Raw genomic sequence first — 70,073 nt, 5'->3', positions numbered from 1 at the left:
TCTCCGGTCAGAGGTTGAACCCTTTTGCCAACTTGTGACAGCATGACCTCCAATCACATTAACCCAAAACCCTGCAAAAAAACGAAACTTCCACTCGAATAAAGCCCGTCTCAAATATGATTGTGCACACAGATTTACGCATCTGATCATCTCAGCCTAATTTAGACTTGGAAACTCTGTGCTTATACTTGAAGCCCTCTAGGAATAAAAATGAGCCTTTACCATAACGTGATGGGATTCTAGAAGGCAATCCTAGATGCTCTATGAGGTAGAGAATTGGGTAAGGCAAGTCCTTTGGCGACGTAAAGACGTTCTTTCCTCCGCCAGGAACGTCGTGCTCGTCTTTTGCTGTCATTTCACAATCAGATATAAATGGCGAGACCGCTACTCTTATGGTCGTCTCTTACGTTAGCGTTTTGAAATGTCGTAGGGTTAATTGGTCCCCTAATGCCGACCCTTCCCATGTCCCTACAAAGTATATGCCTTCACTGTCCGACCGAGGAATATCTACGTTTTCAATTGAGTCCATTACCTATCACTGACTCAGTCCCGGCGAAGACGCGTGTTATCTTTCCACAAGACCGCGTGCGTTGGCCCGTATAAACTTTCCACATGATCTCCTACGTCCCCACTTAAGAGATTCCTCTTTGTCTGAATAGTCTTAGCACTTCCTCATCCACATTGGCCTGAGTTGATACAATATTCAAAGCCGCGATCGATGGACAACCGGTGACATCAATTCTTATTAACTTTAACTCTTTGACATCAAAGTTTGAATATATCACCGCCTTATCTCTCTAGATATTTCTTGATTAGTCTTGATCTTTTGTATTTCAATGACTCGTTAATGTGATTGTTCGTATTTAGTCTTGACCTTTCGTGTTTCAATGTCTAGTTAATATCAAATAAATGTATAGTTATTTATGAGCTATATCAAGAGTCATGTATTGTGCCTATAAAAAGGCAAGTCTGGTCGAAGTATTTGTAAGGTGAATCAAGTCATAATAAAATAGCTTATTCCTCTCCTCTCCTTGAGTGTTTTTCCTTAAGAGTTACCAATTAAAGTCGTTCACCTTCGAAAGTTGCCGACAATTGTTACCGGCAATCGAGGCTTTCACTTTCATATGTTACGCCTCTAAAGCTCAACAAGTGGTATTAGAGCTCAAGAGCTGGGGACCATCGTACGTGAGCAAACAATTAGGGACCGGAGAACGCCGAAATTCTGTCATTATAAAAACAGGGACTATGATTCATTGGTCTGGGACCAAACTAAATTGGTGTAGTGCCAGGCATTATATCCAAGTTCGATGGCAGATATTTCAAGTTTGATGAATTAATGCGGTCATAAGCAACAGTTCACATTGTTTGCACACTACACAATGGCTCACATGTGGGATTTTTATAATCTCGAACAATTTCCATATGTTGGTGCCACTTCTTCTCAATAGATTCTGACTTGAATGCGACTGCTGAAGACTTTTTAGATCATTTGGACAAGCAGAAGTCTAATAGGCAGGCTCGGGATGTGAAGTCACCTAGTGTGCGATCAAATGGTCATAACTTTTGATTCGGGAAGAGTTACAATACACATAATATCAATTCGCAAATTGCTTGATAGATTGCTCTTGGGAGATTGCAAAGCCAGAATCGTTCACTTGCAATGCCTTTCTAGTTGGACCACGCAAAGAGAGGGAAAAGTGCCAAAAAAGTCCTAAACCTTTTGCATTAGTGCCAATTTAGTCCTAAACCTTTTTTTGGTGCCAATTCAGTCCTAAACCTTTTGCATTGGTGCCAATTTAGTCCTAAACCTTTTTTTAGTGCCAATTAAGTCCTAAACCTTTTAAATTGGTGCCAATTCAGTCCTAAACCTTTTGTTTTTGTGCCAATTTAGTCATTAGGTCAATTTTGACCGAATTTGTCGTGGGCGCTTTGGCCGGCGGCGTCACCGGCGCTGACGTGGCGCCGACGTGGACAAATTAAATAATATTTTAATATTTTTTTGAATTTTTATTTTTTCCTTTTTTTCTTTTTTTCCACTTTTTTTTTTGGTTTCTTCTTCATCGGCCGGTCGCCGGTCCGGCGACTCGCTAGGCCGTGGCCGGCGAGCTCGACCTCGCCGGCCACCGGGAGGCGGCCTCGCCTTGCGAGGCCGAGCCTCGCCATGGTCGGGCGAGGCCCGACCTCGCCGGATCCGGCGAGGTCGGGCCTCGCCGGCGGCGTGGCGAGGCCCGACCTCGCCAGATCCGGCGAGGTCGGGCCTTGCCCGACCATGGCGAGGCTCGAGCCCTCGCCGGAGGCCGCGGCGAGGGCGAGCCTCGCCATGGTCGGGCGAGGCCCGACCTCGCCGGATCTGGCGAGGTCGGGCCTCGCCGGCTGAGCTGGGCGAGGCCCGACCTCGCATCCGGGCGAGGTCGGGCCTCGCCCGACCATGGCGAGGCTCGAGCCTCGCCGGAGGCCGCGGCGAGGGCGAGCCTCGCCATGGTCGGGGAGGCCCGACCTCGCCGGATCCGGGCGAGGTCGGGCCTCGCCGCGGCCGGGCGAGGCCCGACCTCGCCAGATCCGGCGAGGTCGGGCCTCGCCCGACCATGGCGAGGCTCGCCCTCGCCGCGGCCTCCGGCGAGGGCTCGAGCCTCGCCCGACACAGGCAAGGCTCGGCCTCGCCGGGCGAGGCCGCCCTCCCCAGTGGCCGGCGAGGTCGAGCTCGCCGGCCAGATGAAGAAGAAACCAAAAAAAAAAAGTGGAAAAAAAAGAAAAAAAAGGAAAAAATAAAAATTCAAAAAAATATTAAAATATTAATTAATTTGTCCACGTCAGCGCCACGTCGGCGCGGTGACGGCCGCCGACAAAGGCCCATCGCCAAAATTCCGGTTAAAGTTGACCGGAAGGACTAAATTGGTACAAAAACAAAAGGTTTAGGACTGAATTGGCACCAATTTAAAAGGTTTAGAACTTAATTGGCACCAAAAAAAGGTTTAGGACTAAATTGGCACCAATGCAAAAGGTTTAGGACCGAATTGGCACCAAAAAAAGGTTTAGGACTAAATTGGCACTAATGCAAAAAGTTTAGGACTTTTTTGGCACTTTTCCCCGCAAAGAGAAGAGAGTACAAGAATCATTGATTATGGTGTAGATATGATGAATCTGGACTTGAAGCCGATGGCGCATCCTCATAAATTCAGTCAAAAAAGTGAAACGATTTTTCCATATTTGGATTCGAATTGCAAAATAAATTTAAAGGTCCATCAACAAAGGAAAGCAGAAAAATGTAAAATCATAAAAGATACATGAGTGGATTGCTTGGAAATTTATAGTAAAAGAATTACAATCATATACTCAAAAGATAAGTTGGAAAATAAAGAAGATAAATTTATCTTTGATTGGATTAAAAAGACTAAAGAGGAGAAAAGAAATAAGGAAAAAAGTAGAAAATATTACTTTGCTTGAGGAAAAAAGAGAAGAAACAATTTTACAAAGAAATAAAGAAAGAAAGAGAGAACAAAATAAAAAGAAAAGAGGGCAATTGGCGCCACCAGCTAATTCTATCTAAAAAAAATTACAGATTAACCTGAGGCATAGGATTCAAACTTGCTACCCCAGAGTAGAAACTTCATTACTTCTTTGCGAGCTATTTATACATAATTAAACTTGGAGGTTTTGCCTCTTTCGTTGGAATATATTCGTCATCTCAAGTAAAATTTTGGGCACTGTGATTGGGACTCAACTTCACCAAGCAACATGGTTTTCATAAGTCCATCATTGAGGATGGACTCGACTTGTTAATCAAAAGTCTATGGAGGATAACACTGACCCTATTCTACTTCGAGATATAAGATTGTTGAGTTCTTACTTTGAGTTTAAATTGTAAGATAATTTTCAGGAAGGAAATTGTCCTGCCGATTGGCTTGCCCATCTTGGAATAGAGAAGCGCTTGGATACTACGTTCTACTCGCAATCTCCCATGGAATTATTTCATAATTTGTTGAGTGATAAAATATAAAGGTGTTTGATTTTAGTAATAATTTGTATTTCATTTCCTTTTGTATACCCCAAAAATAATTCATAAGACCGAGCGGGCCAACCACTAAACGACACGTGGTGCATCGTGGTGAATGGTGCATCGTGATGAATACCACAATAGCGTTTCTAAAGATTTTAAGATTTGAGCCTGGCCTAAAAGAAGATACGGCCCCATTTGGCTTTTCGGGCTCGTTTGAACAATCTGCAACTGCAACCACAGAAGGAATTTAATCCAGAAAGCTGCCCATAGCCTCTTCACGGTCGCATGTCTGGTGGGTATCCTCCATCCAATCTTATCAACGTAATCTTTACAAGCATTGTGAGATCAATGATAATTGCATAACCAAAATACTCTCTCCTACACTAGGCATGATCATAGTTCAAATACAAGCGGACTTGTAATGCATCAACCGTCTGCTTAGAAATTTTTCACTCAAGCATCGTAGTCGTGTGACATACATGGAGTCTATATTTGTATCTTGTAGCTGGATTTCAAGACAATTGGTTTCACGAGCAAATTACCGTGTTTTTAATTTTCACAAGAGGAGTAGTGGGCTTGAAAGGAAGTCACCATGAATTTTAAATGGTTGTGACTCAAACCAATGTAATCACTCAAAAGTTGAGTTATGATTTCTAGAAATTGACGAACAAGGAAAGGAGGGGAGGGGAGAATGAAAAAGGTTGTAGAAAGTTGGGTCAGTTTTGAAATTTTTCATGAGAGGAAATGAAAGGAGATTTTCGAAATTTTTGCCAATTTTCTTCACCCCTTTTCAAGTTCCTTCTTCTCTCACAACAAAGGATGACTCTTGATTTTGAAGAGTAATCCCAACCACTAATTGAGGATTGTATTGGGCCAAAGGTTATATGATGGGTTACACGATAGTTTATGACTTTTGAAAAAGAGATGGTGAAGAATTGCCTGACTTGAGAATTTCTGTATTCGCCTAATAAAAAATTAAGTATTGATCATTTTATGTGTTGAAATTGAATTAAATTGTTGTCAATAGTCAAATAGTGAGGATTTAATAGTATTGATTTCTTGCAAAACATAATGGTGAATATAATTAGTAGGTTTTAGGCTTTTAGCAGTGTAATTGGCAAGGGTTTATTTCCTATTTGGATGCCGTTTCTATTGTATGAATTTACTAAAGGGTTAGTACCACGAAAAATCCCAAACTAGTATACCTGTAACAAATTAACCCCAAACTAATTTTTTGAAAGCCAAAAACCCCATACCGATACACCTGTGACAATTTTACCCTCAGTTTGTTTACGTTAATTTTACAGTCAAATTTTTGAGTTAGATGACACGTGGCAATTGATAGGTGTATCAGTTTGGGGTTTTACCCTCATTTTGTCACAGGTGTACTCATTTGTGATTTTTCGTTATATTAATCCAATTTAACGGAGGGTAAATTTGTCACAGGTGTACCGATTTGGGGTTTTTTGTGGTATTAACTCATAACTAAACCCATCCTTACTTAGCAAATGAAGTGCTTTTTTGACTTTATTAATTTCTTTAACTCAAAACTTGTTATGATTGTGAAACATGCTTAATTTTATTAAGTGCTGGATATATTAGTTTTCAAGTCTTATTGAAATTATCAAACAGGTGCTTAGGCTTTCATATCTCGCACACGATTTGCAGGTACGCCCTACCTGCCATGCTTAGCCATTAGCAACAACAATGATGAGATCAACGTGGAAAAAACCTTTCACCAACGATAAATATATACTAATTTATTGATAATTCAATTCTTAATTTCAAAGATTCACTCGTATATTCTATTTAAGCATACAATATATACAAAATTTTTCTTGGAATTCTAGAAATTAGGGAAGCAGAAGGAAGAAAATTCTTTTATGTCTTGTTTTGGCATTGTAATTTTAGATACATTGGATTCTACAAACACTCCAAATCAGGTTTAATTATAATAATCAAACTGTCTTATTCTCACTTTCATTGTGCACTTGCTTTGCTCTATGTTGCTACAAGGAGGGACACCAGCTTTCCTTGCATGTAATTTTATATCTCTAAACAGAGGACTAGAGACCTCTTGATGTGTGTATATATAGACATGCATGCCCTCAAACTTCACTTCACAACAATGCAATTTTAGCTCATCATTCTCAAGATGGAACCAGAACACAGGAAGAAGTTGAGGGAGAGATACAACTTGGAAAATCTTGAAGAATTCATTGGATATGAATTAGAAGGGAGATGAATTTGGCTCTGTGGATGAGGCATGCCTCAATATTGGAAGCTTTTGAGGGAGCAAGGTCATGAATTTGGACAAACATAGTTCAAAAGATTGACATTGCATGTGTGCTTTTTTAGTAAGCTTATGTTTGGATGCAAGCTAATTGTTGTTTTTCCTTTTGTGGGTTTGGTTGCATGAGCAAATGTAATAGGAAGGATCCGTTGTGGGCTTAATGTTTTATAGACGCGATAGACAAAGTTAATTTTGTTATTGACACGGTCTCTTGCATCTCGAACGAATCGGGTCACCACGTCAGTCCTTGATTTTTTCAAATCTTTGAAATTAGATCAGCGATCCATGCATGCCGAACGGCTGTTCTTGCGAAAGTTTAAACTTCACGTAAACAGATCTGTGATGAATGTCAAGTGCATGTCTAGATGCACACCTCACGTGTTAGAGGTGCTTCAAAAACGAAACAAATGTGTGGATGTAACTACATCAAATGTACATATCAAGAGGAACATAATGATAACAAAACAACTTAGATAGCATAACAAGAAGAGAAAGATTGGGATTCAACCTGTTGATTTATGCTCTAATACTGCACGCTAGAAAATCATTTTCCGGCCATAAGTTTAACTATAACGAAATAAGCTTATTATACATGGTCAAGCACATATCTTACCTGGAAGTGCCTAGGTATCATCAATATATTATTTCTCTAGCAAGATATAGTCCAAGAAGCTTATTTTAAATCAAGGAAATTAGATCAAATTAGAACAAGGATTGAGGAAATATTTGCTGATTCTACTTCTCAGTGTCACCATTTTCATGCACCGGCATTTAAGTTACCAATTGGTTGAAAGTTGCACAAGGTATTCAAGTAAGGTCCCAACATAACCATTTCGATGCTGTAGACTACCTTGACTTGGGAAAATAGGTCTGGTTTTACAATGGTTCCATCATTTACAAAGAATTCGGATACCGGTCAGACCTTGAATAGAATTTTACTTTGGGGGATTTGTTTTGAAGTGCGACAGTTGATCAATCAAGTCCCAATTCTACCCTGTCAGGGTCGGTCCTAGCTCCTAGGTTATTGGGTCCTAGGTTATTCCATTACTTTAATTCGGAGTTGCTAGTCACTTCGTCCCGATGAATCTTAGTGATGGAATAATTAAGTCATGATCCATTGGATGATTGAATCATTAACCATTTTTTTCTTTGAGGAACTTAATGTGAACTCACTGATTTCTGCCACTTCCGTTATTATTGTTGGGTTAATTGTCAGGCTAGCTTCTATCGGACTTGGAGTTGGTAAAGTTACTAGGCTGCAGACAGCTCAAGGCGGAGGGAAAAATATGAGGTACTTTATTGCTTAGTCTGGCTTTTCTGGAAGCGTTAACAATTTAAGGATTGGTTGTAGCCTTAGCACTTTTATTTGTGAATCCCTTTGTGTAATCCAATAAATATAAAAAGATACACATTTTTTTCTTAAATTTTTTTATGGCCAAGGCTTGCTCCTTGCTACTTCCAATTATATCAATATTCCACCCCTATAATTACTTATTCGTTGGGACAACAAACACTTGGGGAAGGACGGATTTGAGGATGAGAAGCTAGCATACCGATTTGCTTCTTCTTTCGGGTTCTTAGCAAAGGAGACTCTTTTTTTTCTTTTTTTTAAAAGTGTTTAGACAAACAAAGTATTCCCCAATTGAGGTAAAATTTAGTCCACTTCTTAATTGACTATATTTTTTTATTGTATTTAGCTTGGAACCTACCCACTCTAAAACCAATCACCCTTTATTGTTCCCAGGTTATTCACCGCCTGTGCCGGTTGGAGGGTAGTAACTCCTGCACACTGTGTCGTCCTCAGTTTGGTACTTCGGATGAATGGCCTTTATTGGATAATTTTTGCTTCCCATGAGTTGTGTAACTACTTAGCTACCATACTTTTAGGTTGACTTTGTTAGATATGATACGGTTCTGGTTGAGTTGTTTGCTTCTCTAAATAGTAATGGAAACTCACATATCAAGAACCTGGTTGAGTTTGTCTCTATGATGAATGTAAATGCCAAAATTCACATTGCCAATCTTCATGTTCCTAGAGAAATGTACATTGTGATTTTAGTGGACATCGTGCACTGCGTTTCTCCGTCAGGGTTAGTTCATGTTCTCTTTTCTGTCTGCAGAATACTTAGCAAACTTAGTACCAATCACTCTACCATTGACACAAGTTAAAGTCATTTCTGTGAATCTGTGAAATGGGGTACGCCAGAATATAATGGCACGGAAGGGCTGTCGAGATCGACTCTATCCTGGCTTCATATGCCTCCTAAAAAAGAGTAGAGTTTTCGGTTTGCTGTCAGCCTGTAATGTATTGACATCTATTGACTCAGCTCTCATCTTACCCTTTTTCTACTTGAAACTGTTTCAAAATTCTTTATCGCTTCCTGCATCATGCAAACAGTTGCACTTTCACAATGATGTAATGGATCAAAGCCTTGACAACTATGCTTCAGTGCGGATCACTTTGAGCCAGGTATCTTAAGACAAGCTTGAGGCTGTCTTTAAACTCCAGAGTCCTCGTGTTGTTCTGAACCCAAGGATCTGGAAAGGTATCTCCAATACAATCTTGTATCTGCTGTTTCTCTAATATTTGGTACTTCATTTAAGTGAAAACCGGGTTTTCTCCTGATTGATTTTTTGCAAATGCTTATACCGAACATTGAGAATGCTCTCTGTTTTGTCGAAAAGCAAAGTTTAACTGTTGTTATCACTTCTCTGTTGCTTATTGCAGTGAATATACTGCTCTGAAATAGGTTTGCTTGAAGCTTATTCGAATACCTTCTGCACCTTCCATCAGGTGTTGTCAAACATGCCTGTATAAAATTGTGACTTTACAAGTGGAGTCGCCCAATATTTCCTTTCAGTTAAGAAAATTGAGAAGGCAGAGTTCGATTATAATAGGTTCTAGCAAAAGACTTCCTAAAGTTACAGTATTCGCGGTTTTAGGTGTCATTTTACGTAATAGCCGATTTTTATGCCAAACCCAATGAATTGAGATATTATTGGCTGTCGCGACCCTCCCAATACAGGATGTTAGAGGAATGACGAGTTTAGAAGTAATGCCGAGTTAGGGACCAACGGTCCCTCTCGGTATAGGTTCACCCAAATGCTTACCTCGCGCTACATTGGAATTTGCAATTTTACATCAATTAGCACTATTAAAATTCTAAATGAGGAGTCGCCACCAGCCTATTGAGATTGGTTAGAAACCAATACCTCGCTTCTTACGCAACCAAAGATTCAGGCGTGGAACTTGATTACACTAATCATCTAACTAATGCCCTCTTAGTACCATAGCCTGATTGGTTTGTTATCTAAGGGCACGAATGTCCCTCCCAGCGAGCGACGAGGGGGGTGCTTTGGCCTGCGATAGGTAGTAGGGAGGGGGCAGCCGGTGAGCAGCCGCGAATAGCCGGTGAAAAGCAGCGGTGGCAGGTGGCGTCAAACAGCCGACGGCCGGCAGCGAGTGGACGGCGATAGGCAGCAAGGGTGAGCAATAATTTCTATTTATGTTCCAAAAACAAAAAAGTAAAATATTTTAACTTCTCATTTCTGTTCCAAATCTAATTCTGAGCCAAAATTTGTCCTAGAAATAAAAAAATGAAATTATTTTACCAAACGGATTTCTGTTCCAAATCTATTCCCGGGAACAAAAAAAAAAAAGAAAAACAGGGAAACAAAATGGTTATCATTCGCGACCTAAGCGATTCAAACGGTCCCTATCCATTTTATTATCCTATGCCACTAAATGATGTCCATACATGAGTACGCAGTTAAGTGAAAGTAGTCAATCATAATCAATGCGATAAAATTAAAATGCAAGAAACTAAACTCAATAAAACAAGTATAGAATATGCATGGCCTAGTTATTAAGCCACAGGACAGCAACCCTCATGAGCTAAGTTCGAATTGAGTCAAATTTCTTGCCCAAAAGATGAACCCATTGAGGCTAAACTATATCAAGGGTACTCACTAAAATCTCTAAACTAGATGTATAGTATCTAAATAAAACTAAGCTACATTTATCACTAAAATAAAACAACCTAATCAAGACCTGATTCTAAGCTAATTTCTAATTTTTAAATTTTTTCATTTTTTTCATTTTTTGAATGTTTAGTAAATTTTTTAATTATTGGACTCGAGCTAACAAACCTATTAAAATTCAAACTCAGCCCAAACCGAATTAAGCCCGAACTCATTTAACCTAAACCAAGCCCAGCTCACCAAAATTTCAACTTAAGCCCAACAACACTCACAAATTCATCGTTCCCGGGCTACTCAATACTCATTCCCATACTCATCAACATTCCCAGAACAAACCAAACTACGTTACTCAACTAAACACAGGCAAGATCAACACCACCACCTGCACCAGCTTCACCGAATGCCACCACCAACTACCACCATAAATTACCGATACAACACGGGAGATGGGAATACTAAGTGAAACTGCAACGAGGGAACAAACTCGAACATCCTCGGAGAATCCACAAACACGGCATCGACTCTGGTCCGTTTTCTCGAAGATAATCACCAAAGAGCCACCATCACAGAAAGCACACAGCAGCAACTGAGAAACATATATGGAAGACGAATGTGCAGATTCGATTTCAGTAACCAAGGATTCTAACGAAAATCGTATATCAATGGAAGGTTCTTTTCAAGAAAAGAACATGCTAATAAGTGTTCGAAGTAGTCTAGGATCGGAATGGACTATATGCTAACTTGGTTTGGGCATTTTAACAAACATGTGGTAAGTGATTTCTTTGATGGGGTTCACATACTCAAAGCAACTTGGTGACCGATTCCCAGATTAAAGCCAACGTGCAAACATGCAAAGCATTATCGACCTCAGGCATAGGCGATAGAAAGTAAGAAAAATAGGCTTGGGCTTTCATGCAAGAAAACAATGGGCTCAAACTGACGAATTGAACGAATTGAACAAGGCCTCCCTCGCGAGGTGTACACATTAGATTAAAAACCAACTTAAAACCCCCTTTTTTTATTCATTTCATTTTTATCTTATATCTTTTATCTTCTTCTTTTCTTTACTTTTCTTTTAATAATGATTTATCGACTAAAATTCAAGTGTGAACATTGGCTCGCAACTGTTTACATTTACATTCTTCTATTTTGTCTGTTAAATGAATAGGGTATGCTCAAAATTTAGCCAGGAGTGAAATTTAGTGAAAATTACATTTGCCCAGGTAGAACACATTCATTTGAGGCATTCTTCAACATGTCAGCTAGGTCTTTAGAACAGTCAATTCCATTCTATAACTAGTTGAGCAATCCACGGTTTGTGTTCATCTTCTGATCAAGGACAGACCGTTGTCCTTAAAGAAACGTGCATTTTAAGTCCGCTCTTTCTACCAGTCAGTATTGTTAATACGCCGGCTTATTTCCATTAACATTGGGTTTTAGAATCATGTGATCAAAGACAGACCGTAACTCCCAGAGTCAGGGAAGGTCTATACTCTATACCTTCCTCCATTGTTCGACTATGAATATTCCACTGAAAGACATTGAGCATGATCAGATTTAACATTTCATTGGTCGAGCTTAATCATTTTCAACAGCAACGAGGATAGCTTATATTAAAAACACCCTGCACATTCTGCGTGGCGTGCAGTAGTGTTGAGTTGGAGATTTGCACTTCCAGTTTTCCGGATTCGGTTACCAAACTTTTGCAGAAACGAGCAATAAAGCAGCCATAACATGGAGTGAGCTCCAAGACAATCGCTCATATAAGCGGGTTAAAAAGTGATTGCACAAAAGTACCTAACAATTCATTTCCTAAGACATCTTACAAAGTCCAGCAAAGTTCGAAACCAAGTCCAAATATCACAACCAGAGGTAGCCACAACAGTTAGAGACAACACCTGAAAAGTCATCGACACAGTCAAAATGATTGCTGCACCATGGACAGTATTAATCCAAAGACGAGATTCGTGAAGACGCGGTGCTCTGAAGCAGCTTCAGCTGGTCTTCACAAAATGACGGGACAGCAGCTTACCAATCTCCAGGAACCCAACTTTCTCTCTCCCCTCGAATAGGGTCTTCAGCCTCTCATCACAATTAATCTCTCGCTTGTTAATGCTATCCTGCACAAAAGCCATCCATGTCTCTTAGAAGAACATGTAAGAAAAGAAAAACACCATAGTGTTTAAAATATCTAAAGCGGTGTGTTCAATGCTTTGTCCAAGTCCCACTTCAATAAGAAGATAAAGCAATTGATACGGCAACAGCTGCAGGGGAAGCCTCATAGAATCAACCTTTTCTTAAAAAAAAAAAAATAGCACGAGGGACACAAAGGAAGAGTGTGGCGCTACATCAGTCAAAATAAGCAATGACCACGACAAAGCCAAATTCTCCAACATCCGTCCTCAACAAGACCTTTACATCTCATGCTTGTTTCACCCAAAAGAAATGCAAGAAGAAATTGCAACTCTCCTAAATACGACCCTCAATTGTCCTATATAATCCTATCCAACAAATTGAGTTGCGAGACGAAGATGGATAGAGAATTAGGACTGAAGCTCTAGAAGCAATCTATTGTCAGAGAGATATGAAATACTGAAGCCACAAGCTTTCGGGCTTTGGCCAGCGCAGAATCAAATGCTGGCTGACAGAACATAAATAGATATGTGAACAGCACTGTATATGTCTAATTTTTCTTAATAGCACCCTCTAAAAGCATAGAGCTCATCTCTGTAAGTACTTTGCGTGACAGGATAGAAGCCATAACGTTCGCAAAGTAACAGATCAGACTATATTGACTGTGTATCAATCTGTATCTTTGGCTATCGGTTACCCCACTATCTTCTTAAGATGATCCCATAACCACCATATCATAGTGCTCACCAATTAGTTCGACGGTGTCCTCAATCTAGATTTTGTTTCTTCCTGAGGTAAAGAAGTGATCATGTAATCTATGATCTATCAAGTCAATTCCCCAATTAGAAAAAAATTCATGGCACGTGGAAGCCCTATAAATTTGCTTTTCAACCATAAAACAACAAAGAAATCGTATAATCACTATCGGGAGCTAAGAACAAAACTAAACTTTACAGCTGAACATCAGAGAAAAACAAAGAACATGCTTTCTGTAAGCCACATTTCTCACGCGCAATATATTTTGCATGTAACATTAAGTACTAACATACAAATTTGCATGGACAGATTCTTGCACAATCCACTCATAGCAGATCTGCAATGGGCTGCCATTACAGGACTTAACCCAAGACATTGGCGTCTATTGAGCCAAGTGAACCCCTCAGTTTACGCACAACGACACACCACAGGCAACAAACAAAGTAATTACAGCACTACAAGTACTTAAAACCAGCTCTGAAACTCAAACCTCTGCTAACAACTACAAAGGACTTGGATCACACTATTACGCAGAGCCAAAAGCTTCAGCATTCACTACACGAAACGCACTCCGAGAAAACTCAACATAGTCTCGGCCGAATGCTTCAACAACTTACTTTGGGTTCTCTTATTCCCATATTCAAATCACACCAAAGCATGCATCCTTACAAGTCAAAGTATATTTTCCAAATCCCAATGCTCAGTAAACGAACATCTTTGCTTTCTTGCTTCAGAGTATCTCCACCCCATTTTCACTATGCCACATTGTTTTCGCCCTACTTCTCAAAACAGAGTACCAAAAACCACATTCAACCCCACATTCCCCATCCACACACCACTGAAGAACCCTAACAAAACCGAAACGAAAAGACAGCGAACCCCATTTCTCCGGGGGGGGGTGGTGTGTGTCGCGTCGTTTGAGCCCATACCTGGAGGCCTTCCTTCTTGATGTAGGCCCAAATCTGCTTGACGGCCTGGACGCGGGAGGCCTCGCCGGCGTTGAGGAACCGGGCGAGCGCCGGCGAGACGGGGGTCACCTTCTGTATCCCCGACGGCCGGCTCGGCGCCTTCGGCGAGGCCTCCCCGCCGCCGCCGCTCGCCGCCTTCTTCGGCTTCGGCTTCGCCGCGGCCTTCGAGGCCTTCGCGGCGGGAACAGCATCGGAAGCCGCCGCACCGGCGGCGGGCTTGGCGGGGGCCAGGAGGGCCCTGCAGCCCCTGAAAACCCTAGAAGCGGTGGACGTCGAGAACGACATGGCTAAGAGCTCAGTGGGTTTTTTCTACTCGGCTTCTTTGTGGGGTTTGGAATGCGAGGGAGATGGGTCGCCTTCGTAGCCGTAGCGTCTGCAAGGACTGTAGAGAGAGAGAGAGAGAGAGAGAGAGGAGCGAAGGAGACGGAGGAGGAGGAGGAGGAGGGAGTTTTGGTGGTCTTTTGGACACGCAGCGACGGAGGCGATCGCACGTGATTCCCACGCTTGGGGGAATGCACAGCTGAGCTGACTTTTCAAAAAAGAAATTTCCTAAGGAAAATAGCCTTTGCGGGTCCCTGAATTTTAATCTAACGTATAATAAAGTCCTTAGATTTTTAATTTGCTCAACATGTGATCTTCGAACTTTTCGCAAGTGTTCGATCTATTAGAGTCCCTAAACTTTTGATTTTTTCTATTCAGTCCCTCGACCGTTCCCGGTTGTTCAATGACATCCTTCGATACCATTCGCAGGTTTTAATAATTGCACTGCTGCTCAGATCTTAAATTGTATTTTTCATTTCGATCGGTTGTCTACATCAACGAAAAGAGATGAGATTTTTTTTTTTATCACCTTTGTGGTCTTTATAAATGTTATGATAGTTACATTAGAGTATATTGTAGCTTATAATCTCTATAATGGTAAAAGTAATAATCTTATTTAGAGCAGTGCCAGGTTGATATTTCTTGTTATTTCAATTTCCAAATTTATGTTATTAACTAAATTTAATTATGAAAACACCAAACAGAAGAACTTGAAAAATGTTATCTATTAAAATTTAGAAACAAGATTTCAATCAATATAAATACGATTTACTATAGATAAATTAATATCATGTATAAATATCCTTATGCAAACACTTGTTCTTAACAATGATATTACTTTTTAAGGATACATCAGGTTGATATTCTTGTTATTATGAAACCTCATTTTTAAAACTTCACTTTTAGAGATTTATCGCATTAATATTTCTGCTTTTAAGAATAAGTGTTTTCACAAGGATATCTGAGGATGATATTAATTTAAATATAAATAATCGTATTTATATTATATTCTTAATTAAATTTAGATAAATATCTAAATTAGTAAATAAAAATAGTAGGAATATCAACCCCATACCACTCCCAATGAGTTTCTACTTTTATTATTACAGATATTATAAGCCACAATATACTCAAATGAAACTACCGTAACATCTATAAAGACCGTAAAGGTGAAAAAGGGTAATAAATATATTGCATACTGTTTTGTTAGTTGAGATGATGGATTGAAATTAAAAATATATATATTTTTTAAAATCTTAGCGATAGTATAATTATTAAAATTTGTGAATACCGATTGATGGCATTGAACATTTATGAGTAGCTGAAAGACTAGATCGAACAGATTGAAAACTAAGGGACTAGATAGAATTTTACGAATAGTTCAAGGATCACATTGACCAAATTAAAAGTTCAAGATGATGACATCATATTTTTAGCCGAAGTTTAAACACCGTAAGTGGCATTTTCCTTTTTTTTTTTTTATATATATATTAATGGGATCCAAGGCTCTTCTAACACCTGATTAAACATTCATTGGGTGCGACATTGTCCCATCTCACACATGCTGGTAGGTCTGTACTCCTAGGATGGCCTCAGGAAAATGCTCAAACATGGTAATCCAAACCAAAGTCTTGAGCGACGTATAGTGTCTATTGGCTTTTGACTTCTAGTCGCATTGCCATATCGTATCTCACACACAAAACCAATCCTTTCAATACATAACCTATGGGTTGGCTTGTAAATAAAGGGGTGTATTACAATGCCACACTTCAATATATCCATCACCATATATGTTCTCTAAATTACACGATTTGTATCATCAATAGCAATAGCATGCATTTCAACGCAATTTCATGGTAGTCGGAATCGTAACGATTTAAAATTTCAAGCGGTCATTATGACGGCCTAATAACATCCATCGTTTCTAGTATAATTTTGGTAGCAAAACAACATATTTTATGACTCGAGATTTCATTTCGTCATAACGACGTCCTAAAATCATGGGCCTTTTCAACTATTCAAACAGACAACATAACGACGTACTTCTGAATACATGATTCTAAATGGGCACTGCAACATCCCTACGTGTTTTTGGAATTTGAAGTTTAAAGCGAGAGCGTTTGGAACTAACCGTAGAGCGCTAGAACCTCTGTACCTACTAAGGTAAAGCAGAACATTGGAAGAGAAAAACTTAGAATGTGATCAAACTGAGAATTTCAAAAGAAAATAAGAGCAAAACAAAGACTCGCCCTCGCTGAAATGAAGAAAATAGGAGGAATCTTTAAAGGACAAAGCGACCGCCTCTCGTTGAAGCGCGCAGGTCTCGGGTCGAAGTGTGCCACTTCTTAGGCCTGTAACTTCTCAGTTTGATACGAGATTCGCGTGATTTTTACGGCATTAGAAACAGTTGTGTCGAGAGCTCTTCCGGTGAATCCGATATTACCGGGCGAAATCACGAAATGACGGACCAATATTTCGACCTATATCAGAGCCCGGGAGTCGGGTTTATGAACCGCATGTTTCGGCTCTCGACACTTTCAAAAACCGTCATTTCCTGAGGATCGAGTGGTCTAGGATGTTCGGGGGGTTCGGGTTTACCCGTCGATGGCCGAAAGTTGGTCTTTTGAATGTTTCGATTGTGACTCGGGATGCTTGAGAGTCGGATTCTTACCGCGTGATTTACACTCTCACTTTTATGCTTTCGTGTTTCTAATTAATTCAAATTAATTTCCACGGTCAAAATATCGTATGTGCTATATAATTCGATAAATATTACAATTTTATGTCTCGTGATTTTTTTTTGAATAATAAACCTATATGATGTGGTTCGCATACACTTTGCAAAAAAAAAAATTCACGTAAATTCTAGCCAAGAATTTTATTGATGTGAACATTAAGTTGTTACAATTTTCTCTATATTTTTTTCTTACAAAAATTCACATCGACACCGAAATTTAGAGTGCGGTTTTCAAAGGAGAAAAATGGTTTCTTCTATTTTTTTTTATTACTTATCATACTTGCGAAACATAACATTTAAATAGGGCCTACGGCAACTAGAAAATAGAAAGAAATAAGAACATATTTCACACTTCTTAATTCTAAGTGATTTACTTCATAATCCTAAGGATTCGGAAATAAACGGAAATAAAATAAATGGAAACAAAATAATTTCCTATCTCGAGATTTTCTTCGAGATCTCCGCGTGAAATACCCTCGTGATTGGTTTCATGGCAGCACAAGTCCGACTCTTCATGCCGCGAGGTGCACACAATTTGGACCATTTACCTAGGCTTTTTAGCTCAACGTATTATCCCGGCCACGAGATTAGTGAGGTATTTCATCGACCCGAGATTTACCCGCCTAAGATGGTGGGTTTCCTTGTCTTAACAAAGCATAAATAAATAAATAAATAAAAATAAGCAAATCATCCACACTAATGTCCTGTGTGGCTGTGAATGGGCTTTTCCTTTCACCAAATCAAAATTCTAGTTTCCCTTCCATTAGTTGCCATTTGACAACAATAGATCTGAGGGACTAAGAAAATCCTAATGCATGCTTGCAAACATGAAAAGGCAATGTCTCAGTGGTGCAACTTCCCAAGAAAGCAGCCAATGGTATGGCTTTAACAGACTAGGCGCAATGGAACGGAAACAATCTACCTGTCATGTAAATGACTAGTGTTTCAGCGTCTCTTCTTTGCCTCGCAGGAATGCAGGAAGCCACTTCGCGGACAGCTTAGGTACGCGCTTGAGATTGTTGTCGTGGTCGACATAGTAGAGCCCGAATCTAGCCGTGTAGCCATCTCCAAACTCGAAGCTGTCGAGCAGAGACCAGTAAAAGTATCCCCTCACGTCGATTCCTTGCCTGCACGGAACAAATACTCGAGCCATTTTAGCACGGTCGAGTCAGGCTTGTGCCTCCGCGCGTTTAGATAGCACGAGCAGATCGAATAAAGCACGATTTTAGGCACTCCTGGAGCACAATTAAAGTGGCTAAGACTAACATTCTACAGACATTATATTGTGAAGATTCATTTTTAAATTTTGTTTTGCTGTTGCCTTTTGGTGCAAGAAATTCCTTTTTCTTTGTCAAACTAGCGGAAAAGCACAAAAGAGTCGAGTCTAATCAATATAGCAGGATGCCATTATGAAATCAAATCGATTGCCTTTTCTGTTGCAATAACGTACTTCATTGCTTGGTTGATTTGATAAAGATGCTGAAGGACGAACTCTATGCGGTGCTGATCATTTAGCGCTTCCTGTGTCGGCCTGCCCTCGACCCTCGCCTGGGTGACTCCTGGAGTTCGAGATACATTTTAGAACTAAAGCATTCTCTAGAAGCAAGAAGGAAACAAGGCAAGGCATCAAACCGTTCTCGGTGATGTAGATTTTGTGACTCCCGTATCTTTGCTTCACGTACTTCAAAACTCTCTGTAGCCCAATCGGGTATATATAAATGAAACTGCTTCCTTCAGCCTGCAATTACAGTAAACGTATGCGCAAAGTGTTGTTTTGTGGCCTCTGAGAAAAGTAAAAATCTCAACTAGAGTTAAACTTTCCCAGAAAAAAGCATTTATTATCTTCTATCTTGATACTTCTTCCCTCTGGCTCACCTTTGGGCCTATAGGAACTCCATCTCTGTCAACTGCAGACAGCCAAAACTGAAGTGAGTATAGAGAAGAAACAAGAGCATCATCGATAAATCTAGACTCCTTTCATTGATCTATCAAGTTTACCTCGAAGGTCTGCATGCATGTCTAGACTGTAACTTTTTGGCGGTGCGTGTGGATATACGTTTAGGCTCTTTGCATATCTGGTCGTGTAGTAATTCAAGCCTAAGAAGTCAAATGACCCCTTAACCAAGTTCTTTTCTTCTCCAGTGAAATTCGGTAGTCTTTCCTTCAATACGCGTCGCATTGTGTGTGGATAGGATCCATACACCATTGGATCCATAAACCTGTCATGTGACCAGGAAACAGAATCTGCGGGAATGATTACACTGTCCCATGTTCATCGACCAATCAAAGTATCTTTATATCTATGTTGTGGTTAAATTTTCCGCCTAATAGAAGTTGACAGTACAAACCATCCCAAGTAGAAGTCTTGAGCTCTTTGGGCTGCTTGTTTATCTTCTGAAGATTCTGAATAAGGTTCAAAGTATTGACCTACGAGGCATATGCCAATTTCTCCTCCTTGTTCAGCCTAGAAACAAATCACAATCAAACAGACGAACATCAAAAACAACACAGAAGAAAAAGAGTTGATAGGCCAAATGTGACGACGATATCTAGAACGTGAATGACTCATTTTTACTCACTTGAAAATTTTCCCTGTAAAGCTTTACAGCGGCGGCGTGAGCAAGTATCAGGTTATGGCTCACAATGTAAGGCTCAGTGGACGAATTGCCTCTAGGACATGCACCAGGAGGGTCTGAGCACCTCCCTGGCGGCCCGAGCCCTGTGTCATAACCAAACAATGCCACCATCAAAGGCTCGTTTATCGTGGTCCATTTCTTGACCCTATCTCCGTACATTTCGAAACAAATTTCAGCAAAGTCCCTGAAATCATCCCTGGAATATAAAATGAAGAAGTATCAATGACTATATATGATATAAAAATGCGACTGTTTGTTGGAAAGGGTTTGTAAAGCTGCTCACACAAATTTCCGGTTCAGGGGACCTCTGTATTTGTCTTCAAGCATTTGCGGGGGGTCAAAGTGGAGCAACGTCACAAAAGGCGTTATGCCTGTATTAGAATACAAGCGAATGTGAGCTCTTAAACTAAGGTGAATTCCGGTCTAAGCTGTCCTAGGGCATTGGGCATAAAGGGTAAGTTATGAATGTTATCCAAATGAGAATGATCATTCAAGTAATTGCAAAAGGTCAAGAGAAACGGAAGGCGAGAAAGTACTCACCATTATCGATCAATTCATCAATGAGATTGTTGTAGTGAGCGATGCCTTTCTGGTTCACTCCGTCACGCAAGGATCCACCTGCATATTCCTAACATCAGATAAAGCTACGTGTTTTAAGGAAAATGTCTCTCTTCTAGAGTCTTGTTAGGAAAAAGTGAACGTTAATCTTCCTGCAGAAAAGTTTTCGCAATGTAAGTATCAAGAACATCTCTAGAATTTAAATGACTCTTACTTGGGACAATCCTGGTCCAGGAAATGGAAAATCGGTACGCATCCACTCCAAGTTCTTTTAGCAACTTGACCTCTTTCTGTATAGTAGCAATGTACATATATAAACCGCGACAGCATGACCGGATTGGATAATGTTAGGAATTCTCACATCTAACTACAGAAGCAGAAGGAAAAAAAAATTACTCCAAAGGAACGTGTCATGGGGGTCTCCGTCTTACTTTATAACGTCTGTATGAATCAACCGCTGTTTCCAAGGTACTTCTGTTTGCGATTGTTCCTGAACAGAGAAAGAAACATCAGTTATGGACAATTAGACCAGTATTGATGCATTGTCGCCTCCTAGCGAGCAATTTCATCACGAACAATCAACTACGCCGAAGAGCATAATATTGATAGAGGAGGCATAGAGTCAAATTGGTGAAATGAACCTGGGTATTTCTTAGCATAGACGTCCCAGACACTCAATCCTTTCCCGTATTCTCTGGCCGACCCTTCTGTCTGCACCAGTCACATCAACACACAGATGACGCTTAATACAGCGGCTTAATCCGACTCAAGAGAATGGTAATAGGTCGTACCAGGAGCCGCCGGGTATTGATGATACTACTCTGTCAACGAGGTCTAAATATAACAAGGTCAAGAAATCCTAGAATCTCAAAATGTACTTGAAATGTTAAGTACCTGCAGGGCAGAACTGCCAGCTCCGAATAGGAAGTCACTGGGGAAGTCGGATCTCCTGACGTTTAAGTCGCCACGTGATGATGCACTGGAAACTTTCGCCTCCACGATAGATGCAGACGGACCCTCGCTCACTCTAGCCATTGCTGCCAACAAAATATGCCCAGTCATTAGATTCTTTGCAAACCACAAAAGACATGTATCACATGTTCGAGTTCCATCTAAACCGAGCTGGTTAACGTGTACTGCGTTAAATTAACGACGAGAAAGATGCTTAGTCATATGAAGGTGAAAATTTTATTGGCGATCATCTCTAATGACATCATTATTCAGCCAAAAATATATTTCGGATGACATTTTCTTGCCAACAGCTTTCTTTTAGCTGCAAAGGTTTTACAGAAGAGAAGGAAATGAAACAAGAAACATGAACGGGCATGACCAAGACCAAAAAGCAAAACAGCGTATAGAATCGGCATGAGATTCCGAGTAGCAATAGCCCGCGATCCCATTTCGGCGATGATTTCAAGTTAAACTTCTTCTGAATCTTCCCTTTTCCTACCCACTTTTTCTGATGCAATCTCCACTGGTTAAACTGACTGAAGGGGGACCAATCCATATGAGTAATAACTGGGCTTGGTGGGAAACTGTAGATTAAAACCTAGACGTTTTTTCCTCTAAGTAAATGAAAGTAACATCTCAAGTAATGGCAAACGTTGCCTGCTATTGACATTACATCTCTGCTTTCTAGGAACAACTAGGTCTAGGGCAGCTCTTAATTTCCTCAGCAAGTGAGAGATTTCTAACTTTAGTCCATTTCTTACATGGGGAACGCCTGCATTTAGTTAAAATTTCAGGAGATGGAAGGACATCACCATTATCATTTGATGAAACCTCACGCGTTTTGTTGTGACCGAGAATCCCCGAAGCCGAACCTATTCTAGGAGTCTATTGTGGTCGGCGAACTTGCAAGGGAAGTCACGTATCCCTTGGCCTTACATGGGACAAATGCCCTAGTCGTATCTACGTCGATGGATACTAGGGGCATGCCCCGTTTCAATCTCGTGATGCGTGATTGGAGGAACGTCCTTGCCATATTGACAATCTAAGTGGATTAGTCTGGCCGATCAATATGCAACTATAACCATTCATAGAATCAATTTCGTGAAGACTCAATTTGCTGTTAAATAACAGGTTGATAGTAATGTGTCTTGCGTGAATTTCGCATGATCTATGAATATGGTTGTGTCTAGTCAATTGAGACGGTCCACGCGGGAGTTTTCGCGTTCACTCCCTCACCTGATAGGTAGGGCAAATCACGGTGAAGAGCATGTGTTTGTCAACATTAATTGTATGCCAGTTGACCAAACTTTCCTCTAAGAGTTGGTAGAGAGAGAGAGAGAGAGAGAGAGAGTGAAGATGTTGGGGCTCCACTATTTATCAAAATGAGAATATTTTAATATTAGTGTATAGTGAATTAAAACTCAGGGCTACTAGCATGATCAGCTCTGCATCCTTTTGTTGTTCTTTCTCTTCTCAACAATGCCAATTGGCACTTAGGAAATAATGGGGGCTTTTCCATAGATGTAAATTTAAAAAAAATTCCAAATTAATTCTCAATCTTCGATTTATTTACGATTTAATAATTAAGACTTACCAACACTGGAACTCCCTCGTATTTTTATTTCGGCTTTTCTTTTCCCTCCCGCTCCCTTGTCTCTGGAGTTCGTCTTTCGCGAGCGAAGAGGACCTTTAGTTTATTTCTTCTTTTAAATTTACATAGTTCTTAATTTCTTCGCTAATATAATTTTTATCCCGTAATTTCTATCAATGAAGAGATCTGAAATTTTTATTATACAGTCGGCCTTACAAATGTTTTCTATGCTGAATTTGAAAAAAGATCGATGTGGTTGTCCGTTTTATCATTTTCGTCGAGCCTATCTGTCCACATGCAACAAAAGCCTTAAATCGATCAAAATATCAAAATTTAAGATGCTTGATTGAACGGGCATGCGATTGAGCACCGAGTGCAAATTCAGACCCCTTGTTATGTCATTACCTCAGAATTTTTTGAAAATTTTTGTAATTTTCACGAGGAGAAAGATGTGACTTCTATTTGTACGCTTAATTCCTTATTAATTTTTGTTTTTTATCTCGTAAGTGGTTTCCCATCTGGGCTTATGAATGATTTCAATATAAAGAAAAGGTTGGGAAGGACATACAATGTGCCATATCATTCAAGAAAAGGGTCGCATTTGGCATTTGGTGTCACAGTGAGTATACAATGAAGCAATAGTAAAAACCAAAAACTAACCAAATGAACAAGCAAAACTCCAATCCTATACATTACAGCAAATTATGGAAGAATATGCATTTTCTCTCCAAACAAAACTAGAAAATGCCCTCATGTTCATCAGCTTCCACCATATTTTCACATGTTTAAGGGGAAGCGAAGGCAAGAACGAAGAAAACCCATCGATTATGCTGCATAAACAATAACACAGTTGCAAATAAAGGATGCCAGGATGGGTAAAGCAGGGAGGAAAAAGCAATTCTCTTGTGATTTCAATCAACCTTCTTCCAAAACCATGAGATCCTATCTCAAAAATGCATAAATAACAACACAAATGGGTGGCAAGAAAGCAAAACAGATGACAAAAATAGGTCTAAGGCAAGATAAAAATGACATTAATCAAGTTCACTGGGAGACTCCGAGCCACTTCGAGAAGTTCTCGAATTCGGTGTAATCACTGTCTGAGATCATTGTCTGATACCATGCCTTTCCGGCCGATTTGATCGCTGCTGCATCCTCCTGAAAGCACAAGCGAATGACAAAAATAGGAGATGAGTCATGTGTATGAGGCAATTCTTCATTGGAGCAATGACGAAATTCCCCTCGCCCAGACAATATAAAACAGAGCAGGCCAACTACAGAGAATCGCCACAAAAATAGCTTGAGTTTGTTAAGTTTCTTTTTTTTTGGTCAAAAGAGTTTGACAAGTTTAAGTGCAAGAGAAGATGTGAATTGAGCGATACAAGAAAGCTAAACATCGGCCACAAAGTTAGTAGCAGTCGCAGGTGAACAGATGACACCTTGCAAATACAGTACCAAACGCATATCAACTCACAAGAAGCTAAATAAGGGCAATGCACCAAATTAACTTCACGGACAAACAGACATGATAAGCCTATAAAGGCTCCAACTTCAAATTTGCTCAATAGTTACCATATGCAAACAGCACAGAATAGCCCAACATATGATCTCGCCATCGCGGTAACACTTCTTTGAAACAACAGAATGTAGAAAATGAGTTCCAAGCAAAAAAAAGAGCAGTGATCAGGGCATTATATACTTGTAATAGAGATTAGTGCCAAAAATATGAGCATGTAGCACAACTATTCAACTGTGGTGGTAAACCCATCACAGATAGCTCAAAAGCACATCTCATCTCTCTAGTGACTAGTCTAATGTGATATTCCTTCTGATCAATGTTCAACGCCAAACCTTATGAATGAAACTCATCCACAGATCAAAGGTTAAACAGATTTTAGTATCAAATAACATTCAAGGATTTCCACCTAAAGCAAAATTCGATATTTTATAAGTACGAACTCACTAAAAATACGTGAGTCTAAAGACAAGACAACAATCACTATGGGAATTGTCAGAGGCAAATCGCAATTGCGACTCATAAGCTTCCATCAAACAGAGTACCGATGTACAAACTAGGACACATTAAAGTCATGCTAAAATATCATAAATTGCAACATGTACTTTAATTTTAGTAACAAGACCACACAACATGAGGAAAAATCACGATAGCAAGTCAAAAAGAGTATCTATCAATATGTACACAATCATATACATTAAACTAACACTAAACGATCCTGTCTCCATACTAAAGTGATAAAATTGACAGTAATGGCGAAATGTCCAATAGAAGAACAAGCTATAGTAGAATAAAAAGAGTACCTTGGTAACGGGCTTCCTCTTTTTGTCGAGCTTCTCCTTCTTGGCCTTCACACGCTGAGCCTCGGCCAAAAGAGACATCCTCCTAGCAGTCTTAGCATAAGGGTTGAGCCTCAACATGGTGTTCAGGTTCTTCAATGGGTTCTTCTTCAGGGTTGCCCTCTTCACCTCCTTATTGATCGGCCTCACCACAGACTGGACCTCATCAGAGTTGATGATCCTCGATAAATCAGCATTCAACATCTTCGACCTCGGCAACACGTATCCCTTCTTCTTCTCCGAGGTCTTCTCGAACGAACCGTAGATTGAATCGAGCTTCTCGAACGCGGACTTCGTCCAGATGACGAACCGCCCGACGTGCCCACCGGGGGCAAGCTTGAGCAGGTTGAGGCGCTCGACGTTGGCAACCTCGACGCCAGGGATGTTACGGAAGGCCTTTTCGATCTTGGCGCCCTCAGAGCCGTAGACGACGAGGGGGCCCTTGCGGTTGATGTAGCGGCGGTTGCGCATCTTGCCCTTCCCGGGGCGGATGCCCATGCTGTCCTTGGCCTTCTCGGCATCGGGGAAGGCGCCGATCTCCCTGAGGACCTTCTCGGCGGCGGCGGTCTTCTCGACGGCCTCGGCGGCGTCGGAGACGACGAGGGGGAGCTCGGGGACGGACTCGATGCGGTGGCCGCGGGCGAGGACGAGGGAGGGGATGGCGGTGGCGGCAATGGCGGAGGCAACGGCGTAGCGCTTCTGGTTCACGTTGACGCGGCGGTGCCAGCGGCGCCAGGTCTTGGTGGGGGCGAACATGCGGCCGCCGCGGCACATGTTGCCGAAGGCACCCTGGCCGGCGCGGTGGGTGCCGCCTCCGGGGACGCGGGGGATACGGGAGACGGCGCGGCCGGTGCCCCAGGACTCGGCGGAGGTCTGGTGGCCGGCGCGCTTGGAGACGGCGTACGGCTGCCGGCTGTTCTTGGAGATGTTGGAGTGGACGAAGCCGACGATGTCGGGGCGGATCGAGGACCTCATGACGTCCGGCAAGGGGAGGGTGGCGGCGGAGTCGGTGGCCATGTCGCCGTCCAGGGAATGGATGGAGACGAGGGGGCGCGCGGCGGCGGCGGCCATTTTGGCGGCGGCGGCGGCGGCGGAGTGGGGGAGGTGAGAAGGGTTTATGGGATTGGTGGACGCAGGGAGAGATTAGGGTTTCGAGATGGTTCGGTATTTATATGCAGAGACAAGACGAAGAAGATGGACGAATTTACGGGCCTGCCATCGTGTTGTTTTGGGCTGGGCTTCTTCTGGGCTTCCAGATGAGCATTTTTTAGAAGAATGTCAAAGGAGGAACAAAGGCCCAGGCCCAGTATCAAGAGTGGGCCCAGCCCATGGGTATTGGATCGAGAGAGTCAAGATCGTTCCCGGTCCGGAGGTAGCGATTCCTAACACGACTCGATTCGTTCGGTCGTGCCATGGAAGAGAGCCGAGCTTGGCACTCACTCAATCCGTGCACGTATTGCAATCATGCCATGATATGCAGTCCATGGAAATCATGTTATGATGTGGTTCGGTTGGTGCAACCTCGACGTATACAATTTGCTTATTTTAATGACTTGACATATATAAATCTATTCGATACGAGTTGACAACATAATCTGTTACGGGGTTCATGATTGGCTAAGCACCCATGTTCGCCCATAATGCCAAATGTCTCTTTCTAAAGTTGAGCCAAAGCATGGCATGGAAATTCAAAGATCAATCTGGAAACAAATGAAAGGTAAATTATTAATTGAAATATAAATTGGTTGTTGATTACTAAATTATTACTTAAAATATTGATTGATTATTAATTATCTCCTTCCTACAAATTGTCTTTCTCCCTTGTCATGGCCACCTTGTCCCAATTTATTGTGATGTTTACTGTGGTGGTTTTGGTGTAGGTGATCTCGCGTGAGTATGGCTTCATTGGACAGCTGAATGAAGAGCCGTCACCTCAAGAAGAAAGGTTTCAACTTCACCTAAGTTGGACAGGAAGCGGTGCTCTCGCGGTTCGAAGCAAGCGAGGATGGCGAAACTCGGGTTCTTCCCTGATGCTCCGATTGATGTCGAGGGTTCCCCCAGTGTTTGCTGCCATCAATGTACGTGGTTGTCTGCTTGAAAATAAATCATCGTCTTGCTTTTGGTGTCTTTCGGGAAGCTTGTTGGCTGATCTTCTTCTTCTTCTTCTATATTCACAGGTCCGTCCTATTGAATATGGCCATGTGCTGCTGATCCCTCAGCATCCTGGGGCGCCTGCCTCAAAGGATTGATCATGCAAGTTTCTGGCTCGCCCTGTGCATGGCTTCAGAATCTGGAGATCCTTATACCCGACTAGGTTTCAACAGCCAGGGAGCATCTGCCACCATCAAATCACCTGCATTTCCGGGTGTCTACTCGATAAATTTCTACTCGTAACTTGTCGGCTTTGTCAAATAACGACTTGTAAACTTCGGTAGGATAAAAGATGTAACTTGATCATCAATATCGAAAATAGCAGCCCCCGACAATGGGGTGCATGTATCTGAATTTATCAATTATCCAGTCAGAGGTCTTGTTTTTGAAGGTGGAAATACCATACAAGACTCGTCCAAGGGTGTTTCAGACTCTTGTATCTGCCTGGAAGACACCAATATTCCTTACGACGCCCTCGTATCGAATCGTGGAAAGGGTATTCTCCTGTTCCCGCAGGTGATACGCAATCTATATTCGTGATATACTGAAGACTTTTGAATGTACTCCACGAAAGATTCTGATTGATGTATGCTGAGAAACAAGCTCTTGGAGAAGTCAGTGCGGAGCTTCTGGGACATGCAAGCGAACCCAGCGATGTGGGAAATCACTGGGCATATGGTCCTGAAGAGGAAGCAAGACTATGACGAGGCATCTGAGGAGAAATTGCAGTAAATTTCAAAGTTTGACTGTGCACATCACCAGCAAATTCACTACGTTAGAAACTGCAATAATTTCTTTTTAGTTGCTTAACAAGTGTTGGGGATCACTTTTTAGGAAAAACCCTGTATAAAGATCAAATCCACTTTGCCACCGCCCGCAGCGGCTGCGTTGGCTTGCGCTCTAGTCCCCCCACGAAGGGATCAGAGTTCGAATCCCAGCGTAGTCGTTAGGGATTCTTAAGTGTGGCGCCATTGGTGGTGGGTCACTTCTCTATGTGTGGCGCGTGCGGAGGATTCCGAGTTATCAAAAAAAAAAAAGATCAAATCCACTGGTTTATTAGAAGTCAGAGCGGCCGCATGAGAACGTACTTTTGAACTTGGTTGATTGGTTGTTTGGTCATTTAGTCTAGATTTTACTCTATATGTGATTAAGTTTCAATAATTGCATGTTAAGCTATTGTGATTGTTGGACTTGAATTAAAATGCTTTTCATATGTCTGGTGTGTTTGAAAGATTACTAAAAGGTTTTGTTACGTCTTAAATGGGAAAAATGTAAAAATGGCAAAACTAGGCACGGAAAGAGCATCCTGATAATTTTTTACTGAGTTATGAACAATTTTGAAATTTTACAGAATTGAGAGGGTTCTGTTAACAGGGTTATTTTTACGAGTTTTAGTGTTAATTAGTGGATTATAGTAAAATTAATTAACGGAAATTAAACCGATTCAAAATAGCTAGTTTTGAACACTTAGGAGTGAGATTTTCACCAATTTTTCAAATTCGAGATATCTAAAGGCACTGTGATTTGTTTTTTTTTTTTTTCATATCAGTCATTTCAAGATGGTATCGTATGTTTTATGTATATAACACAAAAAGATCATGAACGTACCATTTTACACGAGTCTTGCGGGATAGGACAAGATATTGATACATTCAAAATCAATATTTAGGGTTGTGCTCACCAGACCAATCGACCATCACAAATTCGAAGGACACAAAAGAGAGAAAAAGGAAAGCTGTGCTTACCATGTGTCTCTCCTATATTGGAAATTTCGATTTATTTTATCCCATTAGTGTTTATAAATTTTTAAAATCAAATAAATTTATTAATGGACCAAATTTAAAAAAAAAGCACAAACTTGACCCTGAGTGATAATTCTGATCCGTCCTTTTTTTTTTGTCTTATAAAATATCATCAACTTTCACTTACATCTCAAATTTGACGTGAACAATTTGAAAATTTCACACTATGGGGGCCAAATTTAGGATGCAAGTAAAAGTTGGTGTTCTTTATTGAGACAAAAAAAGTTTGGGCCAGAATTGTCACTTAAAGTAAAGTCGGTGTTTTTTTTTTTTTTTTGGAATTAACCCGTTATTAATGCAACATAATTTTTGAAATCTTTTATGGTCAACGCAACCGAGAGGAAGTCAAACCCTCCAGGGTTTTCTCATCATAGACATCGGACCCTCAACATTCGCCCCCAAACTGGGGCGCCGGAAAAATATGTAAAGCATGTAAAAAACATGTAAGAGAGAAAAAGAGGCGAAAAAGACACAAACCAACGAAAATCACTTCGACTCCAGCTTGGGAGACCGCTTTCGCTTTGTACAGTAGCGCTATCTCAGAATTCACATTTCACATAAACCCTCCAGTCCCCCCCTTATCCTCTTCTCTTCCTCCTTATCTGTTTTGTCCATCACATACCCTTTTCCCTCTTCCCCCTCTCCCCTTCTCAAGAGCTCCTCCCAAGTACCCATTTGAACGTTTCTCTCTCTCTCTCTCTCTCTCTCTCTCTCTCTCTCCCTTTTCTTGTTTTTGACATGGGACGTGAATGAAAGCCGCCATCCATCTGTGGTGGAGGGAGAGAGAGGGAAGAGGGATAGAGGGTATTTTTGCGGGACACAATTGAATGAGGATTGCCCGAATCTTGGGCAAGCGCAGAGGATGTCTTCATGTCTGCTCCCGCAGTTCAAGTGCCAGCCGGACACCTTCTCCATTCAGTTCAGGGCTCACGTCCACGCTCGTAAGCTCCCTTTTGCCCTGTTCGCCGATTCCTCATTGCTTCTGTCTTCTTAGCCAGCGTGTTCAAATGGGCTTGTTTTTTCGTTCCTTCCCTGTACTCCCGTGGGTGGGTTTCCCTTTCTTGATTTCGGCATTGGTGTTTGCTTTTTGAGGTCGTTGAATGGAAAAGGGCCGATAGCTGGTTTTGGGCATTGTAATTTAGCTGTGGAGTTGTCGGTTGTTGCTGTAAGGGCCGTCTGTCGTGATTTCAAGAATCTGCTTCTCATATCTCTATCATTCTCGGGCTTTGTTATTGATTGCTGGACTCTATGAATGTCAATGTCTCTGAGTTTTGACTTTTTGGGTCTAATTCAGTTTCTCAGTCAGTTCAATTTTCATGGCTTCTTAGAATCTGGCAGAAGCTAACGTTGTCGCTTAAGATAATGTTAATGGGAAAAGGCTTTGTTCTTGAGCATACTGCACTTAAAGCGGATTATGTACTGTTGTGCTTGTAGCCAAACACTAGGATAGGAGTTGATTCCTTGTAGTCCATGTAATGCTCTCATGTTAGACTTGAAGTGCCTTAAGGCACCTGAAGGTGAATAGGTACCTACGGAAGCTTAATCCGTGTCTTTATCAGTGTAAGTCAACCCAAATTACCTGGATGGAAAGGGACTTGCTGGTATTGGAGTTATCTTGAGAGTTTTTATCTTGGTCATGTTCTAGTGGCCAATGCCCCCCACAGATATCATTAGGGAAACAAATTAGTGCTAAGTATGCAAAAGGCTATGTGGCAATAAGCCATTTGACATGGACACGAGTCTCCTTGAGTTGTGTGAAGAATAATTTACTATAGCCATTACTCTTGTACCATTCTCGCTTCACCTCTTTATTTGTACCATAACGACTACTCTAATAGTTACTCCCCCTTTCTTATTGGTTTGCTGAATTATTCTTGCTGGACTTGCTGTTCAAAGTTGGTTAATTTCAGGAAGGATATCTCACTTGTTAGAATTTTTATACGTCAGGCAATTTGTGAGCAATAGTTAAATGTGCTCTGTTCCTTGTTGTGCCAAGTATGAAGGGGCAGAAGCTTTGTTGTTAATTTTTATCATAATTAAATGATTATGATGCAGAGCCATGGACTTTTTAAAACTTATTGTGCGCTTTTATGTAGTTGTAATGAACCTCGTTACCATTGTTTAGAAATTGTTTTGCAGAGAAAAATAGAGAGCCTACTTATTTCCGTGCACAATGCCTATTGTCCACCACGTCTCCGTCGATGTTGTCATCAGCTGGAACAGCTGTCATCCTTGACATGGAAAAGCTGAGATTGCCTTCTTTAGAAGTTCTTACAGATTCCCCAACTTCAAACAGGCCTTGGACATTCACAGGGGCGGTCGGTCCAACCACAGAGGTGAAAGGCTTGTTTATATACAAATAGTGGAATTTCTTTTGGGCATTTCTATTTCTATGCGGAAGATAACTAATATATTGCATTATTCGACCCAAATATCCAATGTTTAATTGATCATCTAAGGTGGTCTTCTTCCCAGAATCCTTTTGGTAATGGCTTCGTGATTATGCTTGAGCTCAGGCTTTTTGTAACATTGTTCACCAAGTATCCTGCTCTTTTTACATAATTAATTGTGGTTGACTTTTATGTTCTTTTCCTTCATAAAAAGAAATTGTCTATGCTTTTACTAAGGCTTGCAATTCGAGATTCCGTTCATCCTGTCACTTATAAAGCACTTTAATTTGAACTTTCTCATCAGGTAAATCTTAGTGCAACTTTAGCTACGGAAACACTTTTAACAAGTGATGAGGCACTAATAGCTGCAGCAGCTGCTGAAGCGGTTACTCTTGCAAAGGCAGCTTTGAAATCTGCAAAAGATGCAGCACTTATGATCAGGAATAAAAGTTCTTCAAATATTGATAGTAAGTTTGAAATTTCATCCAGAACAAGTACTTCTCTTTCAAAGCATGCTGAACTGTTGGAGCTAGAACATGCCAACAGTTTGACGGAGTTAATGAAATCTGAGGGTGGGTTAAGGGAAGAAAATATCATGCAGTACTCAGCGGACGAATCTGAAGATTTGGAGCCGACCCATGAAGAGCTTCAAATTCTGCAAGAACAGCTCTTCAAAAGCATAGCTGTAAGATCACGGCGGCAAACAGAAAGGAAAGAAAGAAGAGTAAGAGCAGCGGAAAAAGCAGCTGCGAATGTAGTTTCTGTGAGGTCAGGTTCTCTTAGTAAGAAGAAGCGTGCATCTTTACAAGATGTAGATTACACCGATCCGTTGCGCTACTTGAGAGCAACCACTAGCAGTTCCAAGCTTCTTACTGCCATGGAAGAAACGGAATTGTCAGAAGGAATACAGGTAGAACAAGTGCATATTACCTAGTTCGCGAATTTCTAATCTCTACTGGTAGAGCGTATTTTTTTTTTGATGACCGAGAACCCTCTGAGGTACTCTAACGTTCATCCCTACTCGGTAAATTGGGGGACCTTGGATGGGACTCATTTGACCAAGTCTGGATGAATTTCCATGGTTAATGGTTTGTATGCGGCCTTACCATCTGGGCTATCAAGGCAATCGTATTATTTTGTTATGCTGGAAAAACACTGGATTTACTAGGAGAAAAATATTTGAACCACTAAATTAGATAGAAAAGATCTTGAAGTGAACTTTATTAAAATTGGAATAAGAAGAATCTCTACCTTAGGTTAAATCACTTAGAGAGACCTTTGAGTCTGGTAATGGATCAATATTACAACCATGGCTCCTTTTAGGAAAAGAAATTTTCCTTGTCTTGTAAAAACTGTGAAGGTTTTCCTAAGAGGCCTGCTGCTTGTGGCGACTGAATAGAAATGCCTTAGTATTTTGTAGTTTTAAATTCGAATGTAAAAATGGATGCCATACGTCTATTAATTGTGCATTGGAAGTGAATGAGAGAAGGTACCTTTTGTTGGTCAAGCATACCTCTTTTGCATCTCCAATAACTTGAAGTAAAGTATTCTTTATGTTTAGCAGCGCAAGTGCCTGTACTGCAGGCGACCCTATTGAGAGGATTGTATTTGTATCCAATGATGCATGTCCCATTTCTTTCTTTCTTTTCCTTATTCTTCTCTCTCGACTCACTTTCCAATGTCATTCAGGATTTATTGAAGCTGGAAAGACTCCAGGTGGAGCTAACCGAGCGATGTGGAGGTGAGCCGACCTTTGCACAATGGGCAGCTGCTGCAGGAGTTGATCAGAAGACTCTAAGGAAGCGTTTGAATTATGGAAGACTTTGTAAAGACAAAATGATCAAAAGCAACATAAGGCTTGTTATATCCATTGCAAAAAATTATCAGGGAGCTGGAATGAATCTTCAAGATCTTGTGCAGGTACTTATTTTTCCATTGTTCTTTTTGCAAATGATGATCTGACAGTTTTATTGAGTTTCAAACTTCATCACACATACATATGAATATCAAAATCCTTCGGTCTGGTTCACGATCAACAGGAAGGATGTCGTGGTTTGGTAAGAGGTTCTGAGAAGTTTGATGCTTCAAAGGGGTTCAAGTTTTCTACATATGCTCATTGGTGGATAAAGCAGGCAGTTCGAAAGTCTCTTTCCGATCAGTCCAGGACAATTCGTTTACCAGTATGTTTCACATTTCATCATTTGCAAGTCTTACTATTTTGCGTGTAAGAGGAAAAAAGTTTGGTGGAGCTTTCACCAAACCAGATGCTCATCATCTCTAATGTTGGTTATCTCCATTCAACAGTTTCACATGGTTGAGGCAACATATAGAGTGAAGGAGGCGAGGAAGCAATTGTACAGCGAAAATGGAAGACAACCGGACAATGAGGAAGTAGCCAAGGCGACGGGGCTATCAATGAAGAGGCTTAACACTGTTCTCATGACCCCTAAAGCTCCAAGATCTCTTGACCAAAAGATTGGAATCCATCAAAATCTCAAACCTTCTGTAAGCCCCCCTTTGCTGTTATGTGGATGATGAAGTATAGTTAACTTTCTCCAGATTTCCACCCCCCTTTGGTGATCTTTTATTGCTGGCACTTGCATATTTAGTTTGGTGTCTTTTTGAGTAAAACAACTATTTAGTCTGAAGAGTTATTGAATCAAATCTAAACCCAATTGGAAAGATGAAACTTTAGCCAAATATTCCAGTTAAGATGATTTTTCTCAAAGTTGTGATAGTTTAATGTGCAAATGTGAAAAGTCCTCAAGAGTAATGATAAATTTTAGCACACGTTAGCAATACTTTCAGCCCAAGGAACATTCATCATATCATGTAATACATTTGTACTTCGAAATTGGGTGAACAGCTGTGCCATGGGCATCCCCTTCCGATTTCTTGACAATTTTATTATTTTCTGAACATGTACTTTTTTCTATGCAGTTTACAGACAACCTTTGACCTTTTTCCATTTTTCTAAACTTGTAGAACCTGACCTAACTATGTGCATCGGTTTGGTAAAATTTCCTGGGTGTGTAGGTTACCCTGTCTCTGTATTCCGAATGAGATCGGGGTAGGGCATACGTGGGAGGTGTTGAACTTCTCGGCTCTCGCCTCGTGGTTGAGAGCCTGTTCCTGTCACTTTGTCACTAGTTTATCGTGCTGTGGGGCTATGTGCAAGCTTCATTTCATCGAATTTCCGGTTCACATTGTCAATTCAGTTCGTTTTTCATTCAACAACTTCATTCTCTCCATCATCTGTTTTCTTGTTAATCTTGGTATATGTTGGCAATAAGCCGGCGTGCTTTTATGCTAATTGTATCCTGTGAAATACAAATTTTCCTTTTTGTTCTATGTGTTCATTTTCTTCCTTATTCACTGCCAATGTATTTCCTCTTCATTGAAGTTAAACTCACTTGTGTAATGCGTTGTGTCACGTTGTGTCACCCTGGGACAAGTTTGTAAATCTTTATGTATTCTCATACCATCTAGTGTGAAAACGTCAATTTTTTCACCTCCTTAGCAACTTCAAGCATATGTTGCTGATACTATCTTGTGGCTAATGAGATCAAGTTATACAACTAAGAAGTCCTTCATTCAGTGAAATGGGTAGTGCTAGTGTGGATTACCTCTTTGGATCGGTTAATTTGGCGAAGGTTTATTTTCGAAAAAGCCCCACATTTTTTGTCATGTGAATGCCCTTCTGATCATTTCCTCTCTTTGGACAGGAAGTGATAGCCAATCCCGATTCCGAAACAGCAGAAGATTTGCTGTTAAAGCAGTTTATGAGGCAGGACCTGGAGAAGGTCCTGGACAGTCTCAACCCACGAGAGAAGCAAGTGGTGAGGTGGAGGTTCGGCCTTGAAGACGGGAGGATGAAGACGCTGCAAGAAATCGGGGAGCTCATGGGCGTGAGCAGGGAAAGGATAAGGCAAATAGAGTCGTGCGCGTTTCGCAAGCTCAAGAACAAGAAGAGAACTAAACATTTGCAACAGTATGTGCTCGCGTAGGCCGAGCGTTAGGCTTCTCAAAGTCTATGCTCTTTCTTTCTTTCATGTCCATATCTTTCTCATTTCGATTTTTGGCTATATATCCCATATTTTCTTCTTCCTGGCTGCTATGCCGACGGTGAATCTGCCGGGATGCACCATACTTGAAAATGTTGTAGGAACACAATTTCTTAGATGAGGGAAATTTTTTGGTACATTTGGATGATTGTGTCATGTTTGCATCTTCCAAAAGGAGGAGAAACAAAGTCTCAAGTCATCCACGGTTCTGATGATGAAGGTTTTCTTTTCACCTTTTCTGAAAGTTGTCTTAAAAGTGTCGGAACTTTTCCGGTCGCCCGAAAAGCCCGGGCCGATCGGAGCCATAACTTCTTTTCATTCGGGATGTTCCCGGCTACTGGGCTTCTGACGTGGAAATGCCCCGGACCAGGTCGGACCGGCCAAAATTAGTGATTTAAATAAAGATATAATTAGTCATATAAAGGATCAAGAAAATACAGAGGAACCATAATCATGGCATTGCAAGGCCCGACTTGATTTTTCCTTGGACCATCGAAAGAATGGGCCTTGCAGACATTGCTGAAAAAGAAAAAGACTAATCATGCAATTTCCGAGCCGGGTTTAGACCGAACCGGCCAGACCAAACCGGGAATGATACGGTCCCCCAGCTAAGCTAGTGACCCACACAACCTTAGTCTCTATCATCTATTAGATATCTAGGATAATTCATGCCTTTCACGTGGCAACTAACTATCGAACGATAGGATATCAATCGCCGCGATTTTGATAGATCGTGATGCTAATTCAGTGCTAAAGTAATCTTGCCTTTATTCCCAATACCTTAATGTAGTCTCAACTTGCTATGGTTGATGTTGGTTTTCTGGGAAAACGCGCCTTCTGCAGTCTAGGATCGGGAGATGTCCGTGTTTTCGCAGCCTATGATGCCCCTTTGATTGGTGCAAGACTCGCTTGCTATCTAGAGATTGCGGCTCGTTTACCTAACCCGTCATCGGCGGAGAAAACACAATGTCGATTTTATGTTGCATGTGAGCTCGGTTCATCGTAACCACTTGATTTTTGGCCTAATTCAAAAAAAAAAGCATCAACTTTAGGTTGAGGGACAATTTTGGCCCGAACTTTTTTTTTGTCCCGTAAAAAAGCACAAACTTTAGGTCGAGTGACAATTCTGACTTCAACTTTTTTTTGTCTAGTAAAAAAGCACAAACTTTCACTTAAATCCAAAATCTGAACCCCATTAACTTAGAACCATTGATTTTTCAACTTGACTATTCTACCTTAGCAATAAATCTACGCGGCTTGCTGACTAGATTTAAAATACTATTCATTACCTTATTCTTTGAGCCATAGCTTGAATAATAACGGTGAAACTGTTCGTATCCTTCACTTCATTGGCAAGTAAAAAGTATCTCCAACTTGAATCTCTTTGGTTAGACTTCGTCATTTTGTCGTGATTTGAAGTTGTAGACCACCGCCCGTCAACAGACGCTATGGACAAGATCCGCCAAGCTCACCACCATAACCCTTTTTCTCAAAAGAGGGGTGACTTCAGACAGAAAGTCAACGGGGGATCAGATTTTGGGTCATGGTGAAAGTTCGTGATTTTTTATGAGACAAAAAAAAATTGGAGCCAGAATTATCACTCGATCTAAAATTGATACCTTTTTATGAGACAAAAAAAGGTTGAGGTCATAATTATCACTCGATCTAAAATTTGTTTTTTTTTTTAGAATTAACCCTTTGATTTTTGGTAGGCCTAACACACTGCGATCTAGGACCGGGCTTAATTAGGGAGACGGGCAAATTTCGTGTTGTTCGTGCGAAATTCGAATGTGACTGCGCCCCATTCGATCTCGTCCCTCCTGCGCGCACGCAATGTCGCGGCCGCACTGGCAGTGGGAGAACGCCACCGCCGGCGCCCTCGCCGGGTTCGCCACCGTCGCCGCCACGCATCCCCTCGACGTCGTCCGCACCCGCTTTCAAGGTTCCTTCTCTCTCTCTCTCTCTCTCTCTCTCTCGGGTGCTGCATCGGCGCGTGCGCGAGTTTCGAGTTTTGCTTCTTGACTGACATGGGTTCGTTCGCGTGCTCCCGCACACAGCGAACGACGGTAGGGTCGTGTACCTCCCGGCGTACAAGAACACTGCCCAAGCGCTCTTCACCATTGCTGGCTCCGAGGTTCTCTCTCTCTCTCTCTCTCTCTCTCTCTCTCTCTCTCTCGCTTTGAGCTTTAGTTGATCAAATAATGAACTTTTTAGAAGCGGAGGGGATGGTGGTGATGGAGAAGGTAACAGATTGTTCTACAAATTTTAACGTAGAGGCTCTCAAACCATGAGCAATCGCCGCTATGTGAGTTGCAAGTGCTTGCATTGAAATGGTGGCTCGAATTCGGTGGTGTTCTTTTACATGGACGACCCTTCTTGCTTAATATGGTGTAATTGTGTAAGGGCCTGCTTTTTTTGAGGTGGGGAATCCAAAATTCTTGTGGGGCTGCTTAAATTTCAATTTCATGTCATAATTGGGCTACAAAGACCCTGTCTTTTAGCTTGATGGTCGCTAACTACGCTCTGCAACTTTGCGAATATCGTCTCAGTGGTTAAAGACTCTTTCAATGATGTCCACCCTATCAATGAGTCCTTCCCACTTCACCTTTCGATTTGTTCCTACCCACTTTGCCCATCAAGATCAGAGGGTAATTCATGAATGCATCCAGGATGACAAAGGGATCTCTTTTCTTGATGTATTGGGATGGTCCTCATTGTCTTCTATGCTTGTTGATGATGATGATGCCACGCCCCAAAACTCAAAGTTGCTCTGGTTATGTTTGGAGTTGTTTTATGTTTCTTTTCAAAGAATTCATTTCAATATCGTGAGGGTCACACCTATGGACTGTGGGTAAATCCATCATGAATGGCCTTAACATATTGTTTGAAATAATTTGATACGAGAGAGAGAGAATGATGACGGAGTAGAAAATATGCAGCGTGATAAACGATATGATTAAGGATCGTTTCAAGTAAACTTGTCCTAAATCGAATCTGATAAGGTTTCCCTATAAAGGAATACTAGGACCCTAACTTAAAGTAAATAGTTAGAGTTTATGTGACTAGTTGGATGGCATATCATGCTCGAATCTGCCCATTGTCACTATTCTCCCTGTCTGTAAAGCCTTTGTGCTATTTCAAGTCTCTTGGAGGAAGTTACGACCAAAATATATTGGATTGTTATTCGAGTTGGATTGTCATTCGAGTTACCCGAGATCAAGCATCTTGTATTGCTATGTTTTTCTTGGGGGATTATATAGTAGAGAGATATATGGCTTGTATCGTAAGTTGGATTACTTCAATTGTGAATATCTATTTTCTGTTACATATTTTGTTGCTTTCTCCATAACCATCTCCTCAGATATCAAATGCTCTCCCTCTCTAATATATAGCTGTTCTCTATGTAGCGAACAGAGAAACTCAAAGCAAGTTCAATGCTGTTTCTCTCGATATAAGTTGATACGAGCACTTGCCAAACACATTGCATGATATTATGAGAAGAAATTCATTGATTGCAGAAATGATATCTGTCTGTCTGTCTGTCTGATCTTACAACTTTGCTTTAACATCCTGTTATATTTGAGTTCTTGTCAAGTTTCTATGCGTTGTTATGTGTGCAACTCCAGTTTTATTGGGAAATTGTTTGACCTTTCCAACGTTGGTCTTGAACGCCTGTCTGTAGTTTTAGATGCAGAAACAACTTTTGCAGATGTAAATGAGTGATGATTTTTTCTTGCAGGGTTTGAGAGGTCTTTATGCTGGTTTCTTACCCGCTGTACTTGGGTCGAGCCTCTCATGGGGTCTATATTTCTTCTTGTAAGTGCTATGCTTTCTATCTCTGATGTATTTGACCATTCGGTATTTGCTCTTTGTCATCTCCCTTCATCTTTTCTGAACTTTCTGTTGCTTTCCTCTACTGTTTTCAGGATTTATATTTACTCATTTCACATTTTATGAGCAAGGAAAGCTGCATCTTTCAATTTGTTTTTGTAAATCCTGCAATTAGTTAGAGGAAGGCTTTAGCAAATGCATAGCTTGGAAACGGGGTAATTTCATAAACAATTATTGCCAAAGGGTATTGCTACTTGAGTAGCAGCTTACTCTTGCCATTGTTGGGCCTGCTGTCAATATTAATGTCAAAGGCATTTCCTCAATGTATATTGATCTAAGAATAGTTGACTGTTTTAAACAAATTTGTTTCCACATGCTGAAGGCATGTTTTGGGAACATCCTCAAGAGTTATTCTTTCCCAAAAACAATCGAAAAATGCCTTGGAAGTATAGGTAGGAATATTTCAGTCAAAATCGCCATTATGGTTTTGCATAGCAAAATCCTTTTCCCTTCTCTTGAGCAACTCTTGGGCTAGTAGGAAAGAGCAATCACGTTGAAGCATTTTCTTTCTCCAATTAAGTATAGGGCTGTGGGCAGACAATTCTCCATAAAAACAGTACTTGACATTATGGGCAGCTTTAAGATGCCAACCTAGATTTTTTGACTCAACAAATGCTGCTTGCTTGGAGTCATTGTATTGACAACCAGAGTGGACTGACTGATTCGAGAACCTCTTCAAAGTCCAGTCCTATTTAGACCACTAAACCATACAACATTTAAATATCAAATCATGCCTTATCTTGTAGCTTAAGGGCATTGGTCGCACCAAATTCTATAGGTCGCATTGATCCAATTGAACCAATCGAATGGACAGTTTGACCAGGGAAAAAGCTAGTTTGACTCGGATTTGACGGTGAAGAAAAGAAAAAAAAACAACAGTTGTAGTAGTTATCATTCAAATCGGCACCATGCTTGGACCATCTATCCATACAGTCAACCATGTTCTAACAAGAGTCAAACCATGTAATCAATACAGAACGAACTGTAATGTGAGAAAGTGCATTAGGCTCAAACTCAGAGCTTCAAAGGCATGGGATGTGTTTGGTTTACCTCCAGGTCACATATTTCTATGCTTACCATACACTTCCAGTTGATGACCTAGCTTAAGCACAATTTCTATAGGACTCATTTCATAGAGAGTCAGTTAGAAAAAGGCATGCTAGCTGATGACTGCCTGACTCACCACTCTTCTCTTTTATTCAGGTGTGGAGTCAGCTATGACATATATCATATATAGACAAAGCTATGTTACTATACTTATCATGTCAGAAATAGTAAGTCTAATAAAGGGTTTCTCAAATGGTTTTATCGGTGGTACATCTAGTTAAACCGCATAAAGCAAAGACCTTGACTGGTTCCCTCACCAATATGGTTGTGAAATTACAGTTTGTTCCAACCTGTTCATCTTATTTTTGTCTTTAAACATCCAACTCATGAATCGTTTGATAGTCTATCTTGTCTTGATAAATAATGTATTCTTGTGTGTACGACTGAATTTTTTCCCTTGTTAGCTATGGCCGAGCCAAGGAAAGATATTCTGCAAAGAGAGAAGAAAGCCTATCCCCTGGTCTTCATCTTGCTTCTGCTGCAGAAGCTGGAGCTCTGGTTAGTATGGTGAAGCTTCGATTACTAGCTTTCGCCACTGCTTTGGATCTGAACAATCTCCTGTTGCCCATAAAGTGAACCAGTTGGCTGTATTGACCTTGTGTCAATAACTTATTGTTTCTGTGTGGATATTTAGTCACCTTTCTTTTATTTCGGTAGAATTTGTGCTTTGAATATTCTTTCTGAGCAATGTACCTTTAACTGAAGCAGCAACATGATTTAGTCACACACTAACCGTTAACTTCATGGAGAAGAGCTCATATATTTGCTGGCAATTTTCAAGAAAATAGAGTTTAACTTATATCGAAAGACAAGCTTTTAAAGATTGATTCTCTTTTGTTTCTACTGCTAGAGGGATAATAAACTAAACTATACAAAGGGAAATTGAAACTAGACAAAGAACATTCACCATTTAAATCTTATTTTGGTGACTGATCTATTCCATAGTGTTGACAATTACTAAAGAAATCAACAGAAAGAATCTTAAACCATTTATTAGAACTTTATGTGCAGACAGAGTCTAATAATTGAACTACTAATTTGAAGGCCCACTGGAGAGCTAGATAGGTTTAGCGGGAAATTGACTGGAGGTGCTGGCAAAAAAAATTTAATTAGGAGATTTGATAGGGAGAGGGTTTACTTATAAGGAATTCACCGTAACTTGTCTTCGCCTGAACTATGTGATTCATTATTCTAAAGAGAAGAAAAATTCAAGCAAAGAGCATCAGCTTCCAGCTTAAAGCTAACAATTGGATTCCTAAGGGTATTACCGTATTGGAAACATAAGAAATTAAGATTAAAGCATTATGATACAGAAGATGTTAAACAGAGAATGGAAACAGGATTTAAGATGTGGATTGCTGCACCAAAACAATGTGCCAGAATCCTAGCTCTGCAACCATCAGCCACCTGAAATTTGATCCTTCGAATGAAAGAATCCATTCCTCTCTTATGAATTTCCAGATTCCGACTCCATATGAGGACACTTATTTTCAATTAAAATAGAGTTTGACGATTTGCCTACCTAAGAGGAAAGAACTCTTAGAAGCTGAGATTGATTTTGAAATTACAGATTGGAGCTGTTTAGTACTTTTCCACTGAGTTTCTGCCACCCAATTGATAGGTCTGAAGTCTCTAATATATCAATGCCACCCTTTCTGCAGATGACAAGATAAAAAAAAGGCATTGAGACTTTTTTTAAAAGTTCCTGACTCACTGAAGTCACTGAAAACGGACATGACACAATTATCAGTTACACTGCAGCTAAGATTGAAAGAAAGCTAATGACCATCGGGCCAGGGGCTTTATCACCATGGTGTTTCCTACTGCCACTTTCGTTTAGAGCTGTGAACAGTTTATCTTCAAATGAGTTACAGTATAAATATAAATAACCAAGAAAAACCTTGCTAAATATAAAGCTCAAAAAACTGCCCTTCAGTCACCTTATCAGTCTCAAAATTTAGAGGATGGCTTGCTACTAGGGTGAGCATGGATATGGTCAGATTGATTTAAAGTACTCAGCTTTGAACTTGTTTGGTTCCGTTTGAGTCGGTCATTGATTCTTTGTTAAATCAAGAAAACATTATATTTTGTATGATAGAAAAGTCCATGATCATAGAACTTATATTCTTATACTTATTAACTTCTGTCGTACTTTTATATTGGCTTGTGATTTCCTTTTTCTATTTCAGTTGTGCTATCTGTTTATTAATCCAAATTACATTTGTGGATTTATGGTGCTCAAAGTTTTGGTCATATTTGAGCACCCCTTTGGATAGTGAAGTCTTTTAACAAAGAACACGAGGATGTCATTTATTTTTACGTACTGTGTTGTTTATCTACTAATGTCTCTTTAATAATCCTTTCAACTGGAGGACATATTCTTCATTTGGATCGAGTTGTTATGTTTTACCTTTTTATAGATAGACTAATGTTTTAGCAATCATGTTAACCAATTATACGATCATTCTTCGACAAAGCAAAACATGTTTGTATACACAGAGGAACTGGAGACCTCTTTTTTTTTTTTTATGTCTTTCGCAAATTGCTGAAGTTTATCAGGTTGAGTTAAGTTGCACTTTTGGTCCCTTAGCATATCAAGAATTCACTTTGGTCTATTGTGATTTATGCCAATTGACAATTAGGCACTTTACTGCATGTTTTACATCATCTGGTCACTACCGTCAGTAGTCATTGTCTGGCAGAGGTCAACTTGCTTGTAGACTAGGCATATCAGATTATTCTAGTGCCTGCAATAGAAAGATTGGGTATCCTAACTGAAACATCTAGAAATTCAGTGAGCATGGTGCTGGTAAATGATGAATGTAGAGTGTAGACAAGTAATCAGATCTTCACATAGATTGTTGATATCTGAAGATGATATAACGTTTTAATCTGCAAATAGTCCATAAAACATCATGCCTTGAGCTATGTTGTAGGATTCTGCCATGACTGCGTAAAAGTTATGTGTTGCTTTAAGCTTTTTAAATGGCAGTCATTTAATCAATGGAGAATTGAATATTTTCTGGACAGTAGCAGAAAACTTGTGTGTGCGTGCGAGATGGAGGGAAGGAGTTTGTTATAGACAGAGAGATTTTCTTATAGACCCAGCTACATGGGGGCTTAATTCTCTCTCTCAAAAAGCTTGTGGCCAAAGATTTTGTTATAGACCTAGCTACATGGGAGAGATTTTGTTCTAGAGGCAGAGAGAGATTTTGTTATGGACCCAACTACATGGGGGCTTAATTCTCTCTCTCAAAAATCTTGTGGCCACTACTTGCGAATGAAGTATCATGTATGCCAATCTTTGAGAAGATGGATGGTTCTCTACTTAATGCTTTTGGGAAGTGACAAAAGTATTCCACTTCAAGGTGTCTGTAGGATTTTTTTTTTTACTATATTAGTGCGGTCTAAAAGTATTTCTTTTAAAAATAATCTCCCTACTGTTTTGAATTTTTTGAATTGATTATATGGTATCCCATATTGAATTTTTTGAATTGAATATATGATATCCCACATTGTGGAGATAGATACATATACTAAGATAAAGTTCTTGTTTTCCTTTCTCCAGGTTTCTCTGTGCACAAATCCCGTTTGGCTCATAAAAACAAGATTGCAACTTCAGAATCCACTTCATCAAACCCGACCTTATTCTGGATTTTATGGTCTGCCTTACACCTTGCATTGGCTTGCTTATTATGTCATCTCTGAGATACCAATATTTAAGTGAGTTGCATGACTTTGGCTTGAAATTTTGTCAATGGAGATGCTTATCTGTGGATCTTGTTCACCAATTTTGATACTTTAGAATTTGGAACATCATTCCATTAATTCAGTGTTCACTACATTTATTCAATATGTTCTTTCATTGTAGGATTAATTTTTTTTAAACGTGCTTTGGTGCAGGTGGAAGATATGTATCCATTAGAATCCACCTGCAACATATATGTATATCCATTGCAGGAGAAATCCAGTATACTATGCACTTTGGAAACCTCAAATTAACTAATCTTTACTCTTTCACATGTGTTTCTAGTTTTACTCTTGGACCAACGCCTTTCATTTACTATACAAGATAACATAATACAACTTCCCTTGATAGGTTTGACAGATTATCTCATTTTACAAATGGTTCTGTTTGGGATTGGTAGTTTTGTTGATGAAACTCTTTTATACATAAGGGAAGAGAAAAATAAAAGACAACTTCTACTTGTTGGGGTAAAGAGAAAATGCCATTCAATTTTGTATGAACTTGGATAGAACGTGGCCTATGGATCCTTTTTCTTTTAAGCAGCTCTTTGTGGAGGCATTGTTGATGCATACTGACTGTTGGTTATTGCTTCATATGTGATGACCAGATGCTTTTAGAACCATAATGAAAGAGGAAGGTTGGCGTGCTTTATACAAAGGGATCGTTCCCAGTCTCTTTCTGGTAACTAACTGTATTTTATTGAACTTAGAGAGATTGGTCTTTAATATAGGAAACGGTGATCCATTAGTGTAACTGGGAAGGGAGGAAGGCCCCGTTCCAGTTTTTTGCACAACAAGGATGGCTGAGAAACTGTGGAATTGGTTAGGGGAGAGTTGCCCTGATGTTCCGCTGCCATAGATTACTGATAAGCATCTACAGATAAATATTTCTACATACTTGTATACATTTGTGATGAGTAGCTTTCTGTTTTGCCCTCTTTCCATCATAAAATTTTCTATGGTCAATTGTCCTGCATTAGTTATCTCAATTATGATGTAATCTTTTAGCAGGTTTCTCATGCTGCTATTCAGTTCACTTCCTATGAGGAACTTCGGAAAGTTGTTATTGAACTTAAGGCGAAAGGAAGGAAAGAGGGGCTTGAAAGTGCTGATAAGATGCTGGTGAGCACATTATTACACTTTTTTCTGAGTATTGACCAAAATGCACTCGAGTATCTTCCATTTATAGCCAGTCTTGCAATTTCTTGAAATTGAGCAGTTTGTGCTACAGTTTTCTTACTGGTTATTGAATATCCTTGTTCCTTTTCATATATTGGTGAATAGTTTTTCTGAGGCTTATCTATGTCTTTTAGATAAGGGAGAAAATATCTATACATGCAATGTTTGCACTGGAGGTCTTATCTGGCATTTTGAGAACGTATTCAATGTAATAAATGGTAATGTTTCATCCAGAAGCATTGCAACCTGATATTTGGGGCAGGGTTATTTGTAGGTTAATTTGAAATTTTGGGGGATATACATTTGACAATAAACCTCATTCGCCAAATATCCATACTTTGCAAGCTTTCAGAAATTTAATTCATAGGGCGGTCTCTAAATCTCTGCTTTTCAATGAACTGGTCAGGCAACAAAAAACGCCAGCTTCCAGGACACTAAAATGATGTTGCTGGTTGTTATGACTTCATATTGTACAAAAATTGGAGGATCATGTTTAGGAACATTTTTTGTCGATCGTATTCTAATTCTTCCAAACTATCGATGTAGTTAATAATTTTTTCTAGTGTGAATGGTACTCAAAATTAAATAACGAATTGTTTCTGTAATGAATGCCCTCCTCCCCAACCACCATTACAATTAAAAAAGAAAAAGAAATTCAATTGCTTGCGTCTTTTCAGAAACTGTTTTCATGGGAAAAAAACTCTTTGAATATTTCATTTGCTATTTGTCCAACTTAAGATTTCTTCTGCAGAACTCTGTTGATTATGCAATACTGGGGGCATCCTCTAAACTTGCAGCCATTCTTCTGAGTTATCCATTTCAGGTGAGCTTATTTACTACGTTCAATCATTTTTCTTTCAATTTGTCATTTTTCCGTTCATAATTGAATCGCTTCTTGTTCCAGGTGATTCGAACTCGATTGCAGGTAATCTCATAGTCCAAATACATCCTCTCTTCTAAATCTACTACTGCTTTGACGCTTTTTGACGGACTCTGATTGAACACTTTTGATGAACTCAATGCTCTGTCAATTCTTCACTCCTTTTGCAGCAACGGCCTTGCACTGACGGTACTCCTAGATATATGGATACCTGGCATGTTGTAAAAGAAACTGCAAGGTAATGCAACTATATGTGATTGAGACTCCGTCTCACTCATCAAATGTTGACGAGTACAGAATTTTCATGCCCTTTTGGCTTTTTTGTAGGTTTGAAGGCTTACGGGGTTTCTACAAAGGGATCACACCCAACATACTGAAAAATGTCCCTGCTTCTTCAATAACATTCATTGTCTATGAGAATGTGATGAAGTTGTTGAGGCTTGGAAGGACAAAAGAATGAATCTTTATTTTCTTTGGAACAGCGAGCATTTCATTCGGAAACTGCAATTTCGGCCATTTTGCGTCTTCTTTTTGTTAAAGTAAGGGATAGATACCTTCATAGGTCATTCGATTTTGGGCACTTTTCTGTGTGTCATTCTGATTCAACCATCAAGAAGTCGCGAATGAATGAGTGACATGGACAATCTGCGTGGCTTTGATTTCGACCAACTCGGACGAGTTGAGCAGTACTGAAGACTGAACAAATTATGATTTCCATGTTCGAGATCACGAAGAAGAAATAGAGTTGATGATTGGGGGGTTGCCGTTTTGAAACACCTTGAATTGAAACGACATTTCAAATGAAGAGAGCTTCATCAACTTTACATTGCTAAGTATAGCCTGTTGCTTCTCCCTAGCAATGTACGTATGCGATAGGATGTTTTGAATACAAAAGTCAGAATCGTAGTCCCACCATCTTTGGCTGACCGACTGTAGCTGGAAAACCATGGTTAGCACTAGCACCCACATTGTATCGACTATTCAATTTGTAATTCAATTGCAATCCCGTATACACGTATAAGCTGATTCAAAGGTTTAATTGCCCCGACTCAATCTGCTTCCAGTTCTAGTAGATTAGACAAAAGGATTATCCCCTCCTTCAGCTCTGGTTTTAGAACACGATATTCGTATATGTGATTATTGTTATGTCATGTCGTTTAATCGTCATGTTATGTTTTTGATTTGTTATGTGATGTTGTATATGATTATCGCCATGTGATGTCATCTCAGCATTATGACTTGTATCCGATTTGCCATGTCCTGTCATTCCATTATCCCGTTTTGCATTAGATTTGTCTTGTCTTGCTGCATGTGGTTATTGTCATGTTATATCAATCCCGTACGTTATGATTGACATTTGCATATTAATTGACGTTTGCATTTCAATAAACACTTGCACATAATTTGACACAAACAAATTTTCTTTGTATCCGTATACAAAATTAAGTATCAAGGCACCGGTAAATTTGGCATATTCTTCGTGTAGAGAGTACCTTCTTAGCAGAATGATAAAAATATGTTTTTTTACTAAAATAAGTAATTTCTCTAATGCAGCTAGTCACTTATCATACGTATTATTGACATGTACGTATTCTCTACTTTGTACTTTAGTAACATCTCTAGGTAATACGTAACTCTTCATAACCAAGTAGCTTCAAACATATTGCATGACAAGTAGAGGCATTAAATGGGTGGGCCGGGTCGAGCTTGAGTTGGGCCAAAAGCAGAGCGATCCCTAAAATTTAGTAACTTATCCTATCTATACTTGTATTGATCCGTTTTCAATTCAACTCATTAGAACCCATACACACTTAATTAACGGCAAAAGGACACTATAAGTGCCATAACTTGTGTACGGAGATCACTTTGGTGCCATAACTTTTTTTCGGATCACTTTGGTGCCAAGTCGGAGGAAAAACGATCACTTAAGTGTCATAAGTTTTTTTTGGATCACTTCGGTGCTAAAATTTTTGAAAAACGATCACTTTAGTGCTAAAATTTTTTAAAAACGATCATTTAAGTGCTAAAATTTTTGAAAAACGATCACTTAAGTGCCAATCTCCGGCGAGCCACGTTAGCTTCAGAAATTAATAAAAAAAATGCCACTTCGGATTTCCGACGAAAAATTGTGTACGGCACCGGAGTTGGCACTTAAGTGATCGTTTTTCAAAAATTTTAGCACTTAAGTGATCGTTTTTCAAAAATTTTAGCACTAAAGTGATCCAAAAAAACTTATGGCACCAAAGTGAGCGCCGTACACAAGTTATGGCACTTGTAGTGTTCTTTTGCCCTTAATTAACCATCTCAATTCCTTCACTAGAATGAATTGACATGTGTTTATGTTAGGTTTTGTAAGACTAATTTAATGAGATATTTTTAGTTAATGAAATCGGCATTTGCTTTAAAATTTTGGAAATAAAAAATTATTTTTAAAAGATTCTTAACGTTGTAAGAAAGAAATTGTCTGAATTTTACCACGATGTTTTCTTCCTCCCAGCTTGAAAAAAAAACTGGTTTTACCACGATGTTGTCTTCTTAAAATATGTTGTTTCACAACTTACAATATATTTAAGGGTGAGTTTTTTTGAGAGAAACAAACGGAACCCACTATACTCCAAATCCAGGTAGGCTTTATTTTCTCGACCCATTCAGACCTACAATAAACAAATTTAACAAACTCATATACCACCTGATCCTGATGAGTAGAAAAATTGGTTAACAACCCGAATTGCCACCTCTAGTTGTATCAAGTGCAAGTTGATAAATATGATCAACAATGCGTGATCAAAATTGAAGGTTAAAGATCGGATATCGAGCACCTAAGTAAATAAATTGGGAGGAGAGATGGGATTCATTTAATTTGTAATAATAGTATCTTCACTATCAATCCGAAATTGCCCTTTAATTACCTTGAAGAGGTAAACTCAGGTCTATTGGAATCCCATTACTCAAGCCATCACAACAAAACCCGACTTATTCGCTTTTGGAATGTAATCCTTAGTACCACTATCAAAGTATATAGCATTGGCAAGACTGAACTATGAAGTCGATTGTGATGGTAAATTCTCATGCATATTGGTTAATGCATATTTGGAGAGGTTACATGTAACAAGACAGAAGTGTTTAGCTAACAATAATGTTATTTTGAGGGGAACGATAATGTTCTTTTGATGGTGCCCCTCGCCGCCGAGCCCCTCACCCCTCGACCTAACGACCATGTCTGCCAGCTCCATTGGAGATAGGAGAGAGGGTGGGCCGTCGGGGCGAGGCGGCGTTGTGTGGTAGCGGCGGTGAGGGGTGGAGAGAGAGAAAGGCTCTGCTGCGTATGTGGGACTGAGTGAGAAAGAGGGTGGAGGAAAAGACATGGGCAAGAGTTTTGGGGTAAATTTGTTTTTTCAATAAATTGATCGAATTTTTTTTATAAGTGATGACGATTTCTTATAACTACGTTATTTTTCGCAATTATTCCAAATAAAATTGCCTGATATTCTATAACGTGACCATGCCTATGGTTTTAATTGCATTTACCGCATGCTAAAGATATTCTGAATCAACCGCAACAATCACATCGAATTTGAAACCTAACAAATATGAATCTTTGATGAAATAAGGGAAAAAGCCACTAAAAATCTCAAACTATGACACATTTGCGCTAAACTTTGTTATGCGACCCCAAATATTCCAAACTTGTACTTGTGTGACACATTTACTTTTGTCAAGGTTTTGTAAAAATTTGCCTACATGGATGTCGGAAGGCAAATAATATTGACATGGCACCCACATGATTTAAGTGAAATAAAAACAACGCGGTTTTGCTTATCTGATAAATGATTATCCTCATGGATTTTCTTCTGTAGTAAGCTAACTCTGAATCGATAAGTCCGATAAATGAAATTTGTGAAGTCATGTCCAATGTTTGTCTGAGTGATACAGTGCCTCTTTTGTAGTCTACCTTGGCAAAAAATACATGAAAATGAAAATGTCTGAGGAAGTCGATGAGATTGGACATTCAAACTTCGCGATCAGGTTCGGATCGTGATATAAGAGTCTTCTACGGTTGAACGACTAGTCCATCTTTTGATTAACATAATAAGCTGATTTTGATATGGCAAGAAGTAATGTCTTGTTGTCAATGGTAAATTTAATTTGGAGAATCGTCTTGTTCTGTCAATTTCAAGGTTAGACATGATAAGTCATCCTTGTCTTCATACTAAATTTCATGAATCAGTTCCTCGTTCACAGGACAAAGTTCCTTGCAAGCATCGTAAAGATGTCTCCTTCCTAATGTACACAGCGAGATACATTGATAGCTACATGAAAAGAAAACAATGATTCAAATATTTCATTCTTTATATCAGATAGCCTTTACTTAGAAGCCGCAAACACCTTATTCTATCACCTCCTTGGTGGCAGATTAGTAAGAAATCAATTCATATTTGTAGGAATTGGAGTTCGATGCAGAAAAATTAAGGATCAGATTTGTTCTCTTTTTATATTCGAAGATTTGATAGTATCGTAACATGATAGTTCATTCTCCATTTAGAACCATAGAACACACAAGAAGAGTAGATTGAAGTTTCATGACTATGAAGCTTATCATTCATGATAAATATTCATAGGAAGCTAAGAGCATGTATATAAAGAATGACATTTGATTACATGTTACTCCCCTCTTAAAGATTAGGGATAAGTGCATTGGAAGTCTTAAAATTTGTCACGAAAGTGCAATTGAAATAAAACTCTCAAAAAATGCAATTAAATCCTAAAACTTGTCACGAAAGTGCATTTGAGTCCTAAAACTTTTAAAAAGTGCAATCAAGTTCTAAAACTTGTTAAATTGGTCCAATCTAGTCTTTCCATTGATTGAACTTTTTGAGAGTTTTAGGACTCGATTACACTTTCTTGACAAGTTTTAGGACTTAATTGCACTTTTTTGACAAGTTTTAGGACTTAATTGCACCTTTTGAAAGTGTTAGGATTCAATTACACTTTTGTGATAAATTTTAGGACTTCAAATGCACTTATTCCTAAAGATTATGATTCAATTATTCTCTCAAGAAGAGGAAAACATAATTGTTGCCTGAATGTGATCCAAAGTGAACATCTACAAGTGCTTCACAGTGCGAAACCGAAAGCTCTCTATCCGATCACAGATCCAAGATAGATAAACTGTGTTGACTAAGTGGTCAATGAATTAAAACCTCCAAGGAATAAGACTTACCCTCCTTTTCGTTAGAACAAGAATTTTCAATGCATTGGTGGGCTATCAACAAGAAAAAAAGGGAAGAGCTTTTGATACATTGGCGAACTAACCACATACTTCCAAAAGAAAGAATGTAGCCAAATTTGCTTAGAAAGTCATCTCCATTTGTATCTAACCCTTCTTTTTGGTCACATCTTTCCACACATCCTCATCATTATTTTTCCCTACAGCGGCACAATAAAAAGATAATTACACCACACCACACCACACCACACGAGAGAGAGAGAGAGAGAGAGAGAGAGAGAGAGAGAGAGAGAGAGAGAGAGAGAGAGAGAGAGAGAGAGAGAGAGAGAGAGAGAGAGAGAGATGGGCAGAGGAGGAGGAGGAGGGCCATACCCATTGGTGCCATCACTATTGGTTGGGCAGAGGAGGAGGAGGAGGGCCATACCCATTGGTGCCATCACTATTGGTTGGGGCATTAGGAGTGGTCATCCTCTGGCCAACTTTGATGTGGCTTGTGGAGCTTGTGCTGCCAATGTTTCAATCCTATGGGGATGATGAAGGTGGTGCAATGTCTTTTGTGATGGTTCTCCTCTGCCTATCCTTGCTGTTCCTCATCCACTTCCTCACCACCTTCTTTCCCTCTCTCCACTTCCCAACATACGTTGGCAGCTCTAAACTGTATCACAGCAGTAGCTCAAGCTATGATCGTGGGGGTGATGGGTTTGGTCTAGGGTCTCTGCTTTTTGTGGCACTTTTCTTTGTTTTGTACACTTTCTTGTGATTGAACCCATAATGAATTGGACTGTTTGTGTTTCGAATTAAAACGAGATTGTCTAGGTTTCTATACTTGCCATTATGAAGAAGGTAGCAAAGTATAATCTTTCTTCTTATTTTTTTTTCAATGGAGAGACCATAATTTGTAAAATCAAAGTGACAAGTATTGGCTATTGTTGGCACCTAAAATTTTGTTCAAAGATTTTGCTTGCTCTTTTAAAAAATCAAAGAGACTTAAAGACTAATTGATAAACTAATGGTTGGAAATTAAAGGGACAATGCCATAATTTGTTTATGTACTTTTCTTCAATGTTCAATTTGGGCCTTATGTTCTTTCAATGGGCCAATTTATTCCTTCAATTCGATTTGGTAAGATCGGCATCTGACATGGCAATCTAACTTCCTCATGGGGCTTGTGTTTGTTGATGTGGTTTTACACGTCAATGCCAAATCAACAAAAATTGTAAAGCAAAAAAGACAAACAAAAGAGGAAAATAAATTAGAAAAAAAGAACATACATGAACTAAAGAACAACACAAGCTCGAAAGAGAAGGGGGTTCCGTTGAGTGATGTTGTGCAGCTGTGTTCTTTTCTTGATCACATATCTCCTTTGAGGGGCGTCGTTAAGTACTAAGTCACATGTTCTATATTCTAATGGTGTGTTTGTGTGAGTGAAATAAGTTTCCGCAAATTGATTTCTAGACTTTTTCACGTGTCTGGTTTGTTAAAAATGATTAGTCAACGGAAAACTATTTACAGTCAAAAAATTTGTAGGCTTAAAGTTAGGAGAATGAATTCCCTAACAGGAAAAGGGGAAAACATTTTCTTTTATTATGAAATTTTCCTCGAAACAAATACACCCTAAGATGAATTTTTAAAGTAGTGAGCATGTGCTTATTAATTCTACTTTACCTTTAATGTCATAAACAACCGACCAAAGGCGACAACCAGCGAGGGTTGGCATGATCGGCTTGGGGCGAGGTCAAGCCTCGCTAGAGGCCAACGAGGGTCGGCCTTGCCGGGATTTGGCGAGGGGCAACCTCGCTAGCCTCGAGCAAGTCTCGCTTCGCCATATTCGGAGAGGGCCCTCGCCGGCCATCGCTGAGGCTCGGCGACCAACAAAGGAAGAAGGAAAAAAAATAAAGAAAAAAAAAATATAATAAAAAAATAATTTTTAAAAAAATTTGTCTACGTCAGCACCCGCCATGCCACATAGGACGGCTGACGTTTACGTCAGCGATTTCTAGCCAAAATTGGCCGAGTGGACTACATTGGCAAATTGTCAAAAGGTTTAGGACTCAATTGGCCAAATTGAAAGGTTTAAGTCTGAATTGGTATAAGTGCAATAGGTTTAGGACTTTTTTGGTAGTTTTCCCCTCTAATCGACATGCATCAAATTTAAGTTTGTGGGAATTATTAAATTTGATAGTCTTGAAACCATTTGGCCTTTCTTTAGTATTACCGATAAAGAAAGTTTTATAAATTATCTCATGATTTTTCTATGTATTTGTGGTGATTTGGACAAATAAATTTTTTTCTAGAATCTCATATTCGTCAATTTTCATTTTAGATCCAACCAATGCCAAATATATGAGGACTATCTCATTTATTCTTTTACGAACTGAATTTGAGTAGCATTGCTGATTAATTATAACTACTAATACTGTGGGTGTGAGAGCGAGTCCATAATTATACGCAGTTTTTCAGTTTGTTGAATCGACTGATTTAAACTTGTAAAATTATGTATTAATAATCTTTCTTATTGATTCGCCCAAAAAAAATCGTCTTATCGAAATTAGATATGCCAGACTTGTTACTCATATTATAGTATATGTGAGCTTATGAGTTATGAATGTGAAAGTACCAGTATGTTGTATCAATACCAATATTTTTAAATTGAAAAAAATAGACTAAAGGGACAAAACGGAAAAAGGAAAATTCAGAAAGAATAAAAAGAAAAAGAGAGAAGAGAGAGTTGTTAAGAGAAGAAGAGAACCGATTGGAGTAAGAGCTCTTGGAAGATGACACCGTCCCCCCTAAGAACCCTCCTTTCTAACAAAGGTACAGATAGATTTCTATATACCACGTTAAATCAGTTTACTAGTCTATTTTTAGGAACTTTAAGGTAGGACTTTAAACCAATGTGTATTAAATGTCAGTTGTTATTACCAAGAGCTTTACTTTCATGTATGGTACGGAATTGATCGTAAATTATGTCATTTGAACTCTAGGTAGGACTACATAACTAATGTTGTATTAAATGTCGGTTGTTGTTGCCAAAGAAATGTCACTTTCTAGTTGGTAGGAGGATGAAGTTACCCTAAACAAGATATAGGAGCTGCTGGACTCCTTGATTTTAAGAAGTAAATTAAGCTTTTGAAGAGATATTTTCATTTCAAATTTCAAAGGATGTGAATGTAGAATGGTATACATGTATTGTATGAGTCGCGGCCATCTAGTCAAGTAAGAAAAAGCTGTTATAACCATCGAAAATGTTTACATATAGGAAAATTGACGTGACATTGAAGGGACTTCTTCCTCTGATAACAAGAGTAACTCTAGTTGTTTTTGGGGGTCATTTTAAACTGAGAGCTCTTGGCATACTCATGTTAAATATAATTGATACGGCAATTAATTCAATATCTAAAAATAGTGATTATACATAACGCGAGAGTAATCATAGCATTAAAAAATTGGAAGTTTTTTCATTTATTTATTAACGAGTGCCCCTTTTTCTGTTCTATAATAATTTAAGTTTCCTATCCCAAAGATCATAGAGGAACGAAAGATATAATCGGTGGAGCTTGATCGTCCAAACCAACAATTAATAGAAACATGGTTATTGGAATATAGATACAGGCCCAAGGATAGATCATTAGTTTTTTTTTTTGAAATATTCAATACCCAATGTCTATATAAAAAGTAGGGTTAATACTGCAAAAAATTTCCAAACTAGTACCTCAATTGGCTCTGTTGACATTCTGTCTAATATCCTGGTGAAATACATACTTTTCAACGGACGTGGAGGATTATAGATCCGACGTGAAAAATCCACATGTGTTGATACGCATGCACTTTGACGGAGGGTAGATTTGGGTCAAGGACATTAGTTTTGGATTTGTTGTGAGCAAAAAATCAGTTTGGATTAATATGTCATGGGATTCCAATTGAAGATTTTTTGTGCAACGAAAATTGGTTGAAATAAATGTGTCATGGGAATACCAGTTTGAGCTTTTTAATAGTAATAACCCCAAAAAGTATATTTCTAGGAAAAAAACTAAGAAAATTCATAAAACTTAATATAGGATAACTAAATTATACAGACGTAGACATTGTATTCTAGAGGACATGAATATGTTGTTGGAGTAAATCTAAAGCTTTCATGTCATTGCGACCCATCGGATTTAAGCATACATTTTGGTTAATTGGACAAGATCAAGGTGGTTGGAATTTCTTTTAAATTCTTTAGGGCTTAAGGTGTCAACATTTACTTTCCAAATTGTGGCAACCTTTAAAGGCGGTTGGATTTTCTTCTTTTAAGTTACATTTGTTTTTCCGGCCTCAAGTTAATCACTTTATCTTCTGGAAAGACAAAAAAAAAATAAAAATTCATGGGTTTGAGTAGTCAATCAAGGATGTTAATAGTGGTACTTCCGTTTTTGTGGTATCCTTATTTTTTTTTTAAATAATTGAAAGAATGGGAGGGGTGATTGACGCAATTACACTCTCTAGACATTCGTATAAGGGGTCCATTACGAAATATTTGATATGGGTCGTTACTATTTAGTCCACCCATAAATGTATGACCCTATCATCACAACCTCACTGGCGTGCCAAAAGCAGGAAGTCCCTGCATGTGATGTAGCAAATGCACAAAGCATATGCTAGAGAATCACTCATGATATAATTCAAATTTATGACCTCACAAGAAAATAGTGTGACCTCATTATCACTAGGTTGCCACACTTGGTTGTCCTCATTTTCTTATCCTTGAGTGTGACTGAACAAGCTAGATTTGGTCATAATGGAAGCTCCCATGAAACACAAGAACGAGCAATGTCACAGAAATTGTTATATTCGTTCGAAAGTCAGTCATAATTTGAAGGTTGTTAATGAAAAAGAGTTTCTCAATGAAACGCGTGCTTTCAATTTTACTCACCTTAAATCTTAGTGTAGTCCTTCTTTACTCAGACATGAGTGAAATTGACCTTATTATATACATAGTTTCACCACCTTGTAGCTGGTTTGCTCGTGTTGGGTTAATTCAAGTATTGGTTATACCAAAAAATGAAGTACTGTTTTTGAACTACCCTCCCAAATTCTAAAAATGAAAAAGGATCATTCTAGAAGATTTTTAAAAGATGCAAACAAAAATTCCGAATAACTTTAAGGCTTTGTTTGTTTCGCGGAAATGTTTTCTAGAAAGTCATTTTCTAAGAAAATGACAATAATTTCCGATGTCTGGCTGAAACCTAAAAATGATCTGGAAAATATGTTTCGCCGTTTGGTAGATTTTCGCTAGGGAAAATTACCAAAATATTCAATTTTAATTTTTTTAATTTTTATTATTTTTTCTTTCATTTTTTTGTTTTCTTTCTTTATCTTTTTCCTTCTTCTTAGGCCGGCCACGGCGATCAGCCACAGGCGAGGGGTGAGGCTCGCCATAGGTTGGCGAGCTCGAGCCTTCCCAGAGGTCTGCGAGGCTTGAAGCTCGCCAGATCGGTGAGCTCGAGCCTTGCCACAGGTCAACGAGGCTCGAGCTTGCCCTATCCGACGAGCTTCGAGCTTCGCTGGCCTGTGGCAAGGCTCACCCCTCTCTTATGGCCGGTTACCGGTGTAACAGCCCGAATTTCGATGTAATTTCCGGGATCAATGAAACTGATATTATTTCGCATTTCATTTTAGTAAGTCTCACCCAGAGCTGATCACTCTCGGGATACTAACCAATAGGGTATGGCTAACTAGTAGATGGTACGTGGACCGGGGACCCTATCGCGAAAGGGATACCGATCACGAGAGACGCTGAGGAAATATTTTGGGCCAACGTGAGCCGATCTTAGGAAAGGTAACGGATTTGGTTTGGCCAAGGCCAACGATGTACGATTGGGACGCAGGTGATTCTGCAAGACCAAAAGTGCACGTGGTCAACCAGTCCGGAACTTGAACCTAATGATTGTGACCTCTGGAACTAATGATAATTTCTCATTCTCTCAATGATCGAGACCGTCACGATGCGAATAGCCTTAGGTTGATACGCGTAACCTCTAAACAGCCACCCGTTAGTGAGAGACTCTGAAATTGAAAGTTTAGCGGGTTTTGTTCACGGAATTGGGCCCGGATTTCGGTATCGATTTTCAAAGGCTTAAGAGACTATTTTTGGGAATCTGACGTCATATTACGCTGGCCACTCACATGTGGAGTTAGTACGAGTAAAAATTGGAATTTCGGTCCGGGGGTGAAAAATTACGATTTTGCCCCCGGGATGCCAGCGTCGCTTTTCGAGGCCAAATGAGGTTATTTTTCATGGCCGATGCCATTTTTGGGTGGCCACGCTTACCAGGAGTCATTTTGGACAAAAACTGGAATTTCGACAAAAATTGGAAAAATAATATTATTTTATTCCCGAAACTTTGACGTGGATTTTCGAGGGCTTACGCGATGAATTTCGCGATTCCGACGCCATATTATGTTGGCCACGCATATATGGAACGCGTATGTGCGAAAATTGGAATTTCGGTTCGGGATCGGAAAATTACGAAAATGCCCCTAGGCCATTTTTGATTAATTCCGAAAATTGGATTTAATTTTGGGATTAACCAAGGTGAGTTAAGGTTAAACCAGGTCTGGTCAACCATGGTTAGGGGCAAAAGACCATTTCACCCCTAAATTATTGGATTAGGGCAAATCCTAGCCTTTGGATCAAGGGCAAAATTGTCCATTGGCTTGATTTTTGACACATGGCACCTTAGGCCCTAGTTTTTGACTAAGATAAGCATTTTTTCTCTCTCCTCTCTCACTCCCACGACCAGACCAGCCTTCAGAAAATTTTCTCTCCATTTTCCCCTCACTTTCTCTCATTTTCTCTCAAATTTTCACTCTCATTTTCTCTCTCGCCGGAGCTTCGCCGGAGCACGCCGCCGACCGCCGTGCCTCGCCGTCGACCCCCTTGGTCCCCCGCTTCAGCTCAGCCTCGGTTCCGTCCATTTCTCTCTCCCTTTCCCCCTATTTTTCTCTCTTTTTCTCTTTTTTTCTCATTTTCCATTACTCAGAATGCACCGCCGGAGCTTCGCCGAGCTCCGTCGCTGTTCCGTCGACACCCGGCTGTTCAGCATGTCCATACGTCGCCGTTCAGCCCGTCCGTACGGTGACCGTGCGGTTCTTTGTTCACCGTCGGTGCAGGTCACTTTGTTCATCCGGACCCGTGCGGCCGTCGCCGCCGTGACCGGCGCCTCGCCGGCCACCGTTCCCAGCCGTCCGCACAGTGTGTCCGTACGGGGTGGTACTGTTCACGCGTCCGTACGGGATCACTGTTCACCCCCCCCCGTCCGTACACCGCGCCGCCGTCCGCCGGGAATTCCGCCGCCGGTTTCACTGTTCATCAGTGATCGGCCACCATTCCCCGTCGTCGTGACCCTTGTTTTGGTGAGTAAAATTCCTAAACCCGGATTAGGGCGATGTTGCGTTTTTAGGACTGGTTTAGGTGTTATCGGTGCATTTTGAGGCTTAGATAATAGCGGTGTGTATTTGAGGCTGGGTCGAGGACCGATTAGTAGAATTTATTATCGGAAAAATTTAGTGGATTAATGAGAATCGTTGGGGAGGATAATAGGGTTTAATGACCAATTTAGGAGTTCATCGGTGAAATTGCCGGGTATGCCCGGGTTGTCTGAATTATATTGGTGCTCGTGGTTCATTGCATTGCATAACATGGACACGCATTGCGTATGCCAAGAGTGAGGCATGTGATGAAAATTGTGCGAGAATGCGTGTCTCGCCATGAGCATGTGATCACCTAAAATACCACAGCGTTATACGCGGGTTCGAGATAATAATGAGCTGTGTGATCACCTAAGGACCTTCGGGTCGATACCGTCCTCATGCACTTTGAAGCGGGACGATGCCCGTGCGTCCGGAAGGCGACCATCCTCATGCACTTTGAAGCGAGGCTCGGTTCGCAAGGAGAACAGTGTTGCGCCTCATGCACTTTGAAGCGAGGCTAGAGACACTGGGCCGAGATCGGATCTTTGCGCCTCATGCACTTTGAAGCGGGCTAGACGCTCCGGGCCGTGAAAAATTGATGACTCGAGTCGTAATAATAATTAATTGGGCAAGTGTGCCAGTGTGGGCCAGTGGGCCAAAGAAATGTGCATGACATGTCAATGACATTTGCATGCATAAACATGCATTGAATGGCATGCGAGTGTGTGAGACTCGGTGTATGAGCATGTGATTGGCGTACGTGTGATAATGTGTGCCACGTATGTCCCGTGATTATTACATATTGAACTATCTAACCTGCGGGGTCGGAGAATTGTATGATTATGGTTGTGTTATGATTTTAAATGTTTGTTTCAGTCGGGAGATTGCATGCTAGCCTAGCCTAGGTTTAGGGGTTGAACTCACTGAGATTCGTCTCACGGTTGTGTAAACCGAAACATTTCAGACCCCCAGCCGTAGGATGCCGAGGAAAGCGCCTCTTTTTGGTATACCGCAATTCATCCAGCGGTCATCTAGTGTGCACCCTTGTGGGGACGGACCTGCAGCCATGGTCGAGGAAGCTGAGGAGCCGAAGTGTTTTTCATTGACCCCTTTTGGTACCGAGTGGTAGCTGTATTGTGTGTTTCCTCTGCTTGTTGTCTAAATGAATTATGTAAAAAGTTTTCTTTGGTACTACTAGTATTCATACTTTCAGAGGTGTTGTTTGCTGGTTGTGCTACCTTGGCCTCATGTATTTTATTGTCAGGGTGTATATATATATTTATATACGTGCTTCCGCTTGTGCATGATCTCTGTTTGGGGTTTGGGTCGGCGACGCTTCCTGGGACGTCGCACTGCAATCGACCAAGGTAGGGATGTTAGCGCTTTGTAGGGTACGGGGCGTGACAACCGGCCGTCGCCGTGGCTGGCAACTAGCTCAAGAAGAAGGAGAACGAAAAGAAAAAAAGAAAAGTAAAATATAATAAAAATAAAATAATTAAAAATTTGATTTTTTAAAAATATTGTTATAAGAACGAACATTTAATTAACTAAGGAACCAAGCCCGACCATCGAGGATCCGTGCATGGCTTTTGTGGTCTTGGACCTGAGTGTCGGGGACCGGTGCTCGAGCGTCGGGGACCCGAGCACTACTTTTATGAATTTGGGCTCGGGTGCCAAGGCATTGGACATGGGTACAAGGCTTCGGTCCTAGCCTCAATGGACCTGGGCGTATGCGTCGGGGTACCAACCTCAGCTGCTGGAGACCTAGTCCAGAACGTCGGGACTCATGAACCAACATTAGGGTCTATGCCCAAGTGTTAGAGTTTCAGGATCAAGCACCGATAACTAGTCATATTTTGGAAAATGTTTTTCCGGTTTTTAAAGAAGAAATTATTTTCCCGAATTTAAGTATAGGTTTTTTGTTCGTTCATTTTCCTAAGCGAATTAAACACCGGAAAATGAGAAATATTTTCTCGGAAAATATTTTTCGCAAAACAAACGAAGCCTAAGTGTTAAGAATTTGATTTTTGAAGGTTTCAAGTGTTCCATATTATATGAAAGTAAAACGCTGATATTAGTTTACCAAAAACAATTCAACTATTACAAACAAAGGAAAAAGAAAAGAGTAAAAAACAATGCAAAATCACCGCCACCGCACCAACCTTTTCAGTTGGAATTTTTTAGTATGTAATAAAAGCCCGGTTAAAACCCCATTTATCCCCAAGCATCTCATGGATTTTCAAGCCTAATTGCCGGTGTAGATAAATTTTCTATAAGCGACCTTATCCATTCTTCATTTAATTGTTAACGAGAGAGTGGGTAGTTAAAATTCTCTAATCAGAGATGGATAAGACCGCTTGTGTAATGTTTTCTTTATGTCGTTGGTATATACTCTGTTATTGCTTGCGTTGGACCTGTGTCTTGTCAATTGTTTTTTTATGGATGGCACCTAATATAAATCGGAATATGACTTTGTATTAATAATATACGAGGGTGTTATCTGTGCGTTGCCGTGTGATAAAGAAATTTATCGATCAATAATGAAGGTGTTTAGAATGATTGGTTTACAAAGATTTCTACGAAATCAATAAGTCAATTAGTATTTTCATTAATATTTCCGTTATATGGATAAATAACGTCAAATTTTCATTATTCAAGTATCCTTTTTCTTTAATTCCATATTTGCCTACTTTTACTTTAAAGCCAACCAACGCGAAAGATATGCGAACTGTCTCGTTTATTTCTTTACAAACTGAATTTGAGTAGCATCACAGATTAATTATGACTGCTAATACTGTGGGAGTGAGAGCAAGTCCATAATCATATGCAATTTTTTAGTTTGTTGAATCGACTAAGCTAAACTTGTAAAATTGCGTATTAACAATCTTTCTCATCGAAATTACATGTGCCAGACTTTTTACTCATATTATAGTATATGTGAGCTTATGAGTTATGATTGTGAAAGTATCTGTAAGTTATATCAATACCAATATTTTCAAATACAAAAAAATAGACTAAAGGGAAGAGGTTAAGAGGTAACCTCTTAATTAGGGGCTTCCCTTGAATTATTGGTGTTCAGGTAGATAACCTCACCAAAAGAAGTGAGCTTTCCTTCCTACGAGGGTCTATGCAACCTGTCCCCATCCTATGAGACGGGCTTCATGGATGGGTTTCTTATTTTAACGTACTGGTATCCGCACATCTCGCATCCTCAATTCTCTCTGTATCTTTATTTTCTTCAGGAAGATGGAATACCCTCTAAAAGTTTTACATTTCAGTGATCCCGAGATCCAGACGAGAATCGATATGAAGTTTTTTAGGGATTTACTTAGGTCCGAAAAAAATTTGAGAAAGAACCTTACCAAAAAAAAAAATAAAATTTGAGAAAGAATATAGAAGAAAAAGAAGGAAGAGAAAAATAGAACCAAGTGGAGGGAGAGTTCTTGGATGGATGCCACCGTCCCTCCTAAGAACTCTCTTTTCTTACGAAGGTATAGATAGATTTCTATAAATCATGTCAAATCAGTTACTAGTCTATTCTTAGGAGCTTTAAGCTAGGACTTTTAACCAATGCGTACCAAATGTCAGTTGTTGTTACCAAAAGAATGTCACTTCGTAGTTGGTAGGAGGATGGAGTTACCATAAACAAGACATAGGAGCGCTGGACTCCTTGATTTTGGAAGTGATTTTTCATGAAGAGTTTGTACCTGGACGTTGACAAAAGCGATGGGGGTGAACTCTAGACTGGTGAAATCTTCACATTTAAAGAAAAAGAGCTCTTTACTCAGAGCTGCTGAAAGGTTGTTCATTAGTTTTGACATGATAATATATCAGCGAAAATTGTCCAAAGAGTCGTAAACCTATTGCAATTTTGTCAATTCACTCATAAACCTTTCAATTTTACCAATTAAGTCCTAAATCTTTTTACGTTTTGTCAATTGAGTCCATCTAGCCAATTTTTAGCTGGAAATCGCTGACGTGGATGCTAACCGTCTTACGCTGTCCTACATGGCATGGCCGGTCCTGATGTGAATAATTTTTTATAATATTTTAATATTTTTTCGAATTATTATTTTTATTAATTTTCTTCTGTTTTCTTTTTTTTTATTTCTTTCTTTTTCTTTGGCCAACCCTCGCCGGACTTGGAAGAAGAAAAAGAAAAAGAAAGAAAGAAAGAAAAACAAAAAAATAATTAAAAATATTATTAAAAATTATCCACGTTAGCACCAGCCTCGTCATGTAGGACTTTTAGACAATTTTCTAATATACAAAATGAAAATAAAATGAAAAAAAGATCCAAATAACGTCTATTGTCCTACTTCTTACTATTTCTTCTTTTTTTTGACGGATTCTTACTATTTCAATGAAGTAAATTTTAAACTTGTGGTACGTTTGTATTACTGAAAACTTTATGATAAAGGAAATTTTTTTCCATGAAAATCACTTTCGAGAAAAATAGTCAGTTTAAATTTGTTTGGTGGTTTAGGAAAAATGATTTCCTTAGTAGAAGGGGAAGTCATTTTCCCCCATCTAAGTTTGTCGTTTTCAGTCCATGAAAAACGTTTTTCCGTAAATTGATTAGTTTTTCGTCATCCAAATACGGGAATGTTGGAAGATCATTTATCGAAAATAGTTTAAATTGGATAGTCATATATGGTATAGGCAGAACTCTTTCCACTATATCGCAACAAGAAGAAGAAGTACCTAATCCCAAGCCCCTCAGAAAAATAGAGGAATGTCGTGACTCTGAATCCTCAGAAGAACAGGCGGCTCAGGGGGATTCAGACTCGGGTTCTGGAGAGTCAGACTCAGAGTGGACGCCATCCAGGGGGCGTAGGGGTTAGTTTTAGGGGTTGAGGAAAGGTTTTGAAATGTCTCATTTTTGGAGTAGGGTATACCCAGGCTACTGATCCTTTTTGATATCGGTGGTGTATAGTTTAGAAGTTCGGTGTGCATGTATATTATGTGGATTGTAAGTAGCGGATATTGTATAAGTTTGTAATGGTAATGGATGTACATTCGCCCTTTTACCCCCAGTTAAATATTGTCCGGGTGTTTGTGGCTTTCGTTGGTGCTTTATATCTGATGTGTGGGGTCGGCGACTTCCTGGGGCGTCGCGATATTCGACCATAGAGGTATGTCACGGGCTCGATGGGGTTCGATGCGTGACAAAATGGAAAAAAGAAAATTGAGAAAGAATAAAAAAGAAAAAAAGAGAAGAGAGAGTTCTTAAGAGAAGAAGAGAACCAATTGGAGGGAGAGTTCTTGGAAGGATGATACCATCCCTCCTAAGAACCCTCCTTTCTAACAAAGGTACAGATAGATTTCTATAAATCCTGTCAGATCAGTTTATTAGTCTATTTTTAGGAACTTTAAGGTACGACTTTAAACCAATGTGTATTAAATGTCAGATGTTGTTACCAAAGACTTTCCTTTCATGTATGGTACGGAATTGGTTGTAAATTATGCCATTAGTCTTTAGGAATTCTAGGTAAGACTATATAACTAATGTTGTATTAAATGTCGGTTGTTGTTACCAAAGAAATGTCACTTTCTAGTTGGTAGGAGGATGAAGTTACCCTAAACAAGACATAGGAGCTGCCGGACTCCTTGATTATAGAACTAAATTAAGCTTTCAAAGAGCTATTTTCATTTTGAATTTCAAAGGATGTGAATTTAGAATGGTATACATGTATCGTACGAGTCGGGCCATCTAGTAAAGTAAGAAAAAGCTGTCATAACCATAAAAAATGTTTACATCTAGGAAAAAAATTTCGAATTATTATTTTTCTTCTGTTTTCTTTTCTTTTATTTTCTTTCTTTCTTTTTTCTTTTTCTTCTTCCAAATCCGGTGACCATTGCCGGATTTGGAAGAAGAAAAAGAAAAAGAAAGAAAGAAAATAAAAGAAAATAAAAAAGAAAAAGAATAATTAAAAATATTAATAAAAATTATCCACATTAGCGCCAGTCGGGCCACGTAGGACTTTTTGGACAATTTTCTAATAAACAAAATGCAAATGAAATGAAAAAAAGGTCCAAATAACGTCTATTGTCCTGCTTCTTACTATTTCAATGACGTAAATCTTAAACTTGGGGTGCGTTTGTATTACTGAAAACTTCATGATAAAGGAAAAAAATTTCCATGAAAATCATTTCCAAGAAAAATAGTTAGTCTTAATTTGTTTGCCGGTTTTGGAAAAGTGATTTTCTTCTTAGTAGAAAGGGAAGTCATTTTCGCCCAATCTAAATTTGTCGTTTTCAATCCATGGAAAATGTTTTTCTCTAAATCGATTAGTTTTTCGTCATCAAAACACGGGAATGTCAGAAGATCATTTCTTGAAAACAGTTTTAAATCGAATAGTCAGTATATGGTATAGGCAGAACTCTTTCCACTATATCGCAACAAGAAGAAGGAGTACCTAATCCCAAGCCCCTTAGAAAAATAGAGGAATGCGCAACTGAATCCAAGACCTTGGCTGAGCCAATCGACCACCAACCGAGAAGCATAAGTTGATAAGAAATAAGTTTTGGCGAGTAATTTCGATAGAAAATAAAGCTCTATTTACTACATCTGAATTTTACTAATATCGGTTGTTGTATGAAGGCGGGATGGATAGGACCGATAATGTTATGAGGAGAATATCTTCTTTTCATACGAAATATTCTCACTCGTGTTATTATTCATTAAAATGTGATTGGTTTGCCCTGAAAAATTAAGTCCAAGTAACGAGGTGGCTACGAACATGTTGCCTATAAATACCCATCAAGTGTTGATTTTCTGCAACGCAGCGAAAGCCTCTCCCCAGTCTTCGATTCCCGTAGTCGTCCGATATCCGCAAACGAAGCACGAAAATAGTGGGGAACATGTCGGTTCAGGTTTCGGCAATTCCATCTTCTTCTCCGAGTAAAGGAAGAAGCGGCGGGGTCGAACGCCGGTCGACAGAATATCACGAGAGCGTATGGGGTGATTACTTCCTCAAATATGCTTCTCCCTCCAACTCAACGGTTAGTAATTCTTCTCTTATCTTCTTCCTTTGTTTTCGTGCAACTGCATTTTGTAGAATTAATAAAAGTCCTTGTGTTCACGATAATTGATGGCATCAAAGAACTAAGGCCCGTTTGTTTAAAGGACAATTGTTTCCTAGAAATTATTTTCCGACTTTCCGGTATTTAGATGACGGAAAACTAATCGATCTACGAAAACGAGTTTTCCATGGACCGAAAACAATAAGCTTAAATTGGGGAAAAACAATTTCTACTTCTAGCAATAAGGAAATCATTTCTCCTAAACCACAAAACAAATGAAAACTAACCATTTTCCTTAGAAACGATTTACATGGAATATATTTTCCTTTATCATAAAGTTTTCAATAACACACATGCACCATAATTCTTAGATTATTGGGCAGCATCGATCCCAATGTTGCTTGACAAATTGGTCACATATCGGAAAACTCTCTTCTTCCATAACTATGTAAGTCACTCATTATTCATGTTCCAGGTAAAAAAAAAATGTATAACCAGAAAACTCTTGCAATTGCACTCGAATGGAAAAAGGTATATTTACATGTTGTGAAGGTATCAATTACACTATATGTGAACGTAGGGCAATAATGGTGAAAGTAGGGCGGCTAAGGACTGCTTTGACCTCTTCTTCTGCCTGAAAGCTCTCAACATTTGTGAACTCTTTGACTCTTCATGTTTATGAAAAATAATGGGTTGTCTTCAAGTGTAAAGAAAGAGCTGCTAGTAAGAAGTGGTAGAACAATTAGGGGATTGAGCGAGAAAAAAGTTTTCTTCCTCGTTTACTTTTTTCTCTTAGCCTTTCCATCCGTGAGAAAGAAAATGCGGATACATGATTCTAGTTGCGTTGGTTTAGGACTAAGTCTTAGTAGCAGAACTATGTGGTTGGCTTGATCATTTCGACCGTAATTCCACAGTCCATTCAAGAGAAGTATCACCAAACGTACATGGTGGATTTTACTTTTGAATCTATCTATGCTTTCTCGGGCATTCAGCTTTGTTTTGATCTCCATCCTCTTTATCAATTCGACTATCGGCCTAGGTCTATGAATTTCTCTATCAAACAGGGTCATGTTTAACAAGTTTAGACTATATTGTATGCACCCGACGTATGCTACAGTCCCTCCTTCAAAAACATCAACTGTACTACTCCACCTAAATGAAATGATTTGGTCATCAATTATTCAATTTTAGAGAATAATGTTAGATTTCGTCTCTTTGAAAGTTTCAAAATGAAATGATTCGGCCTTTATCTTTAATTCACTTTTCTGAGAATATATGCTCGTCGTAATGAGTTATCAGAAATTACAACTTGCTTCGTTTTCATATTGTCTTTCTATGGGTTTGTAACCAAGAAAACATGATTATTATTTTTCACAGCAACTTCGCTTTCCTTTGAGTTTGTTTTTTTTTTTTTTGTAATATATATTTCACATGCTTGCTTTTATTCAGAATAGCGTGTTACATATTTGCAGAAGCTCAAATTCCTTGGAAGAGTGGAGGAACAAGTTGAGGAATTGAAAGGAGTGGTGAGGAAGATACTGACTGATGATGTCGCGGATAAGCCTTCACAAATGCTTCACTTGATTGATCAAATTCAACTCTTGGGAATTGACTACCATTTTGAACGAAAAATAGATGAGCAATTAGAACATATCCACAAAAGTTACTCTCAACTCGATCATGGAGGTTTTATGGGAGATGACCTTCATATGGTTGACTATTATGTTTCGATTGCTGTGACAACAAGGTTTCAATATCATATCGGGTAAGTGTTAAACTTAGTGAACCAATCCGATAATATGCCCATAAAAATTCCTTCTTTGGAAAATTAATGCCGCAAAATTTACTATTGCTCATTCGAATTTTAGCAGAAGCAAGTGAAAGAAAATCTACAACATTAACTACGTGTATCGCCTTCCTAATTTCTAATCAATTACGTCTTGTCTCATGTTGGCTGGTCGCACAGAGGTCTTTAACAAATTCAAGGACAGTGAAGGCAAATTTAGGGAATCGCTTATCACAAATGTGCACGGATTATTGACCCCATATGAAGCTTGCCATTTAAGGTGCCATGGCGATGATATTTTGGAGGAAGCACTTCCTTTTGCTATAACTCAACTTGAATCGATTGATGTAATGAAAGTAAGCAATAGTCTTGCGAAACAAGTGAGTTGTGCCCTCAATCAGCCACTTCGCAAGGGGCTGCTGAGACTCGAGGCAAGGCATTAATATATCACTCTACCAAGAAGAGCCTTCACATGACGAGGTCTTGCTCGCCTTGGCTAAACTAGATTTCAACTTACTGCAAGAGCAACACCAGAAGGAACTTGGCAGGATTACAAGGTCAACTAACTTCATGTGATAGAATAATCTAAAATTAGCTTACAGATTGTGTTTTCCAAAGGTTTACTCGTCTAGTTTCAATCTACCCTGCTAATTAGTGCTTTTGAAAGTCCTTTACAAGTGAAAAAGTGAGTTTGACCTTGTAATCCTGCCAAGTTCCTTCTGGTGTTGCTCTTGCAGTAAGTTGAAATCTAGTCAGTTCCTGTCTCTAGAAAATGGGAAAATGTGGAGTTGTTCTTATGGATATCGGGAGTATATTTCCAGTCAGAGTTTGCCGGGGCCAGATATATACTAACCAGAGTGATCGCCCTGATTTCCATTCTCGACGATATCTATGACGTCTATAGCACATTAGAAGAACTTGTATCCTTCACCGAAGCAATTGAGAAGTACGTAATCCGCATTTGCTTTCTCAAACTTTTGAAAATGATCAAGTATGTGTAGAGTAAGTGTGTAATTTTCAAGGACTCGAATTCAGGTGGATTGTTGATGCCATGGATGGACTACCAGAGTATATGCAAGCTTATTATAATGTGCTTCTCAATCTCTACGATGAAATTGGGAATGAACTGGCCATGAAAGGAAGATTGTACCGCCTCGTCTATGCAAAAGAAGCCGTAAGCATCATCGGTACCCTTTATATGCACCTAATGCAATTTTTCTCAGGAACCCAACATTCTCGTTTACGTTTAATTTCTCAAATGAAGAAGCAAGCAAGAGGGTACTTTCACGAAGCCAAATGGTTCCATACCAGCTACACACCAACGATGGAGGAATACATGCCCCTTGCATTATTAACGATAGGCTATGAAGAGATAGCGATCACATCGCTTGTAGGAATGGGCGATGTGGTCACAAGAGATGCTTTTGAATGGTTGCTCGGCGACTGCAAGATCTTGAAGGCTTCACAAATCATATGTAGGTTCATGGATGACATTGCTTCTCACCAGGTATAATAGAAACGTAATTATCCTCCAGTAATCTAATGAAATTAGATCGACCACTACTCAATCGGAAACGCTGTTGACCTAATCACACCAATTTTGTTGATATACAGTAGGAGCAAAAGAGGGGGCACGTAGCATCTTCGGTGGAGTTGTTGATGAAAGAAAATGGCGTCTCGGAGCATGAAGCTAAGGAGGAACTCTAGAAACGAGTTGTTGATGCGTGGAAGGACATATGGCTAAGATTGAAGAGTGTCTCGTAAGCCAAGGCTACTGAGATTTGACAAGTTCTCACCATATGCTAAAGTGGTGGTTCCAGAGAACTACAAAGAGCCCGAATTCGTGAGCAAGTATGACGGAAGCGGTTGCCCGAAGAGTCACCTAAAATACTACCTCCACAAGATGGCAAGATACCCTAACAACACACCTCTTCTTATCTGTACCTTCCAAGATAGTTTGAGAGGGGCGGCTTTAGCATGTTACACTGCCCTTGATATCGAAGACTTTACCGAATGGGATCTTCTAGCCGGAGAGTTCTTGCGCCAATACAAGTTTAACGTTGAAGTGCTGCTAACAAGAGAATACCTTATGAG

General features: G+C 39.7%; 6 protein-coding genes, 1 long non-coding RNA gene and 1 pseudogene across 9 annotated transcripts; 5 read left to right on the top strand and 3 right to left on the bottom strand.

Annotated features, from left to right (window-relative positions):
* Positions 1-12,011: 12,011 nt before the first annotated feature.
* On the bottom strand, positions 12,012-14,429 carry LOC130136763 (upstream activation factor subunit spp27-like). Its single transcript, XM_056307099.1, has 2 exons — positions 14,090-14,429; positions 12,012-12,391 (listed from the first exon to the last, which is right to left on the bottom strand). The coding sequence occupies exons 1-2, from the start codon at positions 14,411-14,413 to the stop codon at positions 12,266-12,268; spliced, it is 450 nt and encodes a 149-aa protein (XP_056163074.1). The 5' UTR covers positions 14,414-14,429; the 3' UTR covers positions 12,012-12,265.
* Positions 14,430-17,835: 3,406 nt separating this feature from the next.
* Positions 17,836-21,846, bottom strand: LOC130136803 (beta-glucosidase 24-like). The gene is made up of 14 exons (XM_056307146.1): positions 21,711-21,846; positions 21,275-21,417; positions 21,022-21,091; positions 20,812-20,870; positions 20,595-20,670; positions 20,363-20,440; positions 20,106-20,193; positions 19,766-20,018; positions 19,535-19,650; positions 19,185-19,405; positions 19,062-19,093; positions 18,819-18,924; positions 18,637-18,745; positions 17,836-18,313 (listed from the first exon to the last, which is right to left on the bottom strand). Exons 1-14 carry the CDS (start codon positions 21,778-21,780, stop codon positions 18,124-18,126), a joined length of 1,611 nt encoding a protein of 536 aa, XP_056163121.1. The 5' UTR covers positions 21,781-21,846; the 3' UTR covers positions 17,836-18,123.
* A 1,952-nt stretch (positions 21,847-23,798) lies between these two features.
* Positions 23,799-26,418, bottom strand: LOC115692367 (60S ribosomal protein L4-like). Its single transcript, XM_030619192.2, has 2 exons — positions 25,242-26,418; positions 23,799-24,080 (listed from the first exon to the last, which is right to left on the bottom strand). Exons 1-2 carry the CDS (start codon positions 26,346-26,348, stop codon positions 23,967-23,969), a joined length of 1,221 nt encoding a protein of 406 aa, XP_030475052.1. The 5' UTR covers positions 26,349-26,418; the 3' UTR covers positions 23,799-23,966.
* A 776-nt stretch (positions 26,419-27,194) lies between these two features.
* Positions 27,195-28,160, top strand: LOC115692378 (GDP-L-galactose phosphorylase 2-like; annotated as a pseudogene).
* Positions 28,161-29,819: 1,659 nt separating this feature from the next.
* LOC130136806 (RNA polymerase sigma factor sigB-like) lies at positions 29,820-35,823 on the top strand. Of its 2 annotated transcripts, none has more exons than XM_056307155.1 (7): positions 29,820-30,171; positions 31,356-31,566; positions 31,925-32,530; positions 33,310-33,540; positions 33,660-33,800; positions 33,925-34,125; positions 35,346-35,823. In XM_056307155.1, the coding sequence occupies exons 1-7, from the start codon at positions 30,101-30,103 to the stop codon at positions 35,625-35,627; spliced, it is 1,743 nt and encodes a 580-aa protein (XP_056163130.1). In that variant the 5' UTR covers positions 29,820-30,100; the 3' UTR covers positions 35,628-35,823. The 2 variants fall into 2 exon arrangements, with proteins under 2 accessions (XP_056163130.1, XP_056163131.1); XM_056307156.1 differs by having other exon boundaries at positions 29,821-30,171; positions 31,370-31,566.
* A 1,599-nt stretch (positions 35,824-37,422) lies between these two features.
* Positions 37,423-47,068, top strand: LOC130136758 (folate transporter 1, chloroplastic-like). 2 transcript variants are annotated; one of them, XM_056307089.1, is made up of 11 exons: positions 37,423-37,626; positions 37,742-37,818; positions 39,424-39,500; positions 41,087-41,180; positions 44,251-44,344; positions 45,038-45,111; positions 45,441-45,551; positions 46,360-46,431; positions 46,513-46,533; positions 46,659-46,726; positions 46,816-47,068. In XM_056307089.1, exons 1-11 carry the CDS (start codon positions 37,518-37,520, stop codon positions 46,946-46,948), a joined length of 930 nt encoding a protein of 309 aa, XP_056163064.1. In that variant the 5' UTR covers positions 37,423-37,517; the 3' UTR covers positions 46,949-47,068. The 2 variants fall into 2 exon arrangements, with proteins under 2 accessions (XP_056163064.1, XP_056163063.1); XM_056307088.1 differs by having other exon boundaries at positions 45,438-45,551.
* An 18,584-nt stretch (positions 47,069-65,652) lies between these two features.
* Positions 65,653-68,536, top strand: LOC130136765 ((-)-alpha-pinene synthase-like). The gene is made up of 3 exons (XM_056307102.1): positions 65,653-66,172; positions 67,666-67,958; positions 68,160-68,536. Exons 1-3 carry the CDS (start codon positions 66,032-66,034, stop codon positions 68,167-68,169), a joined length of 444 nt encoding a protein of 147 aa, XP_056163077.1. The 5' UTR covers positions 65,653-66,031; the 3' UTR covers positions 68,170-68,536.
* A 656-nt stretch (positions 68,537-69,192) lies between these two features.
* Positions 69,193-69,633, top strand: LOC115692361 (uncharacterized). The gene is made up of 2 exons (XR_008815515.1): positions 69,193-69,486; positions 69,594-69,633. It is a non-coding gene; the product is annotated as an uncharacterized LOC115692361 (long non-coding RNA).
* Positions 69,634-70,073: the final 440 nt, after the last annotated feature.

Source organism: Syzygium oleosum, unplaced genomic scaffold (assembly GCF_021117445.2).
Source record: "Syzygium oleosum isolate NSW1041296 unplaced genomic scaffold, Sole_v2.1 Sole_v2.50, whole genome shotgun sequence".
In the NCBI taxonomy this organism is placed as follows: Eukaryota; Viridiplantae; Streptophyta; class Magnoliopsida; order Myrtales; family Myrtaceae; genus Syzygium; species Syzygium oleosum.
The sequence above is the reverse complement of the archived record's forward strand: the minus strand, read 5'-3'. Positions and strand labels throughout refer to the sequence as shown.

Bases quoted from the DNA above. Each gene is read 5' to 3' on its own strand.
- LOC130136763 (XM_056307099.1), bottom strand. From the start codon at position 14,413: ATGTCGTTCTCGACGTCCACCGCTTCTAGGGTTTTCAGGGGCTGCAGG. The intron at 12,392-14,089 runs GTATGGGCTCAA...GCTTTTGTGCAG, and splicing joins TCAAGAAGGAAGGCCTCCAG to GATAGCATTAACAAGCGAGA.
- LOC130136765 (XM_056307102.1), top strand. From the start codon at position 66,032: ATGTCGGTTCAGGTTTCGGCAATTCCATCTTCTTCTCCGAGTAAAGGA. The intron at 66,173-67,665 runs GTTAGTAATTCT...ACATATTTGCAG, and splicing joins CTTCTCCCTCCAACTCAACG to AAGCTCAAATTCCTTGGAAG.
- LOC130136803 (XM_056307146.1), bottom strand. From the start codon at position 21,780: ATGGGATCGCGGGCTATTGCTACTCGGAATCTCATGCCGATTCTATAC. The intron at 21,418-21,710 runs GTCATGCCCGTT...TTTTGTTGGCAG, and splicing joins TGTTTTGCTTTTTGGTCTTG to CAATGGCTAGAGTGAGCGAG. The intron at 20,441-20,594 runs GTAAGAGTCATT...AGGAATATGCAG, and splicing joins CTGGACCAGGATTGTCCCAA to GTGGATCCTTGCGTGACGGA.
- LOC130136806 (XM_056307155.1), top strand. From the start codon at position 30,101: ATGTCTGCTCCCGCAGTTCAAGTGCCAGCCGGACACCTTCTCCATTCA. The intron at 31,567-31,924 runs GTGAAAGGCTTG...CTTTCTCATCAG, and splicing joins CGGTCGGTCCAACCACAGAG to GTAAATCTTAGTGCAACTTT. The intron at 33,801-33,924 runs GTATGTTTCACA...TCCATTCAACAG, and splicing joins CCAGGACAATTCGTTTACCA to TTTCACATGGTTGAGGCAAC.
- LOC130136758 (XM_056307088.1), top strand. From the start codon at position 37,518: ATGTCGCGGCCGCACTGGCAGTGGGAGAACGCCACCGCCGGCGCCCTC. The intron at 37,627-37,741 runs GTTCCTTCTCTC...TCCCGCACACAG, and splicing joins CGTCCGCACCCGCTTTCAAG to CGAACGACGGTAGGGTCGTG. The intron at 45,552-46,359 runs GTGAGCACATTA...TTTCTTCTGCAG, and splicing joins AAAGTGCTGATAAGATGCTG to AACTCTGTTGATTATGCAAT.
- LOC115692367 (XM_030619192.2), bottom strand. From the start codon at position 26,348: ATGGCCGCCGCCGCCGCGCGCCCCCTCGTCTCCATCCATTCCCTGGAC. The intron at 24,081-25,241 runs GTACTCTTTTTA...TTGTGCTTTCAG, and splicing joins AGAGGAAGCCCGTTACCAAG to GAGGATGCAGCAGCGATCAA.